We start from the raw sequence: 60,948 nt of genomic DNA on the forward strand, positions 1-60,948 counted from the left end.
AGCTACTGATGAGGATTTTATCAATCTGTTCATCGTAACTCGGCGAATACACTGTACTAAAGCTGGCATGCCTACTGGAAAGACATTCTCACTGCACAGCCAAGAGTAGGGTCCGGTCTCCTTGTTTACATCTTGGAAAGGACTAAATACTTCCCTATCCGGGAACTTAATGATCCTTACTCCAGACGTGGTCAGCATGCATGCAAGGATAGTTTCTGTGGTGGAATTACCAGCATATAATCAGTGTTAGACATGTTACATGAGACTCTACTCCAGACAGGTACAGATCAGAAGAGGAATCTGGAAGATGTCCTTGGGCGATGATGGAGGCGGGGGTGGGCGAAACTCGGTAATGACACAATAAATGTGCCCGAAGTGCGACAAAAAAAAATCAAAAATAAAACAGAGAGAGACACAGTTCAGATGGATTAAATCTTCAGACCCGTTTTCTCGGTGACAAAAGAAACATAACGACATGAGACCATTATGTATGTGATACAGAAACGCTGATGAACATCGGGTGCTGTTTGGATAGTACGAAGTCTCCCCACAAATGGTCTGAATCATCATCATCATCATCATCACAGTAATAAAATGTTATTTGATGCGCTGTATGTTAATGGAAACATTAAGGCAGCTCGCCTTTAGTGGCATTGCTGCCAAGCAGCTGAACATGATGGGCTGTGTCGAAATGGAAACCGTTGCCGTACAAAATATCATCTTTCTCCACTTATTTGTGCCTCAAAGAAAAGACAAAAAATTAAGTTTCACCGTTTAGAAGGACACATTTATCTTTCCAAAAGGAGCACAGCACCACAAGGCTCTCTCGCTCTCTCTCTCTCTCTGTTATAATGCTGGTCAAATGTTACCTACCACAAAACTGACATTTAAAGCCAGAGTTTTTGTTTCCTTCAGACATGGAAGTCAACATGCCTATAATTGAGACACACCTTTATATGAGACAGGTCTGTCTGTGTGTGACCCTGCCATGAACTGGCGACTTGTCCAGGGTGCACTCTCATCCATTGACTGCTGGGATAGGCTCCAGCACGACCTGCGTCGTGCAAAACTGCTCGTGACAATATGCGCAATGTGGCTTAATTTATATATAAAAAAGACTTTGCTAAATTCTACATCTGGGAAAAACCAGGAACATCAACCTTGAATTCTGCCTCCTCTATGTTGGATGTAAGGAGGATCGAGAATCCCTCTAGCCCTTCAACAGAAAGAGGACCAACACCAAAACTCAACTACTGAAGAATCCTACAATGGAACAGCTTGGAGATGAGTCTCTCAAGGTTCTAGTGCTTCTTATTAAGCCTTTACTTTATCCTTTCTTCATCAGCCATTCTGTCATTCATTTATTCATCAGCATGAACGTATAAGGTTTTGCAAAGGGTTTGCATATTTTTTTCAAAGCTGCTATGACCATAGTTGGTTCCGTGGGCGTACAAATTAATCTCTCAGCTCCGTGATGATTCATGACTAGATACAAATGACTGAAATATATTACTCCTTTGCTTGTATTCCCATGAACAGACTGGAGTGAAAAAACTCAGAGCCATTAAACTCTCTCACACACACACACACACAACAAGAATAATTTATAAGCTGAACTGGGATAGATGAAGATGGGGTGGAGAATACTATAATTTATTTACCAAGCAAAGTGGAACTTCTAAATGAGGAGTTCATGTGGGCCCTTGTGTCCAAAATGATCCGACAGCTTCATCAAATAAGGTGAGCTGTTCAAAGCTTACAAAAGCAGTGCGACAGAGCAGGGCCTTAATGAGTGCATTAATGTTAATATAAATGGGGATTTAAAAGACATATAATATGCAGAACAGGAAACATGTATTTGTACTGCGTTCATATGAATAAGTAAATAAATAATAAGTCCCACTGTTGTTGGAGAATAAGTGATCAATAAGTGATTATGGACATAGTTTAAGAATTTTGATTTAATATGTTTTAATTTATTCAACCTTCTCATCCCCACCTGACAATATATTTTTCAATATAATTGAGTGGAACAATTTTTAGCAATTTTTTTGCCAATATCTTAATTACCTCTGGTAAAAGACAATGCAGTTGATAGGATCACAGTTCTTTCAACACAATACCGTATTAACAGGTATCAGTAGCTGCAGCTGCAGGCTGGTAATTAGGTTTGATGATGAGATAGCCATTATTAACCCCACCGTTTTTACTGCTGCTTACGAATATTAGGGCCTTTAATTGGACTCCTTTATGCATTCCTATGGCTTATTTATGTCTGGCCCACATAAGCGTAAAAGCATCTTGGTGTAGAGAGCTACAGTATGCATCTACAGTAGCTACCATGAATAATTATAAATAAGCCTTTCGTGGGGCCATGCATTTAAAAGTGTGCCAATAACAATAGTGATTCAAAACACTGGATCTTCTTGCTTTCCATGTATTTTTTCCCATCCTTTAAGCATTATTTAAGAGGTTATTCTCAGATTCATAATAACGCTTCATCTAAGTACTTGTCTTTTTCAAGCAAGTGGAACTCCTTTTATTATTAAATAGCACTTAGATACCACCTCACATATAGAAACTAGGTTGGATTGATATTTTCCTTCTTCTCTACTAGCTAAACAATAGTTGTTGATTTTTTTAAAAAATTGTATTGCATGTGAGATGCAACAGGATTTCAAAGGCAAGTGGCAGACATGCTCAAATATAAATGATCAGAACGACTTGGATGATGAAATAGCCAGATATGAAGTCAGTGTAAATACTGCATGAAACCGTTTATTTAAAGCTTCATAGATGACCGATGCCATGCACAATTTTGATTGTGTGCAGTGATCACTATCACAGTCCTCAAGTACCCATCTGAACGACATAAAAGTGATTATCATGCAGAGATGGAAGATGGATATCTACAGCTTGTAGAACTAGAACCTCTTGACCTCTCACATTGAAGTACACCACTCCCAGTTTTAATTTAAGTTATTCATTGTTTTTTGCTGGGGTGGTTGGGATGTGCATGGCGTTCCTTTTCAGCCAGGATTACGGCCTCAGCCACATGTTTATTTAAGCCTGCAATCAGACCATTGCCATGAGCAACAAACTGGGAATGCGTTATGCATTTTCTTTTAAATGCTAAGTCAGTGTACAGTAGCTAACAGGAGTACACAGCAGGGAAGCAGGTTGATGAAGTTAGCCTGTGGTCAGAGACATGAGTTTGCACAGTATCAGTGTTGGAAAAGAAGAAGAAGCATAAGTATCACATAAAATTACACACAGTGCAATCACACATTGTGCAATGTTGTGAAATTGCTTTGCATTTGTCTGATTGCTAAAGATGGGCAGGCCTTTTGGTACTTGGGGAGCAGGTTGAGAGTAAGTCGTGGATAAGTCTGCACATAGACCACCAACGTTTTCAAAAAGTCAAAGATTTCTAATTAAGAAAACTTAGGACAAAAACGTTGTCACTGTCCAAGTACACATCCAACTTACTCTGCTGATGAAGCTGACTGAAATGGTGGTCTACATGACTTTTAACTTTTTGTACCATTCAATTTAGGATTGAGAGTAGGAACATCTGAATGTTGGGACGATGAGGGGAAAAGCTAGATAGCTGGTGGACATGATGATGAGGAGAAAGGTTGATGTGTTGAAAGCCTCTCTTGCCCACCCAGAGCCTGTCTCACCTCTTGCCTTAAAGAAGGCACATTTACCTAATTACATTTTCTCATATTTTAATATCTATTAAAAACATTAAGCCAGTTCCGCTGTATGATGTACTCATTATGCAATTCAGGGACATCCCAAATATGCCTGTATTTTGGTGACTATGGCTGTGACAGCTCTCTGATCATGAATAAAGCCCTTAAAATCACTCCCCACATCTGTTCAGCAAGTCAAATAGTCCCAGTGCCGTTCCCATGGAGAGCTATTTTGACGATTTGGAGATGCAGCCAACTGGGAAACGGGGAGTCGTATAACTCCGCAGCTACCTTGCTATATTGATGAGAAACGGTGCATAAAAATGGCAACAAGTGCAGATGAGATCACTGGAGCCGTACTAGATATTAACACACTAGCGACCACGACTACAACACAGCTTGGTTAAGCCAGGCTGAACAAATGAATGAAATGAATTAAACATCGTGTGAATTGAGTCTTATTGATAAGAGTTTTCTTTACAGTGCATTCAGACAGCATGTCACTGGAGAGACATAATTAGATGCAAATGTGCATGGGGTGACACCAGTCTAGACAAAGACTGAATCGCAAATGCTTCAGCTTGCAAAGAAACATATGTGCACATCCCATGTACTTATGAATCTGCATAATAAGCATAGGGACAAGACTGAGCTATAGGTGGTATAATGTTTCTTTTTTTAATAGAAGTAACAAGAAGTACAAGGTCTTGGCTTAGGAACCAGAAGGTGGCCGGTTCGAGACCAGCATGGACCGAGAAGCGTGGACTGTTGCTTGGAGAGGTGCCGGTTTGCCTCGTTAGCACTGCATAGGTGCCCTTGAGCAAGGCACCACACCCCAGAAGTTGCTCCCTAGGCGCTACGGCAGGGCTTGCCCTCAACTCGACCATCTCTCCAATAAAATAAAATAAAAAATTGTGTGTCAAAAATTGTATGCAGAGTGAAAAAAGAATTTCCCACAAGGGATTAATAAAGGGAACGTTCTTCTTCTTTATTTACCCTTTATCTTTGGAAAAGTTATTAATGAAAGCGCCTCTACTCTAAGTGGATTAGAAAATCTGACAGGTTTGCTCCTTGTAAAATATAACATAAACTTTATTGTCCCTACAAGGTGTGATTTAAAAAATGGCCCCCTTGACTGAATTTAATGGATACCCTGTTGATTTAGAGATAAATACCAAAGCTTGTAGCTTTTATCATGGTGGTAAGAATAAAGATGAATAGTGTGTTGCTATTATTATGGAAATTAACAGAGACCAGTGAACGCAGTTCAATGCAGACCGAATATATTCTGGGGTGTATAAATACTTACTGTAATAAAACATCAGAAACAATACCATGGTGAAGCACAGATGCTTTAAAATTAGAGCGTTATGTTAAGAGTACAATAATCCACAAAGTGAAGTAGCACTTTCACATAAGTAAGAAGTTTAAGTCTATGACTATGAAAGTCATACAAATATGCAGCATCACAGGAAACAATAGTCATCAGTAAATACTGGTTCAGTGCCTATACTTTCACAATGTAATATTTGTAGCTTATTAATTTGTACTCATTATATAAACTCATCCATATTCAGATGCCCCCAGGGTGTCACATTTGCATTTCCCAAACCTGAATTGCTCTTGACCAATGAGAGGCCATGACCTCTTCATCGTGTTTTTCTCTACACAATCTGACGTCAATGGATAGTTTTGTGTTTGTTGTTTTTTTTTTTGGGACTGCCCCATGTAAATGGCCAGGTGAGGCTGTATTTATATATATATAAGAAAAAATGTCATTTGGCATAAAAATGTTTTTTTTTTTTCTGTGCTGCTGCTCCAGAGTGCGAATAGAGCAGTAGAATATGACAACAAAGTAGGGTTTAGGTAACCGGCCAATGGGGATCACGGGTTCCCATCCATGTAATTACCCTAAATAAAACTCAAACAAATAAAATGATTGCATTTATAGGTGCATTATTGTTTGTTTTGTTTGTTTGGCTTGATACTAATGGAACCGGTGACTGAAATATGTTTCTAGTTAGTCTTGTGATCGCTATGATGAACGATGTGCTTTATTCCCCAATTTCCACCTTCCAAACCTTCTGATAAACGTGGCATCCTCTGATCCTCTATTTCTGTACCCTAATAGAAGCCCAGCTAATCGATCGTGCGTTTGCGCATTGCACGTCTATTAGTACTTTTACAGTATACTGACAAAACAATATCGGCTGCAGCCTTTATCGGTAGTCATGTATTATGATCATTACTTAAAGAGGATAAGAGCATTGCAATTTAATTTGAGGTATAAGCCTAAGGCATCACTGTATGAACTATTACACGGCCACTGTGTCGGGTTTGCCATATTTCAAAATCACTGACAGTTACTGTGCACCCTTCATCAAAAAAAACAACAAAACATTGAATTGTTATTTTGACATTTTTTTCTTACCAGCTGTAACGTTAATCTAGGATTATTCTAACGTGTAAAATAACTGCCAACGTTGTTGCCTCACTTTTCGCTCAAGGGTGCCAACGCATTTACACTTATAGCCTATAATCTTTAATAATAAATCCAAAACTGGGAACACAATCTCCTTTAAATGTCTTTTGTGGGGTTCACAGATGGTTCAGAGCTACAGATCACATGCAGCACCCCAGAAACATGGCATATAGTACCAGCGTGTAACAGTTTGCGTCTTATGTTTGTGGTAGAATCGTAGTGTGGCGTCAAATCCTTGCAGCTTCAACGTGTTCTCAATTATTATTTTATGCTATATCTATCCTTTATAAATGTTTTTATCATCTACATTTTCTTTCCTTTTAGTAGTATCTATTGTGAATGTTTCCTTGCTGTGCGACCTCTTAAGTTCAACCACTATAATAATTAAAAGGATGAATAAATTTAAAACTTAATTTACTCCAGAGAAAAATGACTAAATATAACCTTTGCACAGACCCTGTCGAATCATGATACTGAGTGACATTAAGTGCTCATTAAGATGATTAACCACCAACAATATGGCAAAATAAATTGATTTTTAATATATTAATTACGGCATTATCAATAGTGTAACACTACGTGATAATTAAAAGAGACAAATCCAGTTCCAGCAAATGTGCTTGGAGAGGTCCATTCCTTTGTACACCTACGCTATAGTGGACAAGAAGGGACGCTATCGTCTATCTCATACCATCCTGTCATTCACACCTCACGCATGATCAGTCTTAATTTCCTGTTGCCATTGTCTGGGATTGTCAATTGAGATGCCAGATGTTCATATCAGCAGGTCACATCTGGCCAACAGCACAATAATGCACCTTCATTCTCAGCCTCTCCTTTTACTTATGTCTTTTTTTAATTATGATAATTCTTTATGTATTTAACATCTTTTTTTTTATGTTATACAAAACAAAATTGGAATACGCTGACATCCTTCTATGCCTTTACTGATTCAAACAGAACATAGAGTGGAATAAAGGCACCCAGAATGAAAAAGCTGCCTGACTGGGGCTAAAAACTCCCTGTATAGTCTAAGCATCAGAGACTTTCTGGCAAACGAATTATCACATATTATCTGCTGCAATAAACAATTAGCTTTACCTCGTTCATTTGTCTCTGCTGATTGAAACAAATGCATTGGTGATTTTAGCCCCACAGTATTAACTTAATCAAAGGAAAAGCCTGTTAAGCAGGGCTGACGATACACCTACAGAATTATACTAGGTAGGAACTGAGTTACCGATCCAAATCGCAGAGGCTATCATCGTAATCAAACAATATTCCACCAAGCAGCACAGACCATTTTCTTCTTTTTTAGTACCTGACATGATCATTATCACTTTGACTGAATCGAAAGATGTTTGGTGATACTCATTTATCTTGTGAGGAATATGGTGGGGGAAATTGACTCCACTAATGCATGTGGTTTGCAGCCAACTTGGCACAAAGTGTTGTCAAAATGCATGTGTTACAACAGCAAATGACATATTCTATTCAGTCCACGTCCACGCTGGGCAATGGAGTTTTCCTCTAATTATATGCTCTGACCAAAGGAGATTATCTGAATTTCTTTAGGGAATAGTCTGAAGAGGGTGGAACACTTAAGGTAAAATGTGCAGAGCACGCTGAGATGAGTAAATGGATGTTTTAACCTTCTAGTAACATAAAACAGAATGAATGAAGCTTCTTTCTTGCCAGCAGGCATAACAAATATCCTAATTTTGTGCTGCACAGCAGGTTTGACACACTGGAGGCAGTAAAATTGACAATTTTAAGCACACAGCACTAAAGCAGCAGACCTTAATGCTGCTTAACAAAGAAAAAACAAAACATTTCTATGTCTTTCTTTTGCATATTAGTGATGAATTACTATAGTTATGGACCTGGGTAAGAAATTGCCAGCAAAGGAAATATGTATGCATGCATTGTCTATTGCGGATTGACTGTTTGTTGATGGAGAAGATACAGAATTCTTAGATTGGCCAGAATGTTGATGATAATTATTAAATTCAAGCATATTAGCAGTTAAGAATTAAAGGAAGAAACAAATCTCTTCACAGTAAGCAGAGAGTCGGTGGATGGAATTGCATTATGCATTATCAGCTTTACTGAAGACTATCCCTGTAGGTCAGCAAACCCAATGCTCTTCTTATGCTTCAGCTTGTAATGTGCTCTAAAGTACGGCAGAAAGTGCGACAAGGGCCTTGAACCTGAACGCCCCAGAACGCATTCCGGAGCTTGTGGACTAATGGCTGCAAGAGCAACTTTATAGCATCAATTGTCTCGTCCTTCTGATGGAAATTAATAATAAAACTGTTGCATATTACATAGAAAACTATTTAAATGGAAATCCAGTATTTTCAGCCATAGTTCATCTATATAAGCTTGTGTGCGGGTGTTTGTGGCCATGCACTCATGATGTGTTCCTTTACAGTTAAGCCACGTTCTCCTTCTCTGGCTCCCTCCCACCTCGTCGAGGAGATTCACCCCACCTGTGGCCTCATCTATAAAGGTGTGACCTTTCCGTGACAGCCGGCTCTCTCTACCTCCTGAATGGCTGGTTCCTCCCTGCACTCCAGTATAGTTTAGTTTAGTTTGGTTCGCTTTGCTCGTGTTTTTTTTCTGTGTCACTTACCGTAATTTCTAGAATAAAAACCGCTATTTATTTCACACGCTTTGATCCCTGCGGCTTATACAACAATGCGGCTAATTTATAGGTTTTTTACAGGCTAAAATGCCACCATTACATTTAGACTCTTCACATCAGACCAATTAAATTATCAAATAGGTCAAAAGCGACAAATTAAACTATTTAAATTACATCAAACTAAATTCTTCAGATCAGTCGTTTTGCGTTCCATTCACACACTCTCATCATGGAAAACACACAAAGAAATGCACATGATGCAGCTTTCAAGTTAAAGACGATCGATCTGGCTATTGAAGCGGAAATAGAGCTGCCGCGCGTAAGCTTGGCGTCAATGAATCGATGGTGAGACGTTGGAGAGACGACAGCGTGAAGAACTGAAAGTGACAGCTCAACCCTCTACATCACCGTGCCATGCTTCTGGTGCTTTTTTGTTCAATTTGCCCTCATTTTGGCTCCAAATAAAGTAAAAATAGCAACATTTAGTGGGGCTAAGAAGCCTAAGCATAGTCAAAGGAGTAGTCTTCCTCCTCCACCTGCGCCGCACACTTCCAACAACAAAGGTAAAGTGTACAGATATTATGGTTTATTTTAGTATTAATGTATAACAGGACTGTGCTTTTCTATATTTAAGGTTATCTTTAATTCCTTTCTGTATTTTTGCCACACATGAACCGTAAAAGGTTTTTTCTAAACAAGGGTTTCTGGAGCTGGAGAATCATTAACTGGATTGACATTAATTTCAATGGGAAAATATTTTGGGTCACGAATGGAGACAAAGAATGAATTAAAATCATGAACCGAGCTTCCACTGTATTTAATTATTAACTGTTTCTCTTTTACTTGGATTGGTCTGATGGCCGTCATCTATTGGGTGGAGAGGTCAAATGGGGAATTAAGAGGTCAAAGGTCACAGATGGAGCACATGCTACTTTACCCACTTAATGTGCGAGTTGAGCATTAAAAGGCATTGTAAGATTAATTGGAGTGCACTGCTCCAAAAATCATTAAGACCTCAATCTTTTGATTGACAGTCAATTCAGCATGTTTTCCATTAGCATGGGCCATTAAGGTTTCCAGCCATTCACATGCTAAATAGCTCCAACGCCAACCTGGCAAAAATGAACAAGGCGGCTGACCTCCTTTTTATTGGATTGGAAAGGTCTATATTTATCAATAGCAAAACAGAAATCACAAAATATCATGGATAGGTGCAAAAAAACTAGACTTGAAAGACAGATTCACACTTGCTTTACGTGCTGGAATTAGCCTCAGTGTGAGAGGACTGAGGAACAGATGACAGCTGTGTTTCTGAATGAGGGAAAGAGGGAGGAGATCGCACAAATCAAGGGGAAGTGCGTGAAAAGGGGAGAGCAGATTAAAGACAAAGAATAATACGTAACTAAGAATTTGATCAGGTGTGAATCGATTCCTCCACCTGAACAAACATGTCATGAGTATAATGTGAAAGACATTTCTCAAGAATGTGCTAGTAAATTCTGGTGGTAGAGCCGTTTGGTGTGGGAGCAACCGTATGAAACAGTCGGAAGGTAAAAAAAAAAAGTCATGTTATTCATGTGTGCCGAATTAACATAAAATAATAATAATCTGCACTCCTTCCAGTCAGTCGCTGCTACTTATGGTGATTTCCAAGAGTGAACTCATAGATGAGCTGGCTGAACCCCCTCCTTCTGCGAAAGGCGGCTATAATGCCAGGAGAACTAAATGGGTGAAAGAGATGCACTTATCACATACTGTACATTATGCAGGCTCTCTACCAATGCCAGATGTGTTTAAGGAGTGGGAAAATTGAGCACCAATTAGCCTGTAAATGAAACCTGCCACCCGGCTATTCAGCTGCCTGCACGCTCACGCACTCCCGGAGGCTGCGGAGAAAAATGTAAAAGCACTATTGGATACCGACATACGAGGAGTGTTGAAGGCTTCAACCCTTGAGTGAACCCAGTGGCAGTGCTCACCAAACCTGATTAGGATACCAGAATGTGCTTCTATAGGAGGACCAATGAGGGCTGCATGGTGGCAAAGTGGGTAGCGCTGTCGCCTCACAGCAAGAAGGTTCTGGGTTTGATTCCTTTCTGTGTGGAGTTTGTATGTTCTCCCCGTGTCTGCGTGGGTTCTCTCCGGGTTCTCCGGCTTCCTCCCACCTCCTAAAGCATGCATCTTAGGTGTGACCCTGCGGTAAGCTGGCGTCTCATCTAGGTTGCACCCTAGATGTCGCCCCTAGCCAGCTGTGATAGGCGCTAGCAGAACCATGACCAGCACAGGCACACAAGCAGCTGTAGACGAGACGATTGCGTTGGATGGATGGATGAGGACCAATGAGACAATCATTTCAAAATATCTGTCAAGGAAATTTTCCAAGGCACAAAACGGCTCTCAAATATTTAGCAAGCGAGACTTGAAAACGGATTGTTAACAAGTGAAATTTTACTCCAGAGTCGGAGGTGATGTGCATTGTCAATACACAATGTACACAATAAAGTGAATAGATATGGGAGACTGATATTTGATATATTGACAGCGAACATAAGTGCATGCAAAATGTGAAATACCCGTGTAAAAGAGCCAGTGGTACTAAATGTGCTTAAGCATGACAGACTTTTATTCAAGAGGATTCTCAAATTAACATAATTAATATTAAAGAGCAAATTAAGATCATACTACGCCAAGATTAAAAAGTACTTGATAATGAGTATGCTAAATTTACAGTGTGATTTATTACACATTAACAATAGTCAATAGTCAATCAGCAGAGTGGAACCAAATCATATTGGCCTTTGGCCTCCTTAAAGATTTTGGCTGACTTTGTGATGATGGCTAATTACAGCTATGTTGGAATTTAAAAATAATCCTTTTGATGGTTCCTTTCCAGAGTAGCATCAGATCATAACGTTAAAACTGAGAAAATAATGTATAAATGCTTTTCTTCATGAAGTACTTCCAACAGTCTACCCTACATTTAATAACATTTTACTCATTATTTTTTATTTGAAACGAAGATTTAATAGTGAATAGTGTTTCTTCAACTTTGGAAATGCACGGCAGACATTCTTGTTTCTGAAGAATGTCTGCCGGGACAGATCTCCAGATGCAAGCAAATCAGTTTGGCTCTGTAGGAAACAGAAATGATCATAGCAACGACAGTATTATTAGTCTGGAGCAGTTGTCAGCTAATCACTGTTTTACAGCATCATCCTATTACCTTCATTGACATGAACTGTTTTATCACTTTGATGAGGCACATTTAATGCGCATGCAGACGAAATAAAAGATGCCGAAAGAAAAATTCAAATTCTCGCAGCTGTTTCAATAAAGTCTGACAAAATCTGATAAGTTGCTTGCTTGAAGTTTGAAAATCACGCTTCAAAATAAAAGCCTGAGGAAGAAAGGCTGTGTGCGTGTCTTGTGTACTGTTTTGTGTCACATGACCATCAAAATGTGACTTTGTACACAAGAAATGACAAATAAATTATATTTAGACACTAGTGTGGTGGATGTACTTTTTTGTTTAACCAGGTGCAATATGGTCCAAGCATGCAGGATGTCAACCTGCATGCACCTTACCTTGTTTAGTAAGAAGTAAATTATGCAAATCATTCCTTATTTGCTCTTTGCTCAATAGAGCAAAGGCACACATAACTAGTACTTGGCACACTGTGTGAGCCAAAAAAAGATTACCAGTAGTAAAACATGCGTTCACTAAATTCATAGTTTCTTTTTTACATTTTAATTTGAGTTCTGGGGTGCATAGAAATCATTCTTGAAACACTTTTCCTCCCTACATGAGCAAATTACATTCTTTCCCTCATATGTTATTAGATAATTATTACAGCTGGGAGTGATGTTTAATAATTGTTTTTAAAGTGATCCAAACCATACTAACAGTCATGCAAGCAGAAATTCTGAATACTAATTTCATTATCAAATTAATGTGTGAAAAGCAATGAAAACTGTTGAAAAGTGTTGGTATGTCCTAATTATTACAACAATTACTGATTTGGGTTGTTGGATTTATTGTACAGGATATGCAAAAACAAGTTTCTGCTTCAGCTCATTCCTTTATCGGTTTCAGAGTTTGAAAACTTTCTTAATTTCGTAACTCAATTTTGTATACTGAAGATTTTCACCAAAATAAACCATTAATTCATTCAATTAAGAGTTTCTCATTAAATCTTTCAGCATATATTACCTTTAATGGATATCACATTTGTATTTTATCAACTCCTGACATTATGTTTAGAAATATATTTCAGAAAAGGACAGCTGAAGCACTGAAAGTTTAATAAATTATAATTTTTGAAGACCAATAGAGGAGGATTTTATTTTGGCTATTGTTTCCGGAAGTAGAACAGGTCATTACGTCACACTTGACCTAGATCTTGAGGATCGCGACACAATCGCGCACGCTGCTGTCATTTCCCAGTGCCGAGACCAGAAGAGAGGCAGGAGATCGCGCTTCTTGCGCAGGGATACAATCTCTGTTCAATTTATAGAAGACCCGAACACGCAGATTATTTAATCTATAAATGCCCACTTGGATGCCAGAAGTGCAGTTTTGAGCGACATAAACCGCTTTAATGGTTTGAATGTGTTTTATGTGTTTGCGCTCAACAGTGAGGGAGACTTATTTTGTGTTTTGTCGTGCGTTCTTCCAGCGGATGCTGCCGTCCGGCTCGGCGTGTGCGCCCTGCAGGATCAGCCTGTCATAGGGCAACAGGACTTCTGTGCTTGTGCACAAGTGGATGAGGAATAATTCTCCGGAGATGCTGCTGCTGCTGCTGATTTTGTGCTTTTTACCTCTGACTGGAGCGGCTCCTTCTCGGGCTACAGAGCAGCTGGACACCGGAGTGGTAAGTTTTATTTTTACTTAAGCAAAAGGAACTTGTTGTTGTTGTTGTTGTTGTTGTTGTTTTTCCTGCCTGATATCTCTCCTGTCCGCTCTACCAAAAACAAATGCCATTCAGCTGGGCTGTGTAATGGCAGGTTTTACCTCTTCTTTCTTGGTCTACTCAAGGAAAAAAGCAAATCTTCTCCGGATACTGAATTTTAACTCCTTTCTGCAGCCCAATAGATCCCAATATAGGATCTTATAAAACGACTGGGACGAACTGAACCCATGAAAACTAAGAGGTTCTTGGATCAGGGTTTTGTCTCTGGAGTGTAGTCGAGGCTTACCTTAAATAAGAGCTACACTACATACATTAAATATGATTTTATTAAAATTGTGCTGTGATAAATATTTGTTCTTGGCTTAAAAACAGCTTCATTGCTGAACCAGCTGTTTTTTTGACAGCTTTGCTCCTCATCCCAACTGGCTGTTTTTCTTTATCACTGTTTTTTTATGTCATATTCCTTTCTTGTGAACCATTCCTGGTTTGATTTGGTAATGTTCTGTACAGAGCTCACACCACAGATGCTTTATTGTGAGATTGGGTTGGCCGTTTTATTGTTCAGAGAGTTTTTCCAGCTTAAACTATAGTGGCGTTAATACTGCCTAAATCTGTAGTGATAATTTAAGATATTGCTTTTGGGCCTTGTAATCCTGCACTTTGTCACTGTTTATCTGGAATATCCAGACTTGCAGCAGAGGTGAATGCTAAAATCGCTGCCATCGGGTCACCATGGCAGCATCTCAGCTCTGAATGAAAAATATTTTAAAGGTCAAGTTTATCTGCTCATTTTCGATCAATGAAAAACTCATGTATGCTCTTTCAGGTTACGGTTTCTTTGACTTTGTTTCTTTTCACTGCATGTAAGCCTGAAATCTTGTTTACAATGCAATGACAGGATAAAGGTCCTGTTCAAAAAAGAGATGATTACAAATATTGAACTTCTTCCAGTTGGTCAGACAAAAAGCATCTTTATTCTTTGATTCTTGGTTTTTGCGTTTGTTGAAACGTGATCCACTAACATGGATTTGTAACGTACAACACGACAGTCGCAGCTGTACCATCATTTTCCTCCATTCACCACGGCAAAGCAAATAAATCTGAAGGTGGAAGCTTTCCCACTTTTCCAGATTGAGTTCCATGATGCACTCAGTCCAAAGTGGTGCTCGCAGCCTCTACACGGCTTTTATCGTCTACACACACACACACGCCTTCTCATTCAATGATATTCTTTCATTTCATGACTATTTACATGATATATTCTTACTGGCGGCATCAAATCTATGTGAATGAACACATGGACTAACAAAAAAAAAGTCAAAACATGTTTTGCATTTTAGAATTGATTACTGCCTTGCACACTCGTGGCATTCTCTCGTTGAGCTTCATGAGATCGACGCCTGAAATGTTTTTTTCAGACAGTCTTGAAGGAGTTCCTAAAGGTGCTGAGCACTTGTTGGGGGGGGGGGGGGGTAGACATACCTGCCAGGTGCTATAAAATCATCCCAAAGAAGAAGAAGATTTTTGTAGGTGTTTCGATCCGCTTGAGATCGAAAATGGTATTTGTCTTTGGGGGGGTGTTCATCCTGTATGAACTGTACTTCATTTGAAGTGATCCATCTTTCCGTCTGTCCCATGAAAATGTGTTTATTTCATCATGCTTTCATCAGCACCAGGCCTCTATAGCTGGTTTTACTTTGTTTATAGGTTGTAATGAAAATTCAGCAGATAGGAATATTAATAAAGGTTATATTAATATAATAATGAAATGCATGTTAAAATGTTTGTCTGTTTTATTTTGCAAGTGATACTATTTTGGTAGCTATCCTCTCCTTGTCTCCTAATACTGCTGTCCTATGCATGCAGTTTACATTTTCTAAGAGGCCGTTTTCCAGCGTTATTCATTGAAAGACAAGATGCGTTCACGATTGATCACTAAGAGAGAAGATGGTTTATCCAGACATTTTTATGTGATTCTAGTCCATAGTTCACCATGAAGAATAGGGAGGACGTGTCATTGTAATCAGTTTGGGATGATGATTCGCTGGCCAATGACTGATTTCCTGTCGCTGGGATGCGGGAGACATCCAGAGGACACTGTGCCACTGGAAGCGCTCTAAAGTACAGATGTTATCAGATGATTGCACACATTTTTCTTTCAATATAATGAATGTGTGTGTGTGTGTGTGTGTGTGTGTCTGCCTGCTTTTTACTCAGGACTTAAAACCCACAAAAAACATCTAACCACAAAGTCCTCTCTACTCTACAGTCGCATTACTCTTGCACTTGGTTGCCATGGTGCTCCATCGCATGGCATTAAGTTGAAAGGACAAATAACAACTTCACGAAAACTCCTTAAGTTACTGATTATCACTGAACTCCAGCCGAAGTCACATTGTTCAGCTTTGCTGCTGTCCGTTTTGATGCATCACTGCAAAATGCCAATTTGCAATTTCAGCACTTGAGGGAACTGAGTCAAAACAGCTAAAAAGTAAATGCGCTGTGTACTTTCTGCTCATCTGATTGTGTTCCTCGTGAGGAGCATTTTCTCAACTCAAACAGAACTGCCGAGCCTCCAGAAGGAACTATTAAACTGAACATTTGCAGCTTCCCTTCTGATAAGTGAGTCTGAGCTGGCCAGATTAGTAGCTGATGAATTACCTAAATTACTGTATATTCAGCCACCTGTGGAATTCCACTCGCTAAAGAAACACAACCATCCTTGGACGGTATTCTGTGGGTGTGTGTTTGCCTGGAAAACCTACCGCGCTCTCATTTCCCTGTTCAATTTCTTCAATGACACAACCATCTGGCAGCGATTCCCGTGGAGCGGTCGGCATCCCTCCTCCGCTCCCACACAGCTGCCGCTCACGCTTCCGTCCATGCTAGATGCCTTCTCATCAAGCGCCGGAATTATGTCAAGAAGCAGCGGCACATAAACGAAAAACAAATTATATGGCAGAACAACAATTATATATGCCATGAAGCGCAGCTCAACATGTGTAAGTAGAACGCAGCGGGCCTCTTGGAAAAGGACCCACTCACTCTGTCGATGTAAAAATCCTCTTTCTGAGGTAATTAAAACAAAATGATTCGTAGTTTCAGATGATGTATTACACTGCATCAATATTGTATTCCATTTCCCAATATCCTACAGGGAACCTTTAAATGAAGCATATGTTGCTGTTACGATATAAACAGTCCTGGTCTTAATGAACAAAATGAAATATCACGCTTGGTAGCAAACCCTGTTTGCATGGCATTATACATTAGTTGTGCTTCGCTTCTGCTAATCCTAATGGAAAGTGAAGCTGTAAACTCAACTCTTCTTCACCTGTGTGAAGAAGGATTAGAAAAATGGGTTGATTGAAGTAAGGAAATACTATTTTGACGACTATTTCCAGTCAGTGTTTGCCGTTAGCAGTTAGTTCCGAGGCCGTCGTGAGCTCGTAACGTAAGGTTCACCAGAATCCAGAGATTAGTGGTAATGTTGTTTTAAGACGAGCTCTCACATTTATCGTTAGATTCATTTTGGAAAGAGAACCTAGAAAGAACTTGCATATAATATCCTCAACATGTAAAGTAGTCTGGTCAAAAAATGAAAACAATGACTCATAGAGCACTCAGAAATATCTTTAAAAATACTCGCGGAAGAATAGCCCCTCATTCTCTGAATCCCAACTCACATAAAGTGTCATTACTCCCCCAGCCTCTACATAGCAGTGGCTTGGACAAGAAAATTTAGATTTTAATAATTATATTCTTTCCCCGAAATTGTAGACTGGTCCATCTTTAGTTTTAGATTGTTAAATCGAGCCAGAAAAACACTCTGAATGATAGTTTCCATGTGAATTTGTTTTATTCTCAACATGGATCATAAGGACACTTTTAGCACCACTGTCCCACTTTCCGTCATGCAGCGCCGACAGAAATGCATCATGGGAGTTGTATTCAGGGCAAGGGATTATTTCTGGAGCTACTTCATGTGGGAGAGACCTGAATATTAGAGAAACGCTTTCTTCATGGGGATTGACAGATATGTTATATAAGCTATGTATTGTATTTGGTGTATGATGTAGCACATTCACAGCTTCTCTCCTTTCCAGTCGGTGACCTCAGCCTTGTTAGGCATAAGGGTTCTCCAGAGTAAAGCAATTCAAGAAGCTTATCGGCATTATGGAGGGAGGAGGTTAGGATTTATGGTCTCTTGCACCCTGAGACATCTTTGAGTTCTGCTGTTGCATGGCTGTTCAGAATAGACTTCTGCCATTAGGCTTCCAGACAATAGCGACATGTCAATTTTCTGGATAAGGATTTTACATCATGTCTTCAGACTTGTATTTACTGCTGCATTTTGAGTCAAATAAATACAATTTTAAATTATTAAAATAAAATGCAAGTCTAAATTATATTTTTGGCCTCGTGTGCTCAGATTTAAATTGAAATAGCAGTTTGAGGTCAAGCGAACTGTCAGAAGGCTTGGACAAATGGCATTGTGTTGGTAAACAGAAGCCCTTTGTATAAAGATTTTATTATTATAATCTTTTTTACAAACAGCATGTAAGTGTTGTTTTCTCTCGAAAAGAGGAAAAAAAAAGTCTCCCGATGATTGAAAATGTTGTTCCTCAAACTCTAATGTGCATTATCATGAACGGAAAATGGGTCTCATTACAGACGGGCTTCAAGCCTTCTTTGAAGATGTGATTTTTGTAACTTCTATTTGGAAAAAAAAAAATCATCATCTTGAAGACGTGATGACCAGAAATCTCCTCTCCTTCAGCCGCTTATCTGAAATCCGGGTTCTAGGTTTCCACCGGAGCCTATTCCAGTTTGCATCGGGTGGGAGACAGACAACCACGTGTTTGCTCCTACAATCACACCCACGGCCAATTTAGAATCACCAATTCACCTAAGTTGCATGTTTTTGGAGGAAGCTGGAGAAGCCGGAGAAAATCCACGAAGATACGGGGTCGGACCGAGGACCTTGTGCTCTGAGGCAACAATGCTATCCGCTGCGCCACCGTGCTGCCCACATCCCATATCTTTAGCAATAGCTAAATCTAGGATTTAATTATTTCTGAACTGTCCTGGTTGATTTTGATTAAGAGTAACGGCCATGTAATCCCTGTGTTTCAACAAGTAAGGCCAATACCGCAGAGATAAATCAGAAATTAATTAGCTCTGGTTCCAGACTCGCCATTACTGAAGTTTTGTTAAGCCGCCGGACAAACAATGTATTTGTCTGACGTTAATTAATTCATTCATTCAAACATAGCTGCCATTCTCAAATGGTTTTATGTTTAACGGAATCAGCAGAAACAGGAAGCATGGGACGCTTTGTGTGAATACTGTAAGATTTTCTTTATTTTTTTTAATAAAGGTTATTGCTTCACAGTTTCGTTAACCAACTTGTGTGGCATACACTTCTAACAATAACATTAACAGTTATGTATCTTCATCAGTCAGAGTTTGCCGAGCGATGTTCTGCAGTAAAACACAACAAAGGAAGAATTCTAATTTGTAGACTTCAACAATGAAGTTTTTACTTTTGCAAATGTACTCAATCGCTTTCATGACCTTCATCTACGTCTTAAGTCAAAGAAAAGTAAATTCATGTTTGTTAATCAGTAAAACAGTGTCATGTGCTGACGGCTCAGAGCTGGAGTTTGTCAGCTCCTAGAAATATCTTGGTCTCTGGCTGCACAACTCACTTTCTTTCAGGTTTCATACCAGCAACCTGCAGGCCAAAGTAAAGGCCAGATTGGGCTTCTTTTACCGTTGCTGATGTGCTACAAGTAGCCGCAGGAAAACAGAGGGAGTGATGTCTAACTGTGATACTGGAAATAAGGCTTTTGCATGTAAACCCTGGAACTTAATTTCTTTATAAATATAAAACTAAACTGTTCAACATTTAATAATGCTTATACAGCGATTTGGTAAGACCAAGAGCCAAAGTGCGTGACTTTACAGAAGTAGATTACCAGACAATGTGATATTTGAAGAGGAATTCTTGTTTAATTCAGCTGCATGTGATTCTTCCTCTGGTTTAACATGACTTAAAGTTAATGTGGTCAGAAAGGAAACTGGAACACTCCCACGATCCCTATATAGAAAACTCCAAATGAACTCCATGTGGCCCTTTCAACCAAGGCATCCAGTCTCCTTCCAGTTATATACCAGATCAAGGTTTTGGTTGCCAAATCTATTCCCAGGGCCGACCAGATCCTATAATTATAGTGGTTTCTGGAGTTGTGTGGCTTGAATGTTTAAGTTAAAAGACTCCAGAAGCCCACCAACGGCACTAGGGAAAGCCCAAAGCAGCAGAAACTGCACTCCTCTGAAGCCTGCCTTCTGGCAGAATTGTAATAAATTATATTTATATGTTGGTGTGCACGCAAAGATGAAGGGAGAGAGAAACTGCTGCTTCGCCAAAGAAAGATGCTTCGTGGTTTTCATCTCTGACGTTGGCAGTGAGTGAGAAGCACTGCTGACCCAAGGGAGATGGAATTGTTTGAATTGTGCTCAATTTGATCTTCGTGTGTCCGAGAGAAATGAAGAAAGGGAGCAGAAGATGGACTGAAAGACAAATTGAACAGGGAGACATGAGTGAGTGTTCAACCAATGTCTGTGAGTTTAGTCGAATTATAATCAAAGTTAATGATTGGTGTAATTAGCGCTAGCACCTAAAAATCAGACTTTGCTGCTGAGAGCGGAATCACTTTCTCCCATTGAGCAATACAGCGCTCCATTAATTTGCAGGGTGACTGTTACAGTTGAGATTAAATCTTGAGGTGCCTGTAAACTCAGCAATTATTCATTGGCTAATTAAGCACTTTTGTCTCTTAAACCGATGGGCGAGAAACAAAAAGAGTTATTTCTCAGTATGCGTCTCCCTAAGTGATAATTAAACTAAGTACATCTTCTCTACGAAAGTAATTTCTTGATCAGACTGTTTCTCCTAGCAGTAAAAACTATATTTGAATGGAATGGAAGTGTTTTGTCGAAGCTCAGTATCACGACAGACGAACAGTGGAGCAGGCAACACGTTCAACAATTACGCGTACAGTATTTAGTTATTGTACCGCATTAGGAAAACGTTCAGAGAGCTTTGAAACCTTTGGATTCAGTTCGATAATGAGAAGAAAACCTGCAGTGCCTACCATGCATGCATTTCAACAGAGAGGCCATCTGGGTTTTTAACATTGAAGGAGGAAATAGGAGCTGGATATGAGCCGTACAGTACGCGAACTGGGTGGAGGAAAGATCAAGTATCTCAGCAGCACAACTAACATTCACATGAAGCTTTTCCCACTCGTTTGGCTTTTGCTGTGCTTTTAATGGCAACACCACAAATTGTAATACGGTCTGATAAACACGTGCCTTAATTTAACTTTCACAAAGAAATCCTGGCCTCTCACAGGCTCTGACTGTGTGCTAAATATGTTTTATTATTTTTAGTGACATCAGCAGTGAGGCAGCAGGAGTGATAAGACCAACAGATGTGAGCATTTATTAACAGGAGCGCTGTCTCCTGCAAGGCAAGTCACACTGAAGGTCATTTTGCCCTTGCTTCTTGACTGGACATAATCTATTTTGATTTATCTATGCTTTTACTTTACTATATCATACTTTCATATTAATTAGCCAAAAATAGCCTTTTGATTTCTATTGTTTTCTGTTTCAGCTGTGTCTGGAAATGCCAGATCAGAGAGCTATGAGCTCTATGAGCTATGATGAAGCTAATAAATCACTTAAAAAGCATTTTTCATTTCAGTCCAAGTCCAAGGTTCACTTGTTGATGTTTAACTCACTTTATCTGAATTAATAAACACAAAGAGCCACTTTTTATCAAAGAGAGAAGGGTTGCACATTCTCTCTGGCTGGAACCTGTGAAAGTTTTTCATTTTCTTTGATAAACTACTTTTAAACAAGTTCTGGATTTTTTTTAAAAAGTTGACTTGTTCTCCCCTGAGGCAGGTGATTGAAGCTGAAAGGTAAGTTTTTTGTAGTGTTTTCCTCTGCTTGAAGCTATTGTCTATATCACAGTGTGGTTACTGGAGTGCATTGCACATTTTAATGCATTTTTAATGCATGTGACATTAGAATGAAGGTGCCATTTTATATCGCCTAAAAGATACTTGCTCAAAGCTGCTCCGCTGTTTGAAGTACTGCTGAGGTAAACTAAATCCCTGTAGCGCCACAAACTCTGTTAGACTTCTGTGTTCCGTGTTCCTCTCCGGTCTCTTCTCGTGGTCTTATCAGATTTTGTCAGTGTGATAAAAACTTGTCATTATATTCTAGGACTACTCGGCTTTCTCTCTCCTTTATCTGGCTCTCCCTATCTTAGTCCCATGAACAGAGGCTGTCTGAATCTTTTTTTTATTTTATTATTATCTTTTGTGAAGCAGATTAGAAGATAAGAAACATGTCTAATCTGCTATAGGAAGCTGTTCTGTTATGATTTATTACTGTATCATATATTTTTCAATACCTACAGGACATGAGTGCTTTCTTATATTGTGGTCATTGATTGGCACGTTGGTTATAGCTGAAGTCATTTAGTACTTTTGAATTGTTTGACCACTTTTTACAGTGGTATAAATAATGGATTTGTCACTGTCATTTTCAATATCACAGCATTGTGGCTGCAGTGCCTTTGTGTTTGGTTGCCTAGACACCCAGTTTCTTTTTTACACTGAATGTGAATTTGGTTCAACCTGTAAAGGTCCTGCATAGAGCAGAACCTCTGATGTGTGGTATTCTACATTTTTGTTAGCTTTTTTAATCAGACTGTGAATTAAAAGAAGGAAAAATAAATTTCACTGTTTATCATCTGCAGACATTGGAAACTAAGAAAAACTGTGTTATTATTTAACCAAAAGTTAATGTTTAGTTTAACAGCCACAAGGCTATCTTGAGGGGTAGTATGACCTCCACTTGGTTTTCGCTCCAACCGCCAATTAGAATTTTCACTTAGCAGTGCAGCTGAACTGTGTTTTGCTAAACAAGCGTTTTTACCATCTAGATTCAGAGCTTTATGGTGACTTGAAAACAAACACAGACACATACACACACACCGCCATCACCATCAAGCCCACTTTCAATATGGAGAAAGAGATGCATTTGGAATGAAGACACAAAAGTGCAAACAGATGCGAAAGCTGCACGTGTCACTTTGGAGGTGTGGCGACGTCATAGCACCCCGTTTCGTTCCCAGGCCGAGACGCACGTCCAGAGGTTGCCCTTTGACCTCATTCCAAGGCTGCGGCCATATCAAATGACAATGCAAGCAAACTCCCTCAGGTCCTCATTCGGTCTCATTTTACTTTTTGTTCTTCAAATGTGAAGGTTGACTCGGAATGCTCTGAAATCATCACTGCAGGCGGCGCAGGAATCAGCTGCAGTTTTATTGCTGTTTTATTGCTGTCCAGGTCCAGCATGGCTCCCCTTAGCCTCTCTTCTTAATGAAACAGTAAATGTCCTCATGCAGGTGGATTTAACACACACACACACACACCTCCTCTCATCTCTAGTAGTACTGCACAACAACTGAACATCCCCCAGCGAGTCGTGTTGTACAGTTGGGGGGCAGTGAATAAAACGCTGACTTCATGGTAGGACTTATCTGTTTCCGTGGAAAGCTAATGAGTCTGAAAATGTAAGTCTTTTATGGATGAGAAGTTTGGTTATCAGGCAAAGAGATGGCTTGCCTGGAATACTGCAAAGCAGGAGTTGTCACACGGACATAAACACGCATACAAAATATTAGGTTGTACTTCAATTGAGAGTATAATAGAAAGTTCAACAGCAGTGTTTTGACACAGGCTTTTGCAAATGTATTATTAATCCCTGATGATCTGTGCCTCCACACATAATTCTGCAGGTTGTTTTCTAAATGACGAGCAGAAGCGACACTGCCGCTGCAGCTGCCTTTGTCGTCATCCTTCATGTGTTGTTTTTCACTGCTTGTTCTTCTTCCTTTGATATTTAACAGTACGTGAGAAAAACTCGTAGGCGTAGATCCTCTCTTCTTCGCTGTATATCGTGACAGAGAATAGATATGAATGAGTTAACAAGGCAATTAAGGTTGTCTCAGCGCATCAAAGGAGAGCTTGAAACTTGACTTCAGGAGGTGCACAGATGTGTTTGGGAGTAAATAAATAAGTCTTAATAATTAAATAGGTGCAAGGCTGTTTTATTTTTTGGCATTTTGTGAGTTTGTCTTGTTTATTAGGATAACTACATAGACAGTTTGCAAAACTTTGTCAACTCACTGCTCATCGTACGAAACCTCCGTCCTAGACTATGAGAGATGTTACCGGTACTTCTCTGGAGGCTCAGAGTCCTTGAGAGACAGGTAATAGAACTGGGAATATTCAGGAATACGTTGCTGCTCTGTGTGGCGTTGTTCATTTATTCATTTGTTCATTTACCTCTTCTCTTCACGTCATTGGTTATTTCAGTTTTTAATGCTAATATTTAATGCTAATATACTGTTGATTATCTTAAAAAATAAATTCCATGACCTAAAGTGATGGTCATTATTTTATGCAATCTGTCATTACTCACAGAAATCATCTAGAGCTGAATCAGTGTCCAGTATCCATGCCCACACTAACAGCAATTACTTTTGAATGTTTTATCTATTTCAAGAGGAAGGAAAATCCATCATGAGTAGCGGTCTGCATGATATGTGTCTCTATGTTTAAACAGTTGCCACCAGTTCTCAGTGTGTTGTCATGCACAGGGCACTCAGATAAATCCTCTCGCCTATAAATTACATGCAAGGACCATAAATACACACATGTACTGTATATTCCTAGGGCTTGCGTGAACTCTGCGCCGACGGAGACGGCGTCACTCACAGGTCGAACGCAATCCAAGCCAGCGAACCGATTACTATAAAATAGAAAGGAAACACATCTGTATTAAGTCATTGCAATAAATTTGGCTGTCATGCTTAAACCTTCAAAACAATCAAAAAAAAAAATAGAAGTTTCAGGCAGTGTTTTGCAGATCTGTCATCATACTTGTAAGAGTCTGTATATCAGTGTACTCTGGGTGACGTAGATGTTCCTCTTTAGTGTTGCATGTGGTATGAATGCCACAGCAGGGACAGCGGTCAGGCGTTACTCGATCCATGCGTTTGTGGGCGCTGGCAGGGTGCCATGCCACATTACCGCCCACAGAGAGGAACTTCAAAGGAGGTTGAGGGGCCTTTTTCCTTGAGTGGATCCACTGACTCTTCTGCCTGTTATAGGGCCATGCCCCAATTGGCTCCAAAGGCCATCGGTTTATTTATTTAGACCGAGGCTGACTTATTTTTACTGTGAGCTCTGCGTGAATGGCCTCTGGAGCTAACATAGAATATGCCATTTGGTGTATAATTTTGTCGAATGTTTCTCAGAAGTCCACAACACATGATGTGACAGCTGTGCAGAGACCGACAACATTGCAATATTGTCATCTCAAGTTTAACTGCAGTTTCTGTTACATTGAAGTAACTGTACATCCATCAGTTTTCTATAAGAACTTGCTTTTAGTGTCGTGGGGAGGGCTGGAGTCTGTCCCAGCTGAAAATGGGCATGTCGCCCTGTGACTAGACTGACATGCATTTTCACAAGTTTATTTCTTGCTCTTGGATTCATGAAAATATTTTACTGCCTGTGTGGAAAATTGTGTATTCAATGAAATTGACATTATTAAACAAGATCAGACTCCTTGTTGTTGATTTTAAAACACTAAACTTAAAGCACTGCCTCGGGGTAATCTGTGATGACCTTTAACATGTGGCAGGAAGCCCTGAATGGCTGTTAAAGTATACATTTGGTCAGCTTTCCCCATCTGGAACATTTAATGTGTTGCAAGATGTCCTGCTGTCACAACTCTGACTTCATGCACGCCGCTGTGAGCTTGCCCTGATGGACTCAACAGCCTCACACAGAAGAGGGGAACCAGCTCCACTGTTCTTGTAGTTCTTCACCTTGCATGTACACCAGAAACACAGGTGCAAGCTGCGGGTCATTACATGAATTTCATTACATCGATTCGAATTCTGTCTTTTAGACCAGTTACTTCCATTACCCACCCTCCATCACTGCTTCCCACCTTTACCTTTTCACGCTACATGTCTAATAGGATTGAACAAATGGCCGCCTCCATTTCCCAGGCATGCCTAGGTCACTTAGCGCTTAACGTTGGGGTATTCCTTCTTGGAATACCCCTGTCCTCTTCTCCCTCAGTCAGCAGGCAGAACAACCAGCTGCTTCTAAAACAGGGATTAATTCAGTCACTGACCAGCAGCATTTTAATCCTCTCGCTCTCAGACAAATTGAATCTGTAGCTGTATGTGTTTTCACCAAATGTAATAATATTTCAATATATAGAAGTTTTAAATATGAGTAATTAAATACTGACTGATACTGAAACATCTTCCAGAAAGGATCTGGAGAAGCTGTCAACCATGTGTCCATAAGCACATTAGAAAGAAACAACGAGGCAAGTGCTTCAGCAGGTTGGGTATCTGCTTGAACCCGAACAGATGTCTATTATTATTACACAGAATGTCATTCTTTGTCCACATTTGTAGTGGTGCAGTGCTCAAACTGTTTCCAGCTTCGTTCACTGCTTCTCGCGGTCCGCTTAACCTGATATCTGCAGTCCAACAGGTCACACAGCTTGAATATATCGCCTTGGAGTCTTGAAGACTCTATAAAAATAGTTATAAGTGATGTCCACATGCAATGTGAAGAAAATTGGGAGAAATGAGGTGAAGATTCACATCGATGCTGATGCCAGCCTTGGCTCTCTCTCTTCTCTGCTCCTGTGTTTCTGTGCTGTTCAAGCGTTATTTGACTCATCTCACCTATCACTACACGCACTGTTGATCACAATGAAGATACGCCAACTGTTCAGTCAGGGTCTGATAGGGCGAGATCCATGTACTTGACTGGCTGTTCCCATTCATCTGTTTCTGCAGCTGCAGACAAGGAAATAATCTTGCTCCATCTAAGTCAGCAGTATCTCCCGCCTCACACGGCTCCTTATCCAGAAGTTCAGCAAGCCTGAAAGGATGGAATTAATTCCTCAAATATTGTTGTGTTAAGATAAAAATTAAATGTAACGCGCTAAAGTAATAGTTCAAGTAAGGTTGTTAATGCTAACACTTGCAAATAGTTAGGAAATGTGCATTTTTGTTTAATGCATAATTCCACCTCTTGGAATTCCTGAAATTCATCTTATTCGCTTGAGGTGATCCCCGGATGTCTTGAACGTCAAATTCTTTCTTAAGGAACTCCTAGATGTGATATTTAGATTAAACAAAAATATGTCTGCACAGAGCAAGGCGAGTTTGAGTTTTCATCTTTGGGCCAAACATGTTTATCGCTGATGATAGGGAAGAGGCTTTATGTAATCAGGCTGTGCTGTCAGTAGAATTGGAGCATAAATGCTATCAGTTGTGTGTGTGTGTGTGTGTGTGTGTGTCATTTTTTTCTGCACATTCATCCAAGTTGAAACCTTCCTTCAACTTTCCTTATTTTTATTTATTTTGTTTTCAGAGGATACACCGTCAGGGTGTCTTGAAATCAATTCAGAAATATGGTAATAAAGCCGGTTGACACTGCTGCTGTCTGCTGCATGAGAGGCAGAGTTGTATTTATTTACCGGTATATGAAGTGCACATGGTGTTGCACAGTAGCAGCAGTTTGTATTGGCGTAAAACAAATGATGAAATCTTGAACAGTTTGCTTCATTTTACAGCTTGGTGGTGTTTAGCCCAAATATTAACAGCAGTTGTAAAGATCAACAAACCTTTGGGTAGCAAAAAGTCACACAGTTTGGATTCTGAAAACATTAACCACAGACCGTAACCAGAAACCATGCACCATTTACAGGTATTGAACTGATGAGCTGAAAGATGATTTGATTTAATATTTTATGTACATGTCCCGCAGTCATGGGAGGACAGGAGGAAGTCATTGCAGTACTAATAGATGAGAGATGAACAAATTATTTTGAAGAGGATTCTTTGACATGAGCTTAATTCTCAGTGCCCTCAGACTGAACTTATGTTATGAGGAACTTAAAATGAATGCAAAACCACAATGTGCCGCCTCAGAACAGACTTTTTGCACTTTACTTATTTTAATCGCAGTAGAATGACTCTTATTTATTCTTTCATTGTGTTATATATGTAGGTTTTAAAAAAAAGCATTGCTCAAATGAAACCCAATGACTTGACGCTGGATCCATGAGGACTTTAAAATTGTGATCTTGCATATGAATCTTCTGGTAGAAAGATCCAAATTGACTCAAACAGCCTGGGAAAATCTTAATTTGAAGATGACTAAACTCTCTGTGGATGCCTAATGGCTCATTAGTGAAGCATGAATCTTCATCTCTGCTGAATTGTTTCTTACAATCAATAGTAAAAAATGTATGAAGTCCAGTCCGGATGAAAACTTTTAAGTGCTTCGGCCTCCAAGTGAGATTCTTATCATGCACATTATAAATGCATTCAATATTTATGTGACATAAAGACGGTGGAGTAATCAGGCCATATTTTAAACCCTTTCCTGTATGAATATCAGGCCTCACAGTCCATTACCCAAAATTCCTCCATTGTGTTGGTCCCGTTTACATGTAGAAGGGCTTTGCCCTCAATCTGTGACCCGCGGGCTGTCGCTTCTTCATGCTTCTTTCTTCCTCTGTCATTGCTTCTTGAACTGCATCTGATTAAATTTAACTACTATGGAGCTTTGTTGATTTCACATTCTAGCATAAAATATTCCTCACAATGGTGCAGGTTATTTTTGGGGCGATTTTGAAACGGGTCATCTTTTGACTAGTAACCCCAGTTATTATAATTGACCTTAAACACTTGACAAATTTTTACACTTTTCTAAAAGCTGCATTTTTAAAAATTATAATTACCATTACTCATCCTTTTCAACGAGGATGTGGAGAATGTGGTATGGGGCTTTGGAAAACTCGATGTGGAAAAAGGAGCCCCAGCGATTTGACTGATAATCTTTGGCCTTGGCGGGCTGATGCAGAATAAATAATCACAAGACAACCAAACATTCACGATCATTTAATTCACTTCCTCAACACGCTGCTGGTGCATTTGTCATCCAGCGTGTTTATTCTGTCTATTCTATCCCTCTTTCTCCCCAAGGTGCGGAGGAGGCAGTGACATTGTTTGTGGATGCAGGCAGGAGGTGATGAGATTAACATAGTTCATAAATATGTAGCACGGTGAAGATACCGCCAGCTCATACCTGAGATGTGTCTCGTATAGCAGGAAACATCCAGTCTGGGTTGAACCATCCTTTACTCTGGACTGTTGGTTGGACAAAAAAAAGGAACTTTGGGCTCTGGGAATTTGTCCTGACAGCTTTGTCCTAACTTTTCAACAGTTTAGAATCAAATGATTGATCAGCTGGTGACAAAATATTATTGTAGAATTATTCACCTGGACACTATGAATATCTACATGAATCATGACAGCCCATGTAAACATTGCTTTGACATTTCTATCTCAACTTCATAGTGGTGCTGGAGGAAAACAATCCACTGAGTTTATCCACTGTATTATGAATCCCTTCACTATACATCATGGCAACCCATCCAATAGTTGAGACATTTCAGTCGAAGACAGAGCAGCGGTATGTCACGAAGAGCAAAAACCTGCCTGACTGAGAACCTACACAGACGAGTAGCAGTATAGTTTAAAAATTGAAAGGCTGACCGCAGGGAAAGGGATCTTCTCCTGACATCACTCTGTTCTCCTGTATATCCTGCCAGGTATTATGCAGAGAGTTCATCTGACTTTGTAAGCTAAAGGAGGCTAAAACACAACACACAGAATCATTTGACCAGTTTTGTCTTTATGGAAAACTGGTAAATAATAACAGAAAACATCAAATCCCAATTTCAAATAGGTGAACAGCCTTTGCAGTACAATCCCTCCAACCTTCCTCAGTTATTCTCTTTGTGCATCGTCTCTTCTAAAGCACTAACACTGATGGATGTCGAGAGCAGACGTTCTCCTCTCCAAGTTTTCATTCAACTCGTCCTTCTCACCCTCGTTGCAATGCTTGAAGGGCACACGGTCGGAACATCTTGGATTTAAGCGTGACCTGCAGGTCAACGCACACACACACACACACAAAGCACTGCTCGTTCGGTTTATCACTCAAAATGACACTATGACACTAACCAGCTCCTCATAAGGGATCGGAAAGTGTTTTGAGAATACTTTTGAATTTAAGAAATAAAAAGACAGCCTCCACCTCCGCCATCCACTTAAAGACGCGAAGGCCTCTGCGAGTTGTTGATCTTTACTTTTCTGGCCTTGAATGCAGTAAAATAGCCTCATTTCTTAGCAGAGAAGTGGTAGTAAGAGATCATCAAGGAGGATGAGGGGTTAAAGTTCACATTTTAGTAATTTATTATGCGAATCATAGCTGTAGATTTCAACCCAGTGAAAAAACATGTGTCCCTACTATTAAGCATACAATTCATCTAATGTGTTACACTGTGCAGAATGTAAGTACAGCAATATATACTGAACATGTTGCATGTATGTACTGTATGCATCCAGTCCATACCGAACGAGATAGATCACATTATCAGGAAGTAACAGTATACTGGAGTGGTGATTATTCAGTCAATATACTGCGTAAAGTAAGCATAAACTGTTCCATTGTCTAATATACTATTGGTGACTCTGGTGTTTTGTTATTACTGATTGTTTCTGTGGATGAACACAGTCAATTTGGCTTTACACCAATCTATCAAACAAAAAAGGTCATAAATATGAACTAATGATGATTCTACACTATTTTCATGTACATTATGCTGCATTACATCATCAGTGTCCAACTGCAGGACATCCAGTAAGTCAACCTTTAGTTAGATAATTACAAATTCAGCACATGGTTTTTGCTGTATAGGGAACAATTTCAGTTCTCTGTAGTTCTTTTTATAGAGCAAGGTATAACATGTATTGCAGAGTAAATGTTTTTGGCTTAAACCTCTCACCAAAGTATCAATTTTTGAACACTTCTGCTTTAGATACAAATAAATTGCAAATATGTAAAGAGGATGATTTATAAACTCCCTAAAATAAAAAATATTTCAGGCTGACCTGAGCTAAACAGTAACTTATAGATGAAAGCTCAAACCTCTTACCAAATATTACACCTCACAAATTCATATGCATTGTCTCTCTCTTTTCACACATGGAAAAACAAAGTGGCTTTGCTTGTTTCCAGCTTGCATTATGAACCTTGACAGGAACTGGGTTTTCATGCTCTGACATGTAAATGTTAGTTGTAATCATTTATTAAAGTGTTTAGAAAACTGAATTATACCTGCATGTGTGGAGCCAGATGCGTTCGGGACATCTTCTGCCACTGTACAAGTAATGTAACAGTCTCTGGGCAATCAGTCTCAGGTATCGTCTGTAGTCAGAGGGCGGTAGGGTCAGAAAATCCCTTCCAGTCTCTCAGTGTCACGTTTGCTCGCAGATCAATCCGTTCCATCTGAGGAGATCCGGTATCTGCCCTCTTGTAGACCCGTTTAGCCTCCTCCTGAAACAAACAGCTGCACTCCCAGGCTGATGTTGTCAAAAATCATCACTGAAGTTCTAGTATGGACTCAACGTGAGAGGAAACATCTCTGTCACCCTGATTTTTGTGTGATTACTAGAAAACGTGTGCAGTCCTCACAAAGCCGATTTGAAAGACAAAAGAAAATCCAAAAAACTCCCACCACATCACACAGAGCCGAGTTGTTTTCGCCTCGCAGTTTTAAAGTAGCCATTTAGGTGTGATGTTCTGTAAGCCAGGAAGGTCACAAAATTCATTTTCAAAAATAAAGTTTGAAAACTATCTGACCTTATTATTTTTCATCCATTGTGTCAGCACAATAGTGAGTATGGTAGTGGGGTTTTTTTTGCATCATTTCTGTTAGTAATGTTCAGGATGTTGATGAGATGAGGATGTCCTGAGAAAGAAGAGAAGCTGATAGGATAAGAGAAATGTATTGTCCACTAGGGATGAGCAATTGTAGTAGCTTAGCAATTGGAACTGCTACCTCCAGTTAGACGTTAGTTCTAAATGGATAAAGCATGTTCTGTCGCTTTCTAACAGGACTTGCAAGAATAAAACTGGCATTGAATTACTGTCACTGTCATAGTAATTATACTCTTTATAGAGTTATTATAGAGTATTTATTTACGCAAAGCACAATTTAAAGTGCTTGAATTGTGATAAATTGCCAAATGCAACGATAATAAGGCTACTAATTTGCTATTTTCAGTTACACAAATACTTTCTTTGTCCCTGAGACATTAAGCAACAATCTTAACACCGAAGTGACCATGACTATTTCATCTAATGCTGAGAGACAGTGAGGTCACGGGGTTAAATGACTCCCAGTGAATCATTCCTTGTCAATAAGGGAGAGGTTGAAGGGACTGCAGCTGTTTATTGGGGAAACAATGGGAGGTTTTGTGCGAAAAAAGGAAATCAGAAGCAGGAAGGATGGAACAGATGAGTTTTATATAGAAGCTGAAGGGACGGCAATGTGACCTTTGACCTTTCGGGGAGAGGATTCGTCCCATCTGGCAGGATGCGCTGTTTGATGTTGTGATGACTTAAATTTGTAACGGGAGGATGAGGGCGTGCGTTAAATACTGGGTGCTCTGTTCGGGGTAGTTTGACACTCGGATCGACTGTTCTCGTGTCTCTCTCAACTTTATGGCGACCATTTCCGTCGCATCATCCCAGCGCCACTCAGCCCGACGCTACGTGCCCTTTTGCACTTCCATTGGTAAAATAGTACTGGTACGAACTGCGAGCAGCTGATTAGTGGATCAGGAGAAGTGGACGAGAGCTGTGTGTCACACTGCCGTCTACACAGCGGTGCATTTCTGTGGTAACATCCTGCATGGAAAACGATCGAGTTGTTGTATTTATATTGTAAGGTATAGCTAAGGTTGCGTTCATAACGCGTATAAATACAAACCTAGAGTTGTTGTTGCTTCCACATTTGAGGAATATTTAAATCAGTGAGACCTGAACTGTCAAGTAAATTGGTTCCAGTAATGTTTCTAACATCCTCTAATATGCACCGTATTATTCCGAACCATTTTAAGCACTACGATCCCCACAAACTCCACTGGCACCCCCCTGTTACAGGCTGCATGAGGTCTGGCGATGTTCCCTTCTCATATTTGTTTGATTTGAATACTTCTTCGGGGCTTTGGACCTGTGCAACTATCCACTTTTTCATACTTTTCATTAAAATTAACCTATTAGTGCTTTTGTACAATATGGTAGAAGAGCTAGAAGTATTTTTATAGCCACCCTGTAAAAAATGGCGTCTAATTAAAATTGAACCGTCTCTGTGAAGCAATGAACAGTGTATAAACATGATCTTCATCAGTGAATGCTTAGATAACTCATTACATCATTACATAACTTGTTGGCACATAAATACATTGACATTTTTAAAAACGGAACAACGTAGATTAGTGAATTGATAGAGGAGACGTTTAGGAGCACCTGCCAGAAAAAGGAAAACTCGATTTGTTTACTACTCTATATTTAACACTGATATCAAACTATTGTTATTTTGCATGTAAAATCTTGATATACATGATTTATATGTATATATTTAGATGTTACAGTCTTTCATCTTTATCCTGCTGTTACAGACGTTCCGCTGAGGCGGTTCATTTCTAATTTAATACGACTGCATGTGTCACTGCTCTCCTAACACACAGTGCACGATGAATGCAGAGGCAGCCTCAATCGACTTATTCTTAGAAACAATCCTTTATCCTGCAACCAAGCAGCAGTTTAAAGGTAAAAAAAATAAAATAAAAATTGTACTGGTATAATTAATGATTACTGCTATTATTCAAACAAAGTATACACACATCTGTGAAAAAGGAGGTAACCGCTCTCATTATATTTTACAAAATTACACTGTTTTATTGAATAGAGGCAAAATATATGATAATTAAATATAAAAAAACATGATATGCTATTAAAAAAAATAAAATGTCATCTTGAATTAATTGGTCTTTATATCTAGCTGCTCTAAAGTTACTTATAATGTAGTTTTATATTAGACATACCGTACACATTTTCACGAAGGACACACTCACTACGTGAGAAGAGTGAAGCTGTCATTTCTCTTTAAAAATTACCTAAAAAAAAAAAACCTTGTAAAATTCATGAACCTTCTGAAGTCAAGATCACCCTACTGGAAACGTCCACTGAATGTTCTGACAAAATAAGTTGCTTCCAAGCTTGAACAGGTTCTGTACCGCTAATGGAAATATAAGCCGACAAGCCATTTTTCAACAACTTAATGCGATGGCACAGGCAAGTACAAACAACAACAGCATGGCGCGAGCAGCTTTCTCCATAGATTGGCCTGGTCAGTCACCAGCTCTTATCCCCATAGAGAAAATATGGCTGCAAATCACTGCCAGACAGGTTGGCAGAAAATTCAGAGGCATGGTTGAATTGTGGGAAGAGCAAGTATGAAAAAAATAAATAATGTCCTTCTCCTTCTTTGTCAAGGAGTGTACTGTGTACCATTCACTGGGCAGACAATTAATTAAAGTAAAAGATGCAAGTGTTCCTGTGTCACCGTGTCTGCTGTCATCACACATGTCATCCTTCCTACCTGTTCTGTCTCTCTGACACTCTACTTTTCTTAAAAACCTCACTGACCTGCAAGTGATACGGATAACCGACAGGTTGCACAAGGCCTTATTGGTCTGTGTTGTTATCTTATCTATGTTGAAGATAAGGTAACCCTACCCTTAAGACTGTCTTTGTAGCCCAAATCCTGACTTTGCTTGCATGGAAAAGTAGCCGTCAAAAAGCTGCACCTGCCTTGAATTTGCATCACTTTGGAGATGCACTCATTGATTGAGGTCTCAATAAAATTTTATTTTAAAATACTGTACACCAGTAACTATAAATGGCCCACCGTTAGCGGTAAGACCCAGGACACGTTGGAGAGACTGTCTCTCGGCTGGCCTGGAAACACCTCTGGAACCTCCCGGAAGAGCTGGAAGAAGTGGCCGGGGAGAGTTAAGTCTGGGCTTCCCTGCTTCGGCTGCTGCCCCCGCGACCCGGCCCCGGATAAGCGGTTGGAGATGGATGGATGGACGGACAGTAAATGTAGATGTCTTTCACATACTGAAAGATGACTACTACTGTCCCGCCATGTCCTAAATGCATGAAAGTACATTTTAAATCAAGGGAGACGTCGTATGTGTGCATGATTTGGTGTGTCTTCTTTTGTAGGGTCTGTTAGTCATGCAGCTCATGTGTGAATCAAATGCACACACTGCCTCTTTCTATCTTGTGGGTTATGAAATCATAGTCGGTGGTTTAGTTTCATGTTTACAAGGCTGCACAACGGGAGGCTCCATTGACGATTCGTCAATCCTAAAACTCAAACATGAGATGCCTCCCACATCTTCCTCAGCATCCTTTCCTGTTGTGTGTCTGTTCTGAGTGAGGCGTGTTGTGGGGATAAGTTCTCACTTTATTTTGCTTTCACGCAGACATACCTGCTCACATTCACAGTCAGTCACAGTCACCTTCCTTTTAGATGGATGGTCCATTCTGCCAGTCATGACAGGACAGACAAACAGCCTTGCACCGTCCACAATGACCAATCCTATCACAAAACACAGTGTTGATATTTGAGCAGTACAGAATTGTTAAATATAAAAGATAATTTTTAAATCAAGCTTTTTCAACCGCTGCATACAAAGTGTTTATGAGTTGCAACTCTTTAAATTATTAGTTGTTAATTGATATTGAACTATTATTTAATGTGTTGTTGGTCAATGCGTTGCTGAGCAAGGATTAGGGTCATCATTTTCTCTGATTTATGGACAAATACATACAAAATTAGAATGTTCAGTCTCAAATGTTTAGTGGCAATTTAAATATTTTAATTTAACTAAGAGATTCAATATTTATGTATATACTGATATCGTTTTAAACAAATCCTTGCTTTTTGTAGTCAAGCTTAACTACACATAATCTAGTCCCACGGCGGTTTGATATAAGAATGTCCATTTTAATAGATTCCATGTGCCGAGTAATAGTGTGTGGAGCACAGTTACTTCTCTGTTTTCCTCTATGTAACACGAGTAACTCAGAGTTTGTTTGTTTATTCAATTACTTCTTTTTAGCTCCGTTCTACACCTTGAACAAGATAAGACAGCAGAGGTAGAAGTGAAAAGTGATTTTTGAAAGGCAGGCTGCATGTTGACTGGGTATATTTCTCTTTGGTGTAAAAGAATATTTGAATACTGGAAGGTTCATCCGTTTCTATGTCTTAATAATGCATGATTAAAGAATATTTAAGTAGCAGCTATTTCCGCCAGCACCCTAATCATGTTTAGTGTTTTTTTCCCTGCAAAAAAAGTTTGCCTTCTCTCCACACTTATTTTAGTCTTTTGGTGTCTTGCATTTTAACACTGAGCATTTTTTCTCAGCCATCCATGCAGATTAAACATATTTCAGCAGCTGAATTCCTTCTAGAACTCTGTATCATCTTTTATATGAGAAAGTAGAAATAATCTGCCGTTTAAATGCTCTATTATTTTTTGTCTGTTCTTACTGTACTGCATTTTAACTTGCTGACTCATTTTCCAGTTTGTGTCCAAACATTCTTTAATGCATTTCAATGCCCTACGTAAACCATTTTCAATTCCTCTATTAGATACAGTACGTACCTTTTTCCTCACCTTTTGCAGTTTTACATCTGATAAAGACACCATTTTAGACATATTTTCTTTTTTTTTTTTGCAGTCGAAAGGTCCTTTTCAGCACCTTGTACAGTGAACATATTTACTAAGCAGATGCAGGCTTAAGTGACAGGGTTTCATGGTAAGCAAGCTGGTCCTTGAGCAACCTGCTAAATCTATAGTAGCTGCTGGATGTGTGAACATAGTGTGCCTCAATCTGAAACCTGCCCTCAGCAACCGTTTTATTGAATCCAGATTCCAACCGCGCTTATACTACCAGCGTATATCATATAGATGGGCATTTCACTATAATTTGAAAATGAAAACAGGAATTTTACTGTGTACAAACACAGGTCAATGTTATTGTCTTAGCAAATCATGAGCATTTAACCAACATGCACAATACCAGAATCCTGCAGCAAGAGGATCTAAATGCATTTTTTAGAATTATAAATGTCATTTGGTGTGATTTGCCTTTTCCTTTGATGACAAGTAAAAATATCAGCTGTGTCATCTTCTTTAATGGCTCATTTTATGTTGGAACGTGTCATTTGAGGGACATGTGTGACATTCAAATTTAAAGCTTTCCCAGTGTGAACAGTGTTCACAGACAGTAAACATGAACATGTGCCAGACCTTCTTCGTTGCTATGGGATATTTTTAATTATTTAAATGCCTGGAAAGACTTTTGAATCCCATATCTGCCTTTTCCCTTCCAGGACTGGCTGAGTAAGTTTGGCTACCTCCCACCCCCTGACCCAGTGACTGGGCAGCTTCAGACCAAGGAGGCCCTGACCAAGGCCATCAAAGCCATGCAGAGGTTCGGAGGGATAAAAGAGACCGGCGTCTTTGGTATGTGGCCGTGGTTCATCCCGGTGAGCGAGTGTTGGGACTGTGGATGGATGGGGACTCTATGTGCTTTATGTTTAATTCATAACTCCAGAGAAAATAAAAGCGTACGGAGGACACCTTGGCTTAAAGCAACATAATGTTATCCAAGCAAGATAAACACAAATGACATAACGGCCATTTAACTTTAGAGCGGTAATATTGACTTCAGCTCCTGTATTGGATTGCGCGGATAACTTGCTGTCATATGCTCACACACACACACACACACACAGCGTAAAATAACACTACTGCAGTGCAAGTGGTGTACAACAGAAAACTAATATATTGATCATTGTGCTATCTCTCATAATATCTTTATCATATCTCAAGCAACCACTATCCACCTCTCATACGCCTACACAATTATATTACACACCAAACAGCAAACACTTCGTATACAGGCCTGTGGATGATGGACAGCATGATACTGTGTGTGAGTGTTTTTAGAGAGCACAGCAGTGAGTATGTATATGCAAGTACAGTTTATGGCCTGAGCAGGTGTGTGTGTGTGTGTGTGTGTAGTTGTGCAGAGGATGCATGATTCATGGCCTTGATGACCTCTCATAAATCCCTGTGTATACAAATATGCATGTATATGAGGACATCCTTTGAGTTACAGCTATTGGAGCAATCATTTGCGAGCAGATGTTGAACTGCAGCGGTGTATTTACACAGTTTATTTAAAAAGAAAATTTTCATTATTAGTTTAAGTGTCTTTGTCTTCCAGCTGTCAAGTCTATGATAATAAAGTTATATTTATGGTGTACAAATATTAGATTTAGCAAACGTTTGGTCATTAGTCTGTATAATTTCCTCTCCTCGCCTCTTTAGACCAAGCCACATTGGGCCTGATGAAAACACCCAGATGTTCTCTGCCAGATGTTTCGGAGGCAGAGGTGACAATGGGCCGGAGGAAACGTGCTCTGACTCTTCAGAACAAATGGAATAAGCAGCATCTGTCCTGGAGGTAGGAATACATGAATTATGCAGAATGATAGGGTTTTACCAAACATCCAGAGTTCAGTCTCATCTACTATTTACAGTGCATCCTAAGTAATGCTGAACGTTGCTGTGCTGCACTGTGTAAGAGAATCAATGAATATGGTTATGATGGATTATTCTTTGGCAGCATTAACGCTGCTGCGCCACCACACAATAAGTCAGCAGCAGCTAGTCAGGCGACGACACTGATTTAACAAAGTCGAAGTATCGATTCTCAGGCATCGAGATTAATGTCGATATGCATTAATTATAGGATTAAGATGCCAGTTGATAAATACTTGCCTCACAATTAAATATTTCCGCTTTAAGTGCTTAAAGGCTCCTTCAAAAAACCTGAGGGTTTTCTTTTGTGAAGTAGCAACATGTAAAACATTCAAACATATTAGCATCAAGTAAAGTTGTCACCAAATACTGTTGAACTGTGTCCAATTCATCCAACTAGACTGGAGGTAACGACTCACCAAAACTACCAGTAGCTGGCGCTGTTTTATGATACTACAGAAATGTACACTGGTACAATGTGATAAGTGTTTTTGTGTATAGCTCATTCGGTGTCTAATGAGACCACGTCATCTAAGCTGAACACAATTTAGTTCATTCCAGCTCAGGAAGTCAATTTTCCTCTATCTGAGCAAATCTCTCTCTGGAGTCATTTATGTAGATCACCTGCTCTGATAGACCGCAGCACAAAGCCAGTGACCTCCACTGTGAAAAAGCCGTCAGTACCGCTATGACAGATGTGGAAAAGGCGTGCCACCGGATCTAAACCAATGTTTTTGGAACAGTTGGAACAGTATTTCCAAATAGTTTGCAAGAATTTAAATGAATCTCCCTTCTTCGCTAGAGGACGTCTGCTGTGGATTTTCTGTTGAAAGCAGGAAGGAATTATTGAAACTCCTTTTCTCCTGATGATGAGAATTTCTATGTTTATCAATGATAAAGTAATAGAGAGTCATTATATAGTTTATACCACATGACATAAAATGATACAATCTTGTTAAACGCATGGGGCATCTGCTAAGGGTGTAGCTTTGATGAAGAGGCAGTGAAACATATATCTATATGTTGTACATATATGATTTTACATATTATTCACACATGCTATTAAGGGTGATTCAACAAGGCAATGGAACTGAGCTTGTATGTAATATGTGTACCCATGCAGCAAAAGCAACTACGGCGCACATCAGTACAGTGGATGCAAACACGTATACTGTACACACGAAGAAGAACGCAGTCAATATTATACAAATGCACTCACATGCGGTTGTATGTGCATGTTTGGCCTCAGCATGTGAAAGGTGTTCACTCTTTTTTGACACAATTTCCTCACAGCCTCCTTAATCATTCAAAAGCTTTAATCTCTCCCGAAATTCATTAATCAATGCCATCCCCAATGAAACGGTCCTGACCTAACTCGCTTAAAGGCTGGACCGATCAATTCACATCTGATTAATGAGTGAAATGATGCTTTGTGCAGCGCTAGTGTGTGCCTATGCATATGCAGCCGTTTTGTATTGTCATGCACATTTAACTGTTCCCAAGCCTTAATAGGGGCAGAGCTCCACTCTTTGCAATGCTGTTCTCTGTTTGTTCGTCCATTGCCTCCGTGGCCGAGAGTGAATCTTTCCCCTAACCTTAAGGTCAAAATTTCATTAAAGTATTTTATTAATGACCAAATAACTCAGATAAGTCATCTTCCTGTTTGCATTAAGCTTAGGCTTAGCATTTACTTCACACAGAGCCATTAGCATTACTTACTGAATAAGCAATCTATTGAAAGTTTCCGGTAACAGATTTAGATCAGCCAAATGTCTGCGAGCAAAGTAACTGACCGGTAGCAGCCTCACAGCTCATCCTAATGAGCGCAGCCATTTTAATTTGTTCAGTGTCGATCGCTTAGCTCTACAAATGTTTTGGAGTTGCAGAGTTTATAATACACCAGGCACACCTCAGGAGAGCTAAGCTGCTGCAGACTGGATTTGCAGCTCTTGCTGTCTGGACTAACCATATAATCATTCCATGCTGTTCAGCAAAATAAAATACTAATAATTTGACACTTTAGTGAACTGCGAAGTGATTAAATTGATTACCGGTACGTGAGATGAGAAGCAGGGTGCTTACAGCATTGTACGTGACTGCAGGAGCACACCGAAGCTGACAGGCAGGCTCGGCTGTGTTTGGAAAATGTGTCATGTTTAGATACATTCTGTCAATTAGAATTGGAAAATTGGAAACTAACCAAATTATAAGACGACGTTTTGTTTATTAAGAAGACTGGCAAAATCTTAAATTTAATAGACATAGTCATCGTTTTCAGTGGATTTAATGAGATACTCCAAGCTGAACACTAAACCAGATTTGTTTTGAACATGTAAAAAACAACACTGGCTGTCCTGTACGAGCACTGTCTGCAGTTTCGTCAATCAGCCCACACATCCAAACTCAATATCACAACTGCTACCAGATGGATGCATCCAACTGATTGTTGTTGATCACAATGATGTTTAATTAAGTTCCCCAATGACATCAATATTTGTTGTATTGAGTGACTTTTATTCAACTGTCATGAATAACAAAGCATATAGCTCTGGTGAGCTGCTTGTTCTTCTTATCAAAGATGATGATAGTTTATTCTGGCACATTCTGTACATTGTATACGATCAGTCAGATATATCTATAAATACATATTCTTCACATCAGTGCAACACTGTGCCTTAGGGTTAAGCTTGCTAGCTATTTGTTTCTGTGATTTGAGCCAGGCACCAACAGTATGACTTTGGTTGGGACTGTATTGCTGAGGCTCGATGACTAAATGTTGTAAGTAGGTTCAAAGTTTAGCCAACTAAAACATGTATTCTATTTTTGTGATTGGTGCGTGGCTGCATTTTAATACTAGTTATAAATTACAAGACCCTAAATCACATAGTATTTTAATTTAAAGACATGATTAAAAAGTCAGGATCAAATGGGAAGGCTGCGCGTGCTCACCAAAGGTTTTTTAACTTTGCTGCTTAACAGTTCTCAGCCGAAAAGTAACAGCTCAGACTCCTGGAAGGATTAGTTCAGAGGCAGAAATCACTTGTCACTCTGCCAGGAGAGTTATGGCTTATTGATAACACTTCTTTTTTTTCCAGTGGTGCTACCTTGTCGAAATAATCCCCCCCACACATCCAGCCGCTGGAGGCTTTTAATCTGAGATTCAGGCATTAGTTTCAAGGTTAAAACATAAGAGCACATGGGCTCATAAAGTCTCAGCTAGACTGGAAAACTGTGTGGCAGCAATCCAGAATCGCACTGTACCAAAACTGTTGTAGTGAATCAGCATCTGCTCTGGGGGACCAGCATGCATGCTGCTGTGAAGACCTGCTGTTTTACTACTGGAACGCGTTTGCTTTTTCTCGCTCACATTCCCTGTCTCTCCATCCTGCTGCTGCCAATCACACGCCTTACAATTCCTTCAGCTCAGCTCTGCTCGGCTTTGTGAAATCAGCAGCCTGTCTTTCCAGCCAAGTCAAGCCGCCCTTCCACTCGCAGCTCGCAGCCAAGTTCAACTGGAAATGCTCTTACCGTATATCGACTTCATATCTTTTGTACATCTTCTTTCAGCTTGGAGCTCCTGCCAAGAAACATATGGTAATTTTAGTGTTCTTTTATTATAGACACCTGTGAATGTTCTCTGAGTTCAAAGTCAGTCAAATTTTGATAGGTTTCCATATAGTGTGATTTATCAATAGTGCATCACTGGAAAGTGAATGTTGATATTCTATACAAGAGTGCTGCCTCAGGAGGGCTTTACGGTTTAATTAAATGAAAGCACTTTTTTTATCCAGACATTTTGCTGGATTTGGAAACTGCATGGTCCCGCTTTATGAACTGCGTCAATGCTTTTTACTGGATCGCTTGTAGTTTTATGAAGCAAGAAATAATCACTAATACTGCCAAAGCTGTATGTCATTCGTGCCACACATAGAACATCTCCGTTCATGTACTTTTGAAGTGAGACCCAGAATGTCTTAAATAATTGAGACAATTTGCTAAGGTGTCCAGAAGCGGAATCACAATCTGAAAAGCAACATATTGTAATAGCAATATTGTGCTCATTGTGTGTTTTTAGCACATTTGGGCTTCTTTACCAGTTTCCGTGAAGGATGTTTTTCATCTGCCTGAAAAGATATGAAACATCCCATAAGTATACAATCACTCTAAAACTGTGGAAAAAATCTTAACCTCCTATTCCTAACAAGATATGACATTAATTTGCAATTATTTGGTTACAATTGCTAATTTCCTATCATTTGTTATTTTGACTTTTACTGTTCCAATGCACCAGAAATGATACATAATAGGTATATTTGTCTCCTTATCATGGACGGAGCTTTCTGGGAGATATGTGTGGGTTGTATAATGGCTGGTTCGGAATGCTTCCATATTTCACAACTCCAGAATAACTGTCTCATCTGAAGACTATCCCTTTTAGATCATAGTCCGAGAGAACATGAGGGATGTATTCTTCAAGGGCTTTAGTTCCTTACCTCAGGGATCACCTTGTTTACCTTTCCAACGTTTGGGGAAACAGCAGACACGACTCTTCTTCTTCTTCAGGGGCTGCAACATTTCATAACTGACACCTTCTAGCCTACAGTGTACACTTATCGTCACATTAACAATTTACTGCAAATCTTTTCTTCTGCTCAGTGCTCAACGATTCATACATTAAGCACTTCAATATTGCAGTACAAGCAGTACACCTCTGTCAACAAATGTTAACTTATAGCTTATTGTACCAATATTTTTTTTTATGTGGTTCGGCTGCTGTCAAATCTAAGGTCTAATCCTTTTTGAGTGCTCGTCAGAGATCTGTGATATTTCCTTGCACACTGCTCATTTTAGATGCAAATGCGAGTGAAACAGCCACAATGTCAAGCCCTGACCCTGCTTAAAAAGAGTTCAAGTGCTTTTTTATTTTCCGAGTCGGAAGAAGTTGTTGTCTACATTCTGATTCACACTCCGAGAAGGTTATCCGCAGAAACATTTATCCTATGAAGAATGCTCTGTTTATACATAACAAGTCTAAAATGTAGAATATGGTATTAAACCCAGATAAATACTGTTAGGGATGGCTACTGACAAACTGAAATAAATAATTTCCAGTTCCAAAGTCATTATTACCAAAGTGTGGATAAGGTTCTAGACAAATAGTGCTGCTGCCATTGGTATTCTGGCAAAGTGCTAAACTGAACTGTTGCGATTGGGGAAGTGTGGGTTTCCACTTGATACTGAACGCACACATTTCAAATGCAAATCTTAAATTTCTTACTCTACCATCATGGAATGTGTTTGGCTCCTGAACAAACCTTGGTACTCCAAGTGCTCCAAATTAAATGTATTCATGGCTAGGCATTTCCTTTCCTTTTCATATACGCACAATGTCCAGTTAAAGATGCAAAAGAATTCACCTACAACTTTCAGTTAAAACAAAATATCCTCCTCGACTGAAATGATTGCAGAATTGTTCATTGCACTATGGTTTCAAACATAAATAAAATACAAAATAACAAGCTGTGTGTTGGTTTTTGTTCAATGCACTAATAAAGGGGGACACATCGATGCTGTGACATTGACTGGCTTGTTTCATGTTTCTGTTGGCTTCCTTCTCCTCCATTTGATTCGGCCTCTGACAACCAAATGGAGGCCTCGTCTTTGTCTTCCTCGAGCTTTCATCCTCTTCATCTTCTTTCCGTCAGCAAAACACTGTAAAGTCAAAGCTTCACTCTCTGCCCAGGACTGCTGGCTCAGTCATGGCAAGGCATTCTTTGATGTGAGCAGTTCTTTATGGAGGTATTACATTTGATTGATGTGGAACATTTCAATGCTCTGTTCGCAGATATTTATTTGTGAGTCGATGATGCGCACTCAGGAGCTGTGCTGCTGCTGAACAGCCCTCAGCCACTGTGTCCCTGATGATTCCTGCTTTCTGCTGCAGCCAGAAACTCTTACATCTGCACTTTTTGTTCTCCAAACTCCATTTGCTCATGTTTTAATCATTTTTGAACTGCAAGATTTTCCTAAAATAAAAGTCAGTTTGAGCCGTAAATTTGTTTTTCAGAGCTTTGTTGATCTGAGAAGGCCATGACATGAAATAACCTATTACTGCCCACAAATTCATGACCACAAGGCTTTTTAGTGGCTGGACTATTTAGCCAGCGCTTAAAATCTCTGATTCTTCTTTTAAAAATACTACCAATACATTGTTTCAGCGGTGGACAATAATACATACATTTTATGACAGTGTCATTAAATTTTGTGCACTAAACCATCAACACCTGCATTTCTTGCCGCGTTGTGGGTCACGGGAGTTGCTGGAGCCTATCCCAGCTTGCTATGGGTGAGAGGTGGGGTACACCCCGGATGCGTCGCCAATGCATTGCGGGGCCACACAGAGACAGATAATTATATACTACGGACAATTTGGAGTAATCAATTCACCTAAATTGCATGCTTTTGGACATGGGAGGACACAGAGAACCCCCCAGAGAACATAAAACATAAAAACTACACACCCCTGTTCACTTTGCATACCCTAATGCTTTAGTCTTTGAATTTAAACACTCGCAGTTCATTTTAGATGCAGGGCGAGACTGCTCCGACCTTGGTGGACTACATTACATGCTGATGCACACATTTGGATGCACATACATTCTCTCATACGGACAAGACCTTACACTCTGTCTCCATCTCTTTCTGTCTCATCAACATTCACCTAAACACACAAGCGCTCCTAAACACACGCAGTAGCCACCCCTCATCTGTCTATATTAGAACTAATAAGCAGGTGAATTGTCTTTGGAGGTTGAGCCATTATAGTGACCTTGGCTAACTCTGGTTTTCAGCGGGGCTATGCTCTAGCAGTATGTACATGAACACAAGAAACAGAGTTCGTACTATTAGACCTAGTGATAAATGTGTTCCTGTTCTTAGCTTGCACTACTAAATCAGTATCACATATTTAATCAATGACCTCCTGGACACCCGGTAATTCTAGTCTGCAATATTAAATAATGTATGCTGATACTAACTGAGCATTCCATTAAGTTCCTGTAGTTGTTTTTTTCAAGGCTGTTTACTTATGTTTACAAGAGAAATCAAGCTCTGGCGTAGAACTTTGTACACAGAAATTCTTTAGGGAATAGTCTCATTCACAAATTCTGCCTTTTGAGTATTGCAGGCAGAGAATATCTAACACGATTAGCTCTGCAGATCTTGAACCAAATGTGGCTGAGATGGCCAAACTCAATTTATTTGTGGCTCTGGGAGGTTTGACATTTGAACTTAGCATTAGCTGTACTTACAACAAATATTTTCATATTTCTGGTGGTTATTACTATTTTCTTTATTGTAAGGGGTGACCAAACATTTTAGTGGCAATCATCTTTCATTTTTGATTAATTTCTTTGGAACAAATAATGGAGGTACTTATTGTAGCATTATTGATAATCCTAGTTGCACCCTCGCCTGTAGGCTGCTGTACACCACAGGTCTTACCACAGAGTAGATAATATGCTGGAGTTTGAAGGTGCCTGTCTCATTTTGATCAATTAAATCTCACTTTGAAGTTATAACTCATTGCTTTTGAGTAACTTGTCTAATGCCATCCATGTGTTTTGTGACAACATTTTGACAGACATATTTTCCAATTCATATATTAATTAGCTGCACTAATAAAGTTGCACGCATCATTGGTTGTGGAAAATACGTTCCATAACAGGCAGTTTAAATAAGCCAGTGAGCTGACAGACTCAAAAACACTCCACAGAGCTGAGGAGAGCTGCCATGTGCTGGGGGGAGATTTCGCTCCTGGTTCATCAGTGATTCCTTCCACATGCACAATAGACATTCTGTATGTGGGTTGTAAGTTACTTTGAGATTTATTTAAAAGCAACTGGACTTCTTGTTTTGGGTGTACAGCTGTTTTTCACCTCTGATTTAACATGATTCATCAGTTCTAAATGAATTGTTGTCAATGTATGAGACCTCTTGGATGAAATGTGAAACATCTTCAAAACACTTCTTAAGGAAACATATTGACTTTTGTCAAATAATATTGGTTTATTCCAGTTGATTGCAGGCCTTTATTTCTGTAAATTCACAATTGTTTTCATGCAGCATATTTTAAAGACAATATAACTCAGCAGATTTATTGTATTGTTAAATGTGTATTGTTAAATGTTGATGATTTATGTACCAAGGACTTTCAAAAGAAACAAGACCGCAAGGGCTTTTTTGAAATGCTCCTCTTAGACAGGATGTTTGACTTTATTTGTACTGTAATACATGCTACTGTGTGACTGTACTTGTACTCTAACATTCTATCTAATAAATATATTCATCATCATCAGACGTTGAGGGAGGAAAGAGTGGATACAATGTAGGCAGTGATAAATGAGAGCAAAACTGAAACCGAGGTAAAACAAGACACCAGTTGAATATATGTGTGAACTCCGCGGCCGGTGGCGAGCTAAAGGATTAAAGAGCTCTCATTTGTCTGAGCTCCTCTGGCAGGTGTTCAGAAGTTTGACTTTTACAACAAAGGTTCAGCTACAAGCAAAGTCATAAGAACAGCGGTTGCTCTGGCTCGTGCGGGATAAAAGGTCTGAAATGTAGCTTGTGGCAAATGTTGTTGTGGCTCAGAATGGATCCTTTCCGTAAGAAAAATGCGCGCAGGTCACCGGGGTGAAGGCTTCGAGGGGAGGACAAACACAGATTTATTTCTCTTGTCCATAAAGTTGCAGGTAACTGCTGCCCTGGAATATACAGTAGAGGTTTCACCGGTGGAAATGAACAAGATCAATTATGCCTGTGTTAAAAGAGCTAAACGCAACAACAGGACCTGTTCTCGCCTCGCTGATGCAGGTAAAAAAAAAAGAATCCACACCACATTATATTATAAACAAAGAAATAGTATAGCTTCATAGTGATTTTAGTGAGCAGACAAGATCAGGAGAAACAAATTCCATAACCTAGTAATAAAACTCATTACTAAAGTGAATATTAACGATATAAATCAAACACCGTTCATTACCCCACATTCACTGGAAGTTCTGTTCTGTCATATTAATCTTATCAGGAACTGCAGATTAAGATAAAATGAAATGAAAACTGAAGGACGATGACTGAAAGTTATCACCTGCAAAATTGCATCACGTTTTACACACACGTGTTCAACATGCACATGCTCACATACCATATTAGGCTTTTTTGTTAAATAAGCTATTTGTTCCAGTCCAGCTGCTTCTTTGAGCCTGAAATCATCATTGTGGCACGCCACATTAAATAAAGACAAATGTCACCTTTATTGACCGTGAAAAGGCACCATGGGTGAAACGATCTATATCTTTTGTAATTCACAACTACAAAGGACACATTTAGTCAAAATGTGTGAGGATTAAGGATGATTTTTATTCATTTATTCCATATTATTTTTTGTTTCGTGTTTGGACAGCGTAACTCGAAGGCCGTTTGTGTAGCTTTACTTTAACAGTTTGGTAATCACAGAGGACATTTTTGTGAGGGTGTGCGTATGAAAGGCAAACACTGTTTGCTGTTAGAGGTGGTACAACAAACAACCCAACGGAGAGTGAGAATCTGTCGCCTAATAATCACTACCTCTTTTCCCTCCATCTCTTATCTAAGATTTCCGTTTCCTTCCTGTCTCTTCTCAGAGTGAGGACCTTCCCCAGGGATTCAGCCGTACTGGGCAGGGACACAGTCCGAGCCCTGATGTACTACGCCTTGAAGGTCTGGAGTGACATTGCACCGCTTAACTTCCATGAGGTAGCAGGAAGTGATGCAGACATTCAAATTGACTTCACAAAGGCCGACCACGATGACGGATATCCCTTTGATGGACCGGGCGGCACTGTGGCACACGCATTCTTCCCGGGAGAGAGGTTCACAGCTGGGGATACACATTTTGATGATGAGGAAGCCTGGACCTTCAGATCTCCAGGTGAGGATCTTTGCTTTTAAGTGTCAACACTCTCTGGTGAATATTCTCTCATGAACCAAAAGGAAAAGAATAGAAGGCTAAAATATATTCCCAAAACTTTTTAGACTCCGAGAGTGCTAATAAAATAAAAAATTAATGACTTCGAAGCAGTGTCTGAAAAAAACTTGTATCAGACTTTAATGCTTACTAAGACATCTGTATCCAAATCCAGAACACAGCATGTATTTTTGAGCCGAGCTCTGTGTCTATCCTTTGTAAATTTACAGATTCTGTAATTAATATTTATTATGTTAGAGCTATGAATATAACATGCAGAAGCTTCAGATACAAGGTTCAAGGACGAGTATAAGAAAAAGGTTTGAATTATTGCAATGAGAAGCTGAGAAAATAAGTCTAACAATGATCTCTTGTGAAAAATACGTGAGTGTCTGTGGTCAGTAATGGAAATGGAATATATTTACATGTGTTCACGTTCATTGTTTGCTTTTGCCCGGTTAAAGCCATAAGCCATGCGTTACTGCATCTCAGTCTGCTCCAATTACAGCTCACAGCAGGTTGCAGCAGTGGCTGTTAATGTAAGATGGTTTAATAGATTATAGGGTCACCAGGGCAATGAAGCAAGATGGTGGAGTCAAAGCTGAACTCTTGCCTTTGAGAGTAAGAAATCAGATTAAAACACACGTCACTCTGATTATTGACAAACGCCATACCATGTTTCTGTTTTCAAGGTTTCTTCTTTCTTTCACTCACTAACATAATGGAAATAATATCAAATTAAACAAACATGACATTTTCATTTGTAGGTCAGGCACCTGCATATTTCTTTTTGACCAGACACAAAAGCCCCTTATTTCTTATCGCCAGTGAATGTCAATAAAGCATACGTCTCCACTTGGTTTTATAGCATTCCTTCAGAACAGATATTAATATTTTACTAAAGATTATGCTATTTGTATGCTACAAAGACTAGATCGTGCCCTTGCAGTCTTTCTTGTGCTATTACTTTGAGACTTGCCTTCAGCAACTTGGGATTTACCTCCAGGCCAAGGTCCTTAATAATTCCAGAATTTCACATCTTCTCTCATATTTAGGTCATTTCACAGCACTAATAAATAAAATGTCACCTTTTCAAATGTTTGTAGAGGAATGAAATGCATTCAACAACTATTAAACAGGCAGCAAGGACGGACTCCATGTTTGGGTGGCAAACATTCAAACTAAACATACATTTTGTTTGGGATTGGATCCAGAATGACATTAGGAAAACATATTACATTTTAATATTTAAAACCCAATTTATGGATTCAAAAATCAGTTAAAAATACTCATTAACTCTGATTCACTTTTACTTTTCATGGCTGGTGTATAAAGATACCAAGAACAGTTTAGAACCTTTTGATGATGATCCAGATCACCATGTGGATGTTGTAAATCCAATTATAAGCAGAGGGGATTTCCTCTTCCTGATAAAAAATCTTAACTCAATGGTTCTTAATTTTTTCACCCAAATCTCTCAGCAGGCATCCGCACTCTTTTCTGCTCATCTTCTGATGGACTGTGAATAAAATGACATGGTACCTACTTTGTTCTAAATCCCTCTTCTCTCACCCTCAATCCCTCCTTTCATCCGCCATTCCTCTCTGCACCGTGTGCACCTGTAGATTAGAGTTGGCATTCAGCTTGTGAACATCCCAGGTGTTGTTAGCACAGGTGCACGGCTCTAATTGTCCTTTGTCTTTTGGCAGACCACAGCACTAAGATGTTCCCAGATCGAAGCCAATGTAAGGTTAGCAGAATGCAGACTTCAGCCTGGCCACAGAGGAACTCTAAGATAGCTTTGCTTGACATGCTAAGCGCTCTCATTTTTGCAAATCCAAACCCCAGCTTTTGTCTTGTGCAGCAGAACCAGACAAGGAGTTTTGGAGGCTTTGCCTTTTCCTCTTTAGCTGAACATCGGGGGAAATGTGCTTTAATAGCCTGCAGCCGCTTTAGGTGTCTTTCTGCACTCAGGTTTTGATTGGCAGCCCAGGGGCTCAAGCAGTATTACCATAGTTATCTCGCTACACCACATGCCTATAGTACTCACAGCCACCAGAGCTGCCTGTCACGCCTCTTAACTCGCAAACTATGAAGTTCACTTATAAAAGGGATAAACATATAAACAGGATTTCTGTTGGTTCTCCTAAAGACACAAACTAAGAGTGGAAAGGTGATCTCTTAAACCCTCAACACTAGTAGTTAAGTTTTTAAAAGGTACTAATACTGTATTGCATTTTATAATTCATACCAAGAAAGCAAAGAAAGAAGACCTGTATGTAAAGGTTTTGAGTCTGTACTTTTCTTTTCTAAAGTCATTTCCAACTCTGCTGGGCAGGAAATAAACGGAAGACTATATTTGCAGCATTCGGTAGTTCATTAAAATTTAGAGGGGTGGCGCTTTTATAAATTTGGAGGGTTTTATTCCAGTTGCAGTTTCAAACACAAGTTGCAGATGCTTCTGAATTCAGGCTGAACATGAAAACACACGAGGAATAACGCTTTTACTGAGAGGCACCAAATCACCAATGAACAGTTTTGACTCAAGTTTAAAAAGCATTTTATTCATTATTGATTTCCAGCATTTAAGGAGTCCACATATCATATTTAAAAAGCATCCAATAGTTGTGTTTGATGTTTGTTTTTTTGTTTCTCCTTCAGACTCTCACGGGATGGATCTGTTTGCGGTCGCAGTCCATGAGTTTGGTCACGCCATCGGTCTGGTCCACACCTCAGCCATGGAGTCCATCATGAGACCGTACTACCAGGGTCCTGTAGGAGACCCTCTGAAGTATGACCTGCCTTATGAAGACAAGGTCCGCGTCTGGCAGCTCTATGGTACGGGACGGCATCCATCTACTGCGTGTGAGAGACAGTGAGGAGTCGATGGGCTCTTTCGAAAGAGCACATTGAATAATGAATACATGGACTTAATTGGACCAGATTAGAGCATACGACCTAATCATCTATTTACTGATGAAGACAGCTGCAACGTGCAGGGAGAGACAAATGGTCTTGAAGACAAGAGTGAAGTGCAGGGAATTTGCTGTAGGACACAAGACTGTGAGGGAGGGTTTTAATTATTGAATTAGTTATTTGACAGATTAAACAGCACCTCAAAATTGTTCAAAGAGCTAATGTTTTGTAAGATCTTTTTTTGAGTAAACAATACTTCTAGCACTTCTATGAACTCTACAGTTAATGCCTCTTGTATGTCCATATGATCCTGAACGTCCTCTGTAGGTGTCAAAGACTCAGTGTCACACACCACCCGGCCAGGCAACCCCTCCCAGACAGCCGAGCCTCCTGTCCTGCTGGATCTTCCTGAAAACAGATCCACCTTCCTGTGAGTAGTGGTTCTGGTGTCATTTTAGTACAATGCTCAAAGGACTCGCGTGCCACACTGTCAAATACAAAGAAATAATTCACTTCAACTTCTTTTTTTAGTGCCACATTCTCTTATTTTATTTCTTTGTCCTCTCCTGGCTTTGTGAGCACTCTCTTCGTCATGCTTCGTTCTCTTCCAAGTTCCTTCAGGCGCCTATTCTCTCCACCTTGGTGAAAATGGTGGAACAGAGGCTGTAATAAAGGTTCTCTTTATATGAACACAAAAAGGCAGTTAAACGTAATAATATCCACCAATCGTCCTACATGTGGAGTCTCTGGGACAGGAGTCCCAAAGTTAGACATCCATTCACCCTTAGTCCCCAGTTGAACTCTAGCATACATTTTTATATAGTATAATTATTATTCTCTTCAAATATTAATCATTTAAAGGTAGGGCTTGGTAGGATAGAGATCTCTGACCTATTTTAAGCATTTTGTATTTTAAGCAACAACATAACTTCGTTATCTCCATGTATTTATGTTGAGCCTGATTATATTTTTGTTCTTCCAATAGTTTTAATTTCAAGCAATATAAAATCAGCTAGTTAAATGTATTTGAATGTTGTATTTCTTCTATTTAGTTTCTTAAATCTACCCTATCACAGTTGTTTATCTTATTTCACCATGTTTTTTTTAACCTTATCCAAATGCTTCGGCTTCCCAGTTTGCGCACTAGTTCTGCAGCACCTTCATATGTAGATATTATTTTAATGAAATCTTAATTATTAATTAATAAAATTAATCAAGCAGCTCCCATCTGCAGATGCAAGCATTGCACACAGTCAGGTCAGTGGATCTTGAGTTCGCTGTGTGCTCAGCATGACGCTATGTCACAGCATTGTGCAAATGGAACAGCTGATGTATCACCACAATATGTAATTTTCATCCTCTCTGATTACCACAAATTTCCGGACCATCTGGGCTTTTACTGATCATTTGGCTTCAGGGGGCTATTAGAGTGATTATGCAATTGTCTAAACGTCAGAAGTACTTGATGGAGTATAACTATGTTTAGTAGATATCAACAAGTGGGTATTTTTTCTTGGTTAAAAAAAAACGCGTAAATGGTCCAGTTTAAAACATGAAGGAGATACAAAAAGGAAGATGAGGCGGTAATCAAAATCCCTGGACATCATCATCTGAGGATTGAATGAAAAGAAGTAATATCGGCAGTGTTGGCGAGGTGACCTTGAAAGCTTTGCAAGCTTATTACTTCACAACCCTTCAGAGAAATCGGTGGAACTCGAGCGACATCATATGAAAGTAAATCTCAAATTGACAATGTACATATGTTAATGACGGATTATGGTGGAAAGAAAATCACATGATTACACAATGTGGCTTCTTATTATGCCTTAATAAAATAATCATGGCTAGTGGAAAGCCACAATGCTACTTATAAGGTACGGGTGGATCATCCTTAGGCTTTATCACTAAGACAATTCAATACTCCAAAATATGCAGAAAATTATTGTATATTGAAAGAAAAACACAATATTATTTCATACCACCATTCTTTACAGCAAAAAAAAGTAACTCGTGTCTAGCTAGGGAATTGATGCCAGAAATATAACGGCAACTGAATTAATTAAACTGAAATTATTGTCCTCCGGCAAACGGATGAAAATAAAACTCCTTACCGCGGTACAGTTAGAGCGGGATGAGTAGCAGGATCTTACCGACAGTGAAGCCTCATCGCTGTCCCATTAGACAGATTAGGTCACTTCTCAGCAAACCAGGTCATCCATCCAGGTTAAAAATCTGATGGAGGTAATCCATGTTTTTGAACCGGAGACTCTGGAAAGTACCAAGCCTCCCAAGTGCCGACTGTCCAACTTCACCTGCCCACCTAAATTAAGAAGAAGTAAAAACGATTTTTATTGTCATTGCACATTGTCACACAACAAAAGTACATTTCCCCATATATGCTTTCAAACATAACCTGAATTCAAAAAACTAAATAATATTATAAAGTCCATATAAATATAATGTAATTTCTGTAAACAACAATATGCAAAAAGTAGAGAAATGGTCTCAAGCACTGAATGTTGTTTGTCAGTTGAACGTTTGTTTGTTGCTCGTTGAGATATAACATATCTCACTTCATTTTTCTTTCCTTCATTATCTGACTTTCCCCTCCCAGTCTGGCGCGAGATGCCCCAGAGAGATGCACCAGCAATTTTGATGCCGTTGCCCACATACGAGGGGAAGCATTCTTTTTCAAAGGTATGCAAGCTTTAAATTACAAAGAAAACAACAGACAGAGATGTAGAGACGGACAGAAAGCGACAGCGAGAGAGAAGAAGAAAAAAGAGATGAATGGACAGGAGGAGAAGAGAAATAATAGAAGACAGGAGCTGAACACAGGACAGAGTAGCTGCAGGGATCAATAGAAAAGCAAGTCAAGTGTGGTGACCCAGGGCTGGTATTACAGCCTGACAGACATCACATATTCCTTAAACACAAAGACCCACACTGCACACGCTGCTTTGCTGTGTATTTCTTTCACTTGAAATTGATCTTTTCAAAGCCAGACAGCGTCTTTCTTTTTTTTACCAAAATATGCTAGATTCAGTTTCATGGAAAAATATCCATCTTACAACATATGAGTACCTGATGTTAATCAACACTTTTCCCTGGTAGATAATACCGGTACTAGTGAACAGCTTCCTACAGGATACATTCTGAGCTTTAACCATTTACTGTCTGTCACAGGGAAGTACTTTTGGCGACTAACTCGAGAAAAGCACCTGGTATCGCTACGTCCGGCTCAGATCCACCGTTTCTGGAGGGGTCTTCCACCCAACCTGGACAGCGTGGATGCCGTGTACGAGAGGCCTGGAGACCACAAAATAGTCTTTTTCAAAGGTAATTATCTGACTTTAAGTGTCTCTTACAGGACTGATATTGAATTTGTCTGTGTGGATCTTGACAGACAAGGCATATCTTTGTCCTCTTGCTGCTTCATACTAATTGCGGTTAACATACATGTGTTTTTAGAATGTTTTTGAAGCAATGTTATGCTTTCCAAATTATATGGGTGGTATTTGTCCCATTCATTTTGGCCTTTGTGCCTACCTTCAGGTCTGAAGTATTGGGTATTCAAAGACAATATCGTGGAGGAAGGTTACCCTCGTCCCATCAGTGACTTCGGTTTACCCTTGGAAGGAATCGATGCAGCCTTTGTTTGGCTGCATAATGACAAGACCTACTTCTTCAAAGACAGCCGCTACTGGCGCTACGATGACCACCTGAGACGCATGGACCAGGGCTACCCGAAAGACAGCGCGCTCTGGAAGGGGCTGCCGCAAAATATGGACGATGCTATGAGGTGGTCTGATGGTGAGTAGTAAAAGACTACCATTGTGTACTGAAATATGCAATTGTTTACTTAAACATCATTTGTATCTAGAAAATAAAACTGCTCTTCAACCCTGTATGGGTTGCGTTTTTTATCCGAAGCGCAATTCCTTAGCAGTCGGGTGGTTCCGTGCAGTAGTTTAGCTGTTTCTATGATGACACTCTTCTGGACAAAGACCTTGGATATTGTAACTGGAGTATATTGGAGTCGCTCTCCCTGCCCCTAATTCTCCCATTGCCGCGTCGGCTTGCACCGTCCGCTTGTTCCAGGCGTCCCGTCAGCCCCTATTACCGGTACGTCTTGGTCTTTTCATGCTCCTTCCTTCCCCAGAGCTCGTCGATCTGGAGCTTGAAATCCCACATCATTTTCACACCCTTGTCCTCAACCACATTCGCTGCTGACTGAGAAAGCTCAGATGAACTCAACAATAGGCGCTGATAACAATGGGAAGGTGTGCTCACCGGCCCCATTTTAATCCTGCAATTCACGTGATCCGTTGGGATCATACTCTCTCCATAGTGTACATGAAATAACAGGTCATTCAGCATAGAGTGTTTGTTGAACCTGGATGTGTGAGTGCCATCCTCACAGAATGCGACCCACACCGTGTGAGCCGACTGTGGCTTCAGTGACCACAGCGAAGACTTTGCTCTTTTTGAGAGAGAGCCATACTCTTCTGTTGTCACTGATTGGTTGTGCATGAAAAGTGCTTCATTGTGGCGCTGCCATCTGTTCATATATAATTACCCTGATTATAGTCTGGAAAATGTCTGAAACAGATCAAGGAAGAAGTGTTGGTGCCAGATGGGTAGATTTCTCCGTGCGACATTCCAGAAATTGGCTCACGATTTTAAGACACACATGGTCAGCGACTGATCCAACAACCCACAGTCATTTAAAGAGCTTGACCCTGATCTTTGGCCAAGCTTTTGAATCAGAGGTGAAAGTTGTTTTACATACAGAGGAAACACAAAGTCAAAATTATTTATTAAATAATGTGTGACATATAAATCTGCAGGTCAAGATACATACATTTGTTTTAATTATTTGTTGAGGATGCACTTTGCCAGGCTTTTTTTTGCTTATGTTGCAAAACAAAAATCGTGTAGTTTCAGTCTTAATTGCCCAAATAAATAATATTCACAAGTTCAACCACTGCCATCAAATACTTGGTAGACGGGAGATTTACCAAATCCCAAACGCAGCATGTGTGAGGTCGCAGAGACGTATGTTAATCTGAAGTTCCGTTTGTGCTCCCTTATTTCCTTTGGGTATTTAAGGCTGGAACACACGTTACCCATTTTGTTTTTGGAACGATTCTAGTTAACAAGCTTGAGGTGCTTGGAACAAAGCAGTTAAAAGAAACACTCATGAAATATTCAGTATCCGTATGAAAGTCAATAATGATAAAAATAATAGGGACATTCACAGGAGCAGAGTTTTGTAATGCAGCTTTTGTAATTCTTGGAGCGCTGAATGTGCTCTATGAGCATCTCTACCTGCAAAGCATTCTAGTCTTTTAACTCCTATATAATGTCAAGCACATTTGATAAAACCTAAGCATACATGTATGCAAGTGTGTGAAAAGTATTCGTTAATATACCTCTGAATTTGCACAAGGGCTTCCATATTTTGACTTTTTGATGACTGTTATTTAAAAAAGAAAATTTTTTTTCATTTCATTTTCTAACCGCTTATTCCGCTATCGGGTCACGGGCCAAGCTGGAGCCAATCCCAGCAGCCAATGGGCGGGAGGCAGGGGACACCCCGGACAAGCCGCCAGTTCATCGCAGGGCAACACAGAGACAGACAACCAGCCACACACACACTCACACCTACGGACAATTTAGAGTCACCAATCAGCCTGCATGTCTTTGGTGGTGGGAGGAAGCCGGAGAACCCGGAGAGAACCCACGCAGGCACGGGGAGAACATGCAAACTCCTCACAGAATGGCCACAAGTCGGAGACGAACCTGCGACCATCTTGCTGTGAGGCAACAGTGCTTACCACTGCGCCACCTAGCCGCCTGTTATTTTAATTTAAATAGTTTAAATCATAAAAAGTTTGAGTACATGGTTCTATATTAAAATGTATGCTATTTTGATCCTAAACAATTTTACTTACTTAACTTTTTTTTTCTCTTGGGTTTGTCTGTTTTAATGTTTCTAATGTTAGAAGTTGACGTCTTTTTTAATAATCCTTTAGAGATCTCGAGTTAAATAGCTTCGAAACTGAGGCCGTGTTTCATAAAGTGAATCATTGTGCATCGTTGGAGCACAAGGAGAATAATGGCGTGTGACATAATGACTTAATGAACCACAAGGAATGAAATGAATCGGTAAGTCAAGTGCCATTGTCAACAAAAACAGAGTAAAGACTATTAACTCTGAAGACTTTTCTGTTGATGATGAAAGAATCTCTTCAATGTTATCATTTATGATTTAATGGATTTGATTACAGCAGTGCAACAGTCCCAATAAAGTGGAAGCGTTTGAACTTTGGACTGTTTAAGTCATTAGACGTGATCCCAGTTCTGTTGGCATTAATCTTAACGCCAGTCATCATGTAACATGCATACATTATCGTATATTTATTGGGGGTCGGGTCACGGTAGCAGCCTGGTTAGCAGGGTAAGATGTCTCCCCAGGGCAACACATTGCAGCTCCTCTTGATGGATCCCAAACATCTCCCAGGCAAAATGAGTATATGTATTCCCTCTTTTCCTGGGAGGCTGTGATATATCCCTTTAATTGGAACACATCCACTGGTCCCCATTATTGTATGTGAGCTTCGCCAATATGGTTGGAGGGTTATGAGAAAAACGTTCCTTCTTCTGACTTGATTTATTACTTCAGTAAAGTTTCCTAATGGGCGTAAGATTCAAGTTGCTGGTCTTGTGTTTCTCAAAACAACACAATGTTGGCCTTGAAAAATAGTCATCCAATTTGGAGTAAAACAGAGGGGAAAGCAGGATATGCTTTCGGATCCGTACCTTGTGACTGACAAGTTTGCTACCATTATGTGACTTTGGGTTCTGGATTAGAAGAAAGAGGAGTATCAGTGTTTCTTCCACAGCTAAAAATCTAAACTAAAATGTATTCAATTTAAAATAGAAAGATATAATGCATCCGTATTTGACACTTTTAATTCAAGCGTGATTGGTAAAATAACAAAATATGGTTTTGGCACAGGACTAAAAGGTTGAACGGAAATGTCTGTTATAAATAAATGTGAAGTTAGTGGAATAATTTAATGTCTAAACTCTTACACTGATGGTTTTACATTGATGGATTACATCCGCTTGCCCCTGACATTTATTTTGACAAGACAGAAGCCTGATCTTGAACCAGTCTCTGGTAGTGGAAAAGGGTTGCTGACTGTTTCCGAGCAATTATAATAGGTCAAATGCTGTGGACGTATTGTCTTCACATGGGGATCAGCAAAGATAGCTTGTGTTGCTTTAGCAGTATATTCCAAACAAATCCCCTTGAGTGAAACCCTCCTCCAGGTGGCTGTACAGAATACACTTTGATACAGCAATTACAGGTGCTAAAAAATGGATCTAAAACAGCTAATTAGCAGGAGATACTCATCCTTATTTCTGGAGATCTCAAAGGGATCAACCAACATCGTCCTGCAGTGACTCTTAGCCGATGTATGAATTCACATTCTTCAGGTTGCAACCAGTTTAGAATAACGAGAACACGGAGCGAGAGGGAGAAGAGAGAAAAATGAAATGCGGTGAGAATTTACAAGTAATAGGTGGATAAGAAATATTATGAACGAACAAGTGATACGAGGAGAAGAATACAGGAACCAAACATTAGTCGTAGGACGCAGCTGTGCTGTTTGTCGTGAGTCATGTTGTATAACATATACTAAATGAAATTGCTCATTCCACATTTTTTCTTTCTTTTAGCAATTTGCTGCATTTCAAAACACAAACACTTATATTTGCACTCTTTCACTCTCTGAAGGCTCGTCCTATTTCTTCAAGGGGAAGGAGTACTGGCGAGTGCCAAGCAGTGACATGGAGGCGGAGGCGGGATACCCGAGACTGATCTCTAAGGACTGGTTGCTGTGCACCGAGATGCAATCAGACTCTCCAGACACAGAGCCCAAGGGCACGGAGACAAGAGGCAACGTGCAGCATCGCCCGGACCATGCGGAGAACGGATACGAGGTGTGTTCCTGCACCTCCGACACGGCCTCGCCTTTAGGCGCCCGCGCTTCCCCGTCTCCCGTGTGGCTGATGCCGTCTCTCTGGACGCTCTCAACCGCTCTCCGCAATGAACTACTATGATGCATGGGACGGAGTTCTGAAGGTGGCCACTGGGAAGTTTGGTGGAGAGCCTAAATATAAACTGGGAAGTTTTCTTCCTCTAAATATCAGTTGGTATGTTTTGCTATTATTTTGTTATTTATTTCACACTATTGCAATTGATGGTCATCTGAGCGCCCTGCAGTCTGGTACTATATACAGTATACAGTATATCATACTAAGTTTTAGCAGTAGACATCAATCTACTTACAATGCTACTGGTAGTACTGTGCTTTACAACGTCAACTTCTGTCCCTTTGTTTCCTCCTCAGTGGCTTGACTATTTCATACCTGCAAGGACACAAATTGAGTGTCCTTGTACTTAGACAAAGTACAAGGGGTTTGCCACAATGATGGCATCATGGGATGTAGGCAGGTTAGGTGAGTAATTGGCTTTAAGGTGACATAGATTTCCACCCGTTGAATTGTAGCCAAGCTGTTGGATCTAGCATTCGGTTATAACGTGCACTCCGAAATTTACAAAATAATTGATGTCTTTGCATTTTTATATCCAAATTCTATCAGGTTTTCTTCTGACAGGACAAAATCTCAAGTGTTCTTACATCACAGACCAATTTCATAACCGTCCTGATGCATCAGAGTCTTGGTGAACCAATAGCTTTAAAGTCACACTAGTCACCACTAACTAGTTTACTTAGCCAGGGAGCTAACCTAATCCTTGAGTTGTCAGAATCCAAACCACTTTGATCTATTCTCGCAGCGCTCCCGGGTGGTGTCATCCAGTTAGAGGAAAAAATTAAAAGCCCCGTTTATACGGTAAAAGAAGGCTTGACAGTTGCACAAATTAAGTACCGGTATGTTTAATCTCGTTCCTGCTGAGGGTTCCATGAGATTAAAATAGCGTGGACTGGTGTTGATCTATCAATCCAAGGGAAGAGTCAATATTTTAACCCATCCTGACAGGAAGAGGTGTCTCAGACTCCAACCAGGACAAGCAATGGCGTCTGGTATATAGGTACTGTAGTTGGGACTGACATGGATCTTGGGAGGCAGTGAAGGGTACCTTGGGATGTAGTGTAGATAAACTGTTTGGTTTACACATGAACGGCCCCGTGGGATGCTGACAGGAAGACAAACGAATGGCTTGCCTGGACAGGTCGACAGCGAGATGAATGGCTCCCCAGCGCTGTAAACAGGCTGACCGGGGAATTCGGTCCAGAATACAGGAAAAGGGACATTCAGCTGTCCAATCGAAGACCAGATAACGATTTCCTGTAAACCAAAAACCGGTTAAAACCCAGGAGTTCCTCAGTGTTGCTTAGTGCTAATGGCTTAATTAACTTAGATGCCCGCCCTCATTCGATGAGGCGCTGCGGTATCTACATTAAATCATGATGTGAAATTTGCTTTCAATTTAGCATTTGTTACCAATTTTGGTGGAAAT

General features: G+C 39.8%; 1 protein-coding gene across 1 annotated transcript; it reads left to right on the forward strand.

Moving 5' to 3' along the window:
• Positions 1 to 13,572: 13,572 nt before the first annotated feature.
• Positions 13,573 to 59,525, forward strand: LOC137908428 (matrix metalloproteinase-17-like). Its single transcript, XM_068752833.1, has 10 exons — positions 13,573 to 13,698; positions 37,255 to 37,387; positions 38,258 to 38,393; positions 48,151 to 48,437; positions 51,135 to 51,311; positions 51,717 to 51,819; positions 54,004 to 54,086; positions 54,576 to 54,728; positions 54,945 to 55,202; positions 59,200 to 59,525. The coding sequence occupies exons 1-10, from the start codon at positions 13,591 to 13,593 to the stop codon at positions 59,523 to 59,525; spliced, it is 1,764 nt and encodes a 587-aa protein (XP_068608934.1). The 5' UTR covers positions 13,573 to 13,590.
• Positions 59,526 to 60,948: the final 1,423 nt, after the last annotated feature.

This window comes from Brachionichthys hirsutus, chromosome 19, assembly GCF_040956055.1.
Source record: "Brachionichthys hirsutus isolate HB-005 chromosome 19, CSIRO-AGI_Bhir_v1, whole genome shotgun sequence".
NCBI classification, from domain to species: Eukaryota; Metazoa; Chordata; class Actinopteri; order Lophiiformes; family Brachionichthyidae; genus Brachionichthys; species Brachionichthys hirsutus.

Coding starts and splice junctions, on each gene's coding strand:
- LOC137908428 (XM_068752833.1), top strand. CDS start 13,591: ATGAGGAATAATTCTCCGGAGATGCTGCTGCTGCTGCTGATTTTGTGC. Junction 51,820..54,003: donor GAAAACAGATCCACCTTCCT/GTGAGTAGTGGT, acceptor TTCCCCTCCCAG/TCTGGCGCGAGATGCCCCAG. Junction 54,087..54,575: donor GGAAGCATTCTTTTTCAAAG/GTATGCAAGCTT, acceptor TGTCTGTCACAG/GGAAGTACTTTTGGCGACTA.